Source organism: Triticum aestivum, chromosome 4D, assembly GCF_018294505.1.
Source record: "Triticum aestivum cultivar Chinese Spring chromosome 4D, IWGSC CS RefSeq v2.1, whole genome shotgun sequence".
Classification (NCBI taxonomy): domain Eukaryota; kingdom Viridiplantae; phylum Streptophyta; class Magnoliopsida; order Poales; family Poaceae; genus Triticum; species Triticum aestivum.
Genome location: NC_057805.1, coordinates 251,735,460 through 251,807,548, shown reverse-complemented (window position 1 = coordinate 251,807,548; position 72,089 = coordinate 251,735,460). Strand labels below are relative to the sequence as shown.

Genomic DNA, 72,089 nt, shown 5'->3' with positions numbered 1-72,089 from the left:
TTGATCCGGTTTATACGCCTGGTTGCAAACGACTTGGGGATTTTTCTGCCCAAGTTGAATGGTTACCAAAGAGAACTTGCTATAATGTGCAGTTCAAACATAGGTAACCTACCTTGATGGCTTGTTAAAGGTCACTTGGGGGCTTCCTGTTCAATGAACATAGCTATATTTACCCTTTTGATCGGCTTGGATGCCGGGTGTATTCACCAAAACTCTGGGTTATCCTGCCTGTGTGTGTCTGCCACTCCGACCAGGTAATCCTGGAATGACCCGTCGTACTCTTGACAGTTAATCTTATTAAGACCCTGAACTTGTCAAAGTTAAAACGGCGGTTGGTCATGTGAGGCCTAGCTTACAGGTTTGAATAAAGGATTAGCTCAGTGGTTGTGCGGTCCTTGAACAGCACTTGATATTGAGGTTTGGTAGCCTATGAAAGCCTTGTTTTTTCTGGTTTGTTATTTTATTTGAACATTTTTTGGGTTCATATTTTGTACCATATTGACATATGGTTTAAAACGATTCAGGCCATGTAGCCTTAATCTCTATGAGGTTTTTGATAACCCGGCCTGGCTTTAGACGATAAGTCGCTAGTGTGCTTTGATTATGCGTTTGGAGTTATGTGCTCTAAGTCTTTGGGATGTTACCCTTGCTGCATATGGCGTTGTAAACCGGCAGCGTAAGTAAATTTTGCAGGTATGTCATTTATTTGTTACATGAATATGCGAGGTTTTGATAACCCGCCCTGGTTATGGACTATATAGTCACCAGCGATTTTTTATGGGGCATCATGACCCGCCCTGGGGTAAACCGCCAGGGCACATGTTATCTGCTTATATGCAGGGAATATGATGAATATGACATGTATGACTGATAATATTATAAGCAGAAATGGCAGATCTTCCATATCAAGATTGGTGGTTTAAAGTGTTACGAAGATAAACATGCACGATGGCATGGCAGATCATTGTTTTCAACTAGCCTATTACAAGGTGTCATGTGGCCCAAAAGAATAAGTGTTGCTGTTGCGCACAACTTCTATATGACAGGCTGGGAGCCGGGTTGTGGTTCGGTGGCCCTGGTCTTGGCGTGTTGAAGGTTCTGGGTCATCTTGCACCAGTTCTTCTTCTTCTTGTTCACCCATTGGCTGGAAGTCAGATGTGGCCCAGTTCATCACAGTCAAAGCTCTCTAAATACAGCTTCATCATCTATAAGGCTTGACGGATCAATATCAGGACCGAAGGTATGCTTACGTGTTGGCAGGATGAGGTCCACGGCCTCATGAACCAGCGCCTTCACTTTTGTGTTTTCAACATCATAAACCGGATGATACTTGGAGAGATCGGTTTCCTCATCTAGTTTGCTTGCCAAAGGATGCATCTCCCTTACTATATTGGTGAAATCGTCGGCGCTGAAGGAAGACCCATCTTCTTTTAAGCTAGGGCAACTGGTGGCTAGCTCTTCCGGGTCAAGTTCTGCTTGCCATGCCTTCGCCCGGCTCAGTGCGGTAATAGCACCGACTCTAGTGGCTGATCACTTTAATTCTGCAAACCTTTGAGGCAGCACAGACAGTTTCTCCAACACTTCCTTGATGAGGGAAGGTGGATGCCTCTTATGGGAGGCAGCGGAAATAGCCCGTTGAGCACCAGTGTACAACTGCTCCACAAGGGTATACACAGCTTTAAGCCTTATGCGCATGTCTTGACCCAGCTTGGAGCTTCTGGAGCCTACATCAGCAAAGGTATTGATAAACTGGCCAATGATTGTGATACACTGATGATACAAGTTGAAGTATTCTATTATTTACCGAAGATGGCAGCTATCATGTTATTGATTTGCTGCCTTAAGCCAGATAACTCGTCAGTCACCGGTTTAAAAGCAGCCTCAGCATCTTCGGCTCTCTTTAACAAAGCTATCTTCTTGGTCTCCCAGCCGGTTCTTTCAGCACTGAAGTCCCTTTTCAATTTTTCAATGTCTTCTAAAGCGGTCTTCAGCTCCGATTTGGCCTTGGAAGTTTCAGTTTGCTGGGTTTGGATGTTCTGCCTCAGATCAGTGACTTGAGATTCCTTCATATTCAATTCAGCCTGTCACACAAAAAGGCAGGCAATATGGCGTTATGATGATCGTATTATTTAAAGTCCCAAGCGTAATACAAGTATTTTACTTGGCACTTGGGGGCTAATGTACATTGCTCTTTTGAAGACAAATCTCTAATGACCCAGCTAAAATTTTCAATTAAAGCTGGCTCATGGGGGCTACATATTTGGATTTTATTCATAAATATGGTGATAAGTCCCGGCTTAGCCATGCTGATTAAGCTGGCCCTTGGGGGCTACATGTGTGAAATTGAGCACTACTATTTGAAGTCCCGGCTTAACTTTCCAATTTAAGCCGGCCCTTGGGAGCTACATGTGCGAAATTGAGCACTACTATTTGAAGTTCCGGCTTAATGTTCCAGTTTAAGTCGACCCTTGGGGACTACTCATGTTGATTCAGCAGTTACAAATTGTTATGGCATGTCTACAAGATCAACCAGAGTATTCAAGTCTACAGCATATTCAAGTTTTTTTCATATTCAGTAGACTTGGCGGCTGACAGATATATACTTATGTGAGAGGTTTTTTGTAAGTGCTTACCTCAAAGCGCTCCTTCATGAGGTTGACCAGGCTGGCTTCAAAGTCACGACTGGTGTGAAGGCGGTTTAGATAACCTGAGTGAATCTCCTGAGCATTGAATTGGGCGTAACTTTCCAAGTCCAGTTTCCACTTGCCCTTATCAACAGCTGAAATTTCTTCTTCGGCGTTGTGCTTGGATAAGACAGTGGGGTTGCGTGGAGCTGTATAAGCCGTCCCAGTAACTATTACATCTTCAGTTTCTTGAGCCAGCTGAGAGGGACTGGGCGGCTTAGCATTCTCCGGATTAATGTTCATGGAGTCCATGATGACATGGTGCTCCTCTGGCAGTGGATCATCCATGGCTTCTTCAGAAGTTTGATGCAAAGACTCGGACATTGTCTGCTTCTCTGGGTCAGCAACCTTGGGATCTTTGGCCGGTTTATTAACCTCCAGCTTCTTGCTGGGTTTGGCCATAGCACTGAAAGTAAAACACATGATGAGATTAGTATACCAATTGAGTAAGGTATTAAAGCAAGCAGGCTTAAGTGTTCTCACCCAGGTACAGTCTTGAACAGAGGAACCTGAGTCCCAGTGGAATCACCAGATGAAGAGTGAGAGGTTCCCTGATAGTTTGAATCATAAGGGTTAAGAGGTTGTCGAAAAAGACCAACCTTGGGAAAAGCTAAGTCGGAAATTTGTGAAACCTCTGGACGGCGCTTGCGAGGAGCCGGCGTGTTGGGTAAGCCTGAGGAGAGAATTCCACCGCCATTGTTCCGGGTTGTGCGGCTAGCTTCATGCTGCTGCTTCTTCAAAATAAAGTTGGGATCCAAGTAAGCTAAAGGGTGAGAAAACCTTATTTTCCGGCTCGCTTGATGAACTTTCTGTCTTAGCGGAGGTTCTGAGTCGGAGGAAAGGATAGTTACCTCTTCACCATCTGCGTGGCTGCCTTCTGCGTCATCCTGATAGTAATCAATGTCAATAAGATGACAAAGAATGAGCCAAGGGAGTCAAGTTCTACCTCCGACTCATCATCGAGGGTAAATGGGTCAATTGCATCTGCCTTCTTCTTGGCAGGCTTCTTGGGAGCTTTATTCTTTGTCCTGGTTTTCTTGACCAGTTTATCCTGAAGCTTCTTGCTCCAGAAGGGGGAGTCAGCCTGCAAAAATTCAAGTGATAATGAGAAGACAGGTTGATAAATAAAGAGTTAGTAAAGGTTGCTTGAAAAATACTTAAAGCCGGTGGCTTGTTGAGCGCGCAGAAGGGGTTCAGCCCCACTTTGCTACAAGTCGCTAGATTCTCATTGAGTGGAGTCTTTGACATATCATTGATTGATTTATCATCCAGACGGATTGAAGAGTAATGCAGCGGATCTTTTACGTCGCCGGTATACTCACACATTAAGCCGGACCGGCGGCTTAAGGGCAAGATCCTCCATGCGACCCAGCAACGGACCAGGTCAACTCCGGTTGAACCATTGGCCATCAAGGCCCTGATCTTTGAAAATATGGGCATATACTTGGCCCGTTCTTCTGTGCTGATCCGATCGGGGAGAGGGTGTCTGTTGCTAAGCCGGTTTTGAGGTAACCCGGCAGAGGATTCTCCCCTTCAGGAGATGTATCTTTGCAATAAAACCAAGTAAAGTTCCACTCTTTAGGGTGTCTGGGAAGGGTGGCAGCAGGAAAAGTGGCTTCTTTCCGCCTCTGAATGGAAATGCCACCTAGTTCTAAGTTATGCCCATCCGTGAACTCGGTCTTCCGGTTTAAATAGTAAAATTCCCTGAATAGTTCTATAGTGGGCTCCTATTGAAGGTACACCTCGCAGAACACTTGAAAATTGCAGATGTTTGAAACAGAATTGGGCCCAATGTCTTGAGGATGGAGTTGGAAGAAATGCAGCACATCACAGAAAAACTTCGAGCCGTGTGGGGTAAACCCCCGGAGCATATGGTCAGTAAAGACAATGACTTCGCCTTCTTTGGGGTCGGGAGTAGTTTCTGTGCCTGGTGCCCTCCAATGGATGACATCCTTTGTGGCTAGGATGCCCACTTGAACATGCTCATTCAAGGTCTGCTTGGTAACCCGGGAGGCGACCCAGTTGCATGAGGTGACAGTCTTGGTCATTTTTTCAGATGAAGGCCTAAAAAGAAAATATTGCCGGTTTAAGATTTTGTTGTTAAGCCGGTCAGTGTTCAAAAAAGTAAGTGTGTTATACAAAGCCAATTCATAAGCAGAGGAATAAGCGCTATGAAGATCAGCATGTTAAACCGGAAGATAACGCCGAGTTATGCAGATATATACTGACGGCTTAACCAGGGGACTAATGATATATGGCAGGTTATGGTTTATCGTATAAGCCGCCTGCATGATTGCAGTACAACAGATCTGTAAGTGATTTTTTGCTAAGTGATGGACACACATGTTCCACAGATTGTTGTTATGATTTTGGATCTACAGCAGTTCAGAAAATGAAAATAAATTTTAAACCCAAGGAGCTGCAGCAGAAGAACGCATATGCGCAAATGAGATATTTGTACAGAGGGAGGATCTTCGTTGATTGAAAAGGGATGCTAAACTGCTATCGCACAACTTTGGTACCATATTCAGATCAAACTAAATGATTTAGAGAAGAAAATAAGGAGCGGTGAAAACCCTAATGGAGATTTACGACAAGGAAGGAGAATACTTACTGATGATGATAAACAGCGGAGGCGTGCCGCAATGTTCTGGTCCGATCAGGTCGATGCAGTGGCCGGAGTTCAGGGCATGGGATGGAGACGGCGGCGGCGGAGCTCGGGATGGCTGAAGCGTCGCGAGGAATAGGATGAAGACGAGGGGGCAAGGTAAAAGTGAAAAGGAGGACCCCCTCCCTATTTATAAGGAGATGGATAAATGGCATGCGCGGGAATCGAGGAGGCCAAAAAATGATTATGTGGCTACACGGACGCCTTGATTTTCGGGAGGTCCATTAAAGATAAAGATCTGCTGAGATGTTCTGGGCTTCATGCGAAGTTAATGCGAGACGATGTCATGGTGGGTTAACACAATTCTGAGATGTGACATCATGGCAGGTTACAGTGATTTGGTAAAGAACTGAGGATGAAAGATTCTACTAAGTCAAGTACTGAAGATTGATGTGAACAAGTTCAAATCAACCTGGGGCCTAATGTTGGGGATATAACTACTAGGTATGACCCGCCAAGGAGGGGTCTGGTCATGCCACAGACGGCTTAAGATGAAGAGGCCCAAGAAGATATGAAGATGGTGGTTCATAGAGCAAGCTTATTGAAGGCCCAGGACCCTGGGACGACTTGAGGCCCACGGGTGTGAGCCACCATATGTTTAACTTGTATTGTAAGGCAAGCTTAGTTAGATACCGAGCCGGACATGTTTTGTATGAGCCGGCGGAACTCTGTAAGCCGCCAAGCATCAACCTGTATATAAAGGGGTGACCTGGCGGCGGGTTAACTCAAGAAACAACTCAACGAGAACTAGGTCAAGCGTATTCGCTCCCTGGTTCTAGAAACCCAAGCAATACAACCTAAAGCAGGAGTAGGCTTTTACCTCGTTGAGAGGGGCCGAACCTGGGTAAACTCTATGTGTCCTTTGTCCCGTTTAACCCCTTCAAGATAACCTAGCTGCGATGGCTCCACACCTAAGTCCTTTTGCTAGGGCATCTGCCGTGTTAAGTCCACGACAGTGTAAGTGGTGTCACATGCTCGTCTCGGGGTCCGTCGTCGCTACTGCGACGACGTCTGCCTTGACTCGCGTTACGCTAAGACAAGGTGGCACTAGTGTCACGTGCTCGTCTCGGCATCCGTCGTCGCTATCGCGACGATGTCTGCCTCGACTCGCGTTACCCTAAGATAGACAGGGTGGTAGTGGTATCACGTGCTCGTCTCAGCGTCCGTCCTCGCTACCGCGACAACGTCCGCCTTGACTCGCGTTACGGTAAGAAAGGGTGGCAGTGGTGTCACGTGCTCGTCTCCGCGTCGGTCGTCGCTACCGCAACACACTGGTGTCACGTGCTCGTCTCGGCGTCCGTCATCGCTAGCGCGATGACGTCCGCCTCGACTCGCGTTACCCTAAGACAGGTTGGCACTAGTGTCGCGTGCTCTTCTCGGCGTCCATCGTCGCTACCACGACAATGTCCGCCTTGACTCGCGTTACGCTTAGAAAAGGGTGGCACTGGTGTCACGTGCTCGTCTCGGTGTCCGTCGTCGCTACCACAACGATGTCCGCCTCGACTAGTAGGGTGGCAGTGATGTCACGTACTCGTCTCGGGGTCCGTCGTCGCTACCGCGACGACATCCGTCTCGACTTGCGTTACCCTAAGATAGAAAGGGTGGCGGTGGTGTCACGTGCTCGTCTCGGCGTTCGTCGTCACTACCACAATGACGTCCGCCTCGACTAGCGTTACCCTAAGATAGACAGGGTGGCAGTGGTGTCACGTACTCGTCTTGGCATGCGTCGTCACAACCGCTATGATGTCCGCCTCGACTCGCGTTACCCTAAGATAGACAGGGTGGCACTCGTGCCACGTGCTCGTCTCGGCATCCGTCGTCGCTACCGCTATGACGTCCGCCTCGACCCGCGTTACGCTAAGACAGGGTAGGAATGTTGTCACGTGCTCGTCTCGGCGTCTGTCATCGCTACCGCGACGCCGTCCGCCTTGACTCGCATTACCCTAAGATAGAGACGGTGGCACTAGTGTCACGTGCTCGTCTCGGCGTCCGTCGCGCGTCTGCCTCGACTCGCATGACCCTAAGATAGACAGGGTGACAATTGGTGTCACGTGCTCGTCTCGGCATCCGTCACCGCTACCGCGACGATGTCCGCCTCGACTTGCATTACCATAAGACAGGGTGGCACTGGTGTCACGTGCTCGTCTCGGCGTCCGTCGTCGCTACTGCGACGACGTCCGTCTCGACTCGTGTTACCCTAAGACAGGGTGGCACTGGTGTCACGTGCTCACCTCGGCGTCTGTCGTGGCTACCGCGACGACGTCCGCCTTGACTCGCGTTACGGTAAGATAAGGTGGCAGTGGTGTCACGTGCTCATCTCGACGTCCCTCGTCACTACCGCGACGACGTCCGCCTCAACTCACGTTACCCTAAGATAGACAGGGTGGCAATGGTGTCATGTGCTCGTCTTCACGTCTGTTGTCACTATCATGACAACGTTCGCCTAGACTCGCGTTACAGTAAGACAGGGTGGTAGTGGTGTCACGTACTCGTCTCGGCGTCCGTCGTCGCTACCGCAACGACGTCCGCCTCGACTAGCGTTACCCTAAGATAGACAGGGTGGCAGTGGTGTCACGTTCTCGTCTCGGCGTCTGTCGTCGCTACCGCGACGACGTCCACCTTGACTCGCGTTATGCTAAGACAGGGTGGCACTGGTGTCACGTGCTCGTCTCGGCGTCTGTCGTCACTACCGCAATGATGTCCGCCTCGACTAGCATTACCCTAAGATAGACAGGGTGGCAGTGGTGTCACGTACTCGTCTCGGCGTCCGTCGGCACTACAGTGACGACATCCGCCTCAACTCGCGTTACCCTAAGATAGACAGGTTGGCAATCGTGTCACGTGCTCGTCGGCGTCTGTCATCGCTACCGTGACGACGTCCGCATCGACTCGCATTACCCTAAGATAAACAAGGTGGCAGCGGTGTCACGTGCTCGTCTCGGCGTCTGTTGTCGCTACCGCGACGACGTCCGCCTCGACTCGCGTTATCCTAAGATAGACAGGGTGGCACTGTTGTCACGTGCTCGTCTCGGCGTCCGTCGTCACTACCGCAACGACGTCTGCCTCGACTCGCGTTACGCAAAGACAGTGTGGGAATGTTGTCGTGTGCTCGTCTCGGCGTCCGTCGTCGCTACTGTCGGTGTCAAAACCGGCGGATCTCGGGTAGGAGGTCCCGAACTGTGTGTCTGAAGATCGAATGTAACAGGAGGCGGGGGACACGATGTTTACCCAGGTTCGGGCCCTCTTAATGGAGGTAATACCCTACTTCCTGCTTGATTGACTTTGATGAGTATTGGGGTTACAAGAGTTGATCTACCTGGAGATCATAATGGCTAAACCCTAGATGTCTCGCCTGTATGATTTGTGTTATCCTCTACGGACCAACCCCTCCGGTTTATATAGACACCGGAGGGGGAGTTGTACAAAGTCGGTTTACAGAGAAAGGAAACTACACATCTGGCCGCCAAGCTTGCTATCCACGTAACGGAGAGTCCTGTCCGGACATGGGGGAGAGCCTTCTATCTTGTATCTTCACGGACCATCAGTTCGGCTCATGTCACATAGCCTGACCAACCGAGGACCCCCTAATCCAGGTCTCCCTCAGTAGCCCCCGAACTTGCCTTCAATGACGATGTAGTATCCAGCTTTATGTCTTCGGCTTTGCAAGGCGGGTTCTCCATTATACCTCAACTTGACGATAATTCGGCATATATTAAATATCATATTCTATTGATTCTTTGCTGCGGTCGCGTCGGCTTCCACGTGTCAGATGAATGCAAACGGCCTAGGTGTGTTTTTTACAAATAACCCCTCGACCGCGCAAGGAAGGCGTCTATTTAAGGAGATTAGATCTCAGATGCCATTCCACACCACGCGGAAATCCTTAGAACTCGCCATAGGAAACTGTCCAAACATGTCTGGCGCTCCTAGCTCTTCCTCACGCCCCCATGGCCTTCAAAAAGGCGACTGGGAAAGCTGCTCAGTATCCCGCGCCCATCTGAATAAACTTCAGAAGCAGGGATATCTTCCTCCCGCGGATCTAGTCTCCGCTCGGGCTGGATTAACTTCCCACAATGGCGAAGCCCTGGCGGAGAATTTCCCCAATCCTTCTAAAGAGAAGCGGGTGTGCTTCATTTCCTTCCTTTTGAGCGGCGTAGGATTTCCTATCCACCCCTTCCTCAGAGGTCTCCTAGAGTATTACGGTCTCCAACTGCGCAATCTGACGCCAGGCTCCATCCTGCACATCGCAGGCTTCGTTGCTCTTTGCGAGCTGTTCCTAGGCTGTGAGGCTCATTTCGAGCTATGGCGGAAATTTTTCTGCCTTGTCCCCCGCTCCCAAAAGGGATCTATATTCGAGGTGGGCGGCGCCGAAGTATGGCACATAGCCAGGACAGGATACATGTCCGGCACTCCAAAGAAGGCATCCGAAGAGTGGCCCTCGGAAGGGTTTTATATCGAGGACGTCGTTCTGCCGGACCCAATCCGGCGCGACCTTCCCGAATTCTCCAGCGCTCCTTTAAATAAGCGCGCCAGTTGGCGTCCCCGAAGCCTCGAGGAAGAAGACAGTGCGGAGGTCGAGAGGCTAGCAAGCAAGACCAGAGTACTTGCCAACTCCGGGCTGTCTATAATCGAGGTAATGGCGATCTCAATAACGTGATGCGTTCAGCCGCTCCAATCTAGAGGTTTTCCTTTGTGGAATTACAAGGGGGAGGACGATGCGTCCCGTTGTCTACGCAAGGGTCCGGACAATTTTGCCGCCCTGGCCACTATCTTATCTGATCTTTACAAAGGGGAGAAGGAAGACTTCACTCGCTTGAGATGTCGGGAAGGTTTTTCCATGTATAACCCCATCGACTGGGTGAGTTTTCTTATTATTGGCCTTACTCAAACCTTTTTCCAAAGTTATGCTAGTCGATTTTAATCCGGCTACTTTTAATAGGAATGGAGAAAGGTCGTCGAGGGGGTCTACAGCCCTGCTCCGCAGCCAGATGATCATGTTCGAGACCTGGATCCCAGATATGAAGAAGATCCGGATATATTCATAGAACCTAAGGAGGGGGTCTTTTATCAGGCGAGCTACGATGGCACGGAAGTGGCCATTATAGCCGATTACCCCGGCCTTCTCCCCTCCTCTCATGTAAGTACCCAGGAGACGTCTCCTCCAAAAGAGTTTTTCCCTTACGCCTCACCCACCGCACTGTCTCATGCTCCGAAGGGGCGGCGCTCGCCTCGCCGAGCTGTATCAAAGGCATCCTCTAAGAAGGCGACGCCCGCGTAGGGTGAATCTTTGAAAAGAAGGGCAAGCGGTGATACCACCGAGCCCCCGCCTTCACCAAAGAGGTATAGTTTTTAACATGTATTCAGTGGATAGACCGTATTGTGACATTTTTCGCTGGGCCATTTCTTAGGAAGAGCATACGCCGGCTATATCCAGGGACCTCGTCGGCCATGCATCGACCAATCCGGCCCCTGACCCTGCCATAAGGACTAGGGTTGATACGGGTAAAATGCCGGATTATCATCTCCAAGAGGATTCAGATAATGTATCCGTCACCAATTCCGAAGTAGAGAGCGCGATGAATCATCGGCGGCGGAAAGAGGCCATGGGCGACCCAAGTTTCACCGAAGAGGCGTTTAATGCCCTTAGCTCTGTGGATGCATATATCCGAGCTGCTCGGGGTGGACTTGGCGGAGCCACTCACCAGCTTTCAAAGGATATGCGGGTAAGAACTTTGTGTAGATTTAATAATCATGTGCCAGTAGCCCCCGAGACATGAAGCAGTTGGCCCAACTGATTTAAGGGTCGTTTATATTATCAGGTACTCACGGCAAAAATAACATGTTGTCCAAGGAGCTTGAAGAATGTCGGACCAAGCTAACTGTTGTCACCGCCGAACTAGAAAATTGGAAGAAATCCCAGAAGGCACTGGATGGTAAGCACAACAGTGTCCGGAAAATACGATGTTGTGCTAACAATGATTTTTGAATATTCTTTGTTTTGTTTATAGCATTGGGATCAGCAGATCAATTGAAGGAGAGGCTAAAGGCTGCTCGGGCGGATAAACAACATGCCGAAGGGAAAGAAGCCGCTGGTCAACGTGTATTAACATGGACCATTAAGGAGAAGAACAAACTACATGATGCCAACATCAAGCAAGCCGAAGAGCTAAAGGTCGTAAGAGCCCAGCTGTCGGATGCCTTGAAAGAGAACAGAAAGCTGAAAGGCGGCATATTTAGTATGTCCTTGAACCTAACTTTCATAAGATCCCCTGATGGAAAGTTTTTACGAGATTTGTTCTTGTAGGTTTGTTAACTGTGCGGCACGAGGGAGAAGTGTCCGGATTTCAAGGCGACTTGCTGCAAGAGCTATCCAAAGTGCACGAGGGAGCTCGGAACGCAATGAGGAATATGGCTAAGGCTTTATGGCCATCCGATTCTCCTCCAGGAATGATGGAGGAGCTCGCGAATTTATTCAAGGGAGCTTGTCTTCGTTTTAAGCTATGGAAGGCATCCGCATGTCGAGAAGGTGCACAAGAGGCCTGGGCCATGGTGAAAACGCGGTATACCGGACTTGATCCGAATCATATGGCTCGGGTCGGACCTCGGGGACCAGACAGACAAGAAATTCCGGTTAGCTTAGTGTACGACCAAGTAAAGATAGCCGCCAAATTCTCACAACAGGACTGTAAACTAGAGAGCCTGATAGATGGCATAGATAAAGAGTAGGCGTGTGATTTCATGTAATAATACACTTTATCATCAAACTTATCTTCGGCCGAATTGTAAAAGATTGTCATGGCAGACCTTCCGCTTCGACCTTCAAAACCCAAGGGTTGGAGTGTTCCCGAATACCATACGTGTGGGAAACACCAAGTATGTTCGGGAACCAGGCAATCCGGCCATAGTGCTTAAACAGACAAACTATATTCGGGAAGCTATGTTATATTACTTTTTAACGTAAGAAACATCTTTCAAAGAGAATAGTTCCGTTAAGGGTTCCTCTCCCTGGGTCAGCATGTGTTATGTATGCATGCCTAAGCCGTCATGCGAAAGAATCACCGGAGTCTTTGTATTATAATAGTTATATTGCAACAAAGGCAGTTCGTTGTTTGTCCGTCGACCAATTATTCCCTTAAGAACGCTAGCTTTCGGCTTCACCCGTCTGAGGTACATGTCAGGATGACCCGGTTGTAACAATCGCATAGATGCTCCCTTTATGCCCTAGCCGAACAAGTGGGAACGTAAAGCATAAGCATAGGAGCCAAGCAACCCAGCTTGGCAAAAACTGAAGTCATAGAGGTGCATATAATAGCGAAGACAGGACGTATGTGAGCAAACAACACATATATATGGTGAGATTTATGCTCAAAATAATAAGCTTCTATTGAGAGAAGCCCCCAGTTATGATGGGGTGTGTACATTTAAGGATGCGTACCCCTCAAGTGTGTGGCTTACCAGAACACACGCTAGAAATCATAAAAAGAAAGAAAAAAAGGAAAATTGAAAAGGAGAAAAAGGGAACGAACAAAGGTATGTGTCCGGACTTAGGCGCAGAATCTTCGGAGTCGAGCAGTGTTCCATGGGTTCAGCTCTAAGCGATTATTTGATGCATTGCGAAGGCGATAGGCTCCTCCAGTGAGAACTTCATCTATAATGAAGGGGCCCTCCCATTTGGGTTTGAGCTTGTCCTTTTTCTTCTCTGGTAGGCGTAGAACGAGTTCACCGACATTATAAGTCTTTGACCGCACTTCTCTATTTTGGTATCTTCGAGCTTGTTGTTGGTAGAATGCGGAACAGGCTTTTGAGACGTCGCGCTCCTCCTCCAGGCCATCTAAGTCGTCCTGCCGATCGAGCTCGGCCTCTCTCTCCTCGTACATGCACACTCGAGGTGAGTCATGAATTGTGACGCCCCCGATTTGACCGTACACTAATCATGCACGCAAATGTGTACGACCAAGATCAGGGACTCACGGGAAGATATCACAACACAACTCTAAAAACTAAATAAGTCATACAAGCATCATAATACAAGCCAGGGGCCTCGAGGGCTCGAATACAAGTGCTCGATCACAGTAGCGTCAGCGGAAGCAACAATATCTGAGTACAGACATAAGTTAAACAAGTTTGCCTTAAGAAGGCTAGCACAAACTGGGATACAGATCGAACGAGGCGCAGGCCTCCTGCCTGGGATCCTCCTAACTACTCCTGATCGTCGTCAGCGGGCTGCACGTAGTAGTAGGCACCTCCAGTGTCGTAAGTGTCGTCGTCGACGGTGGCGTCTGACTCCTGGACTCCAACATCTGGTTGCGACAACCAGATAGAAAGGAAAGGGGGAAAAGAGGGAGAGAAGTAACCGTGAGTACTCATCCAAAGTACTCGCAAGCAAGGAGCTATACTACATATGCATGGGTATATGTGTAAAGGGGCATATCAGTGGACTGAACTGCAGAATGCCAGAATAAAAGGGGGATAGCTAGTCCTGTCGAAGACTACGCTTCTGGCAGCCTCCATCTTGCAGCATGTAGAAGAGAGTAGATTGAAGTCCTCCAAGTAGCATCGCATAGCATAATCCTACCCGGCGATCCCCTCCTCGTCGCCCTGTTAGAGAGCGATCACCGGGTTGTATCTGGCACTTGGAAGGGTGTATTTTATTCAGTATCCAGTTCTAGTTGTCATAAGGTCAAGGTACAACTCCGGGTCGTCCTTTTACCGAGGGACACGGCTATTCGAATAGATAAACTTCCCTGCAGGGGTGCACCACATAACCCAACACGCTCGATCCCATTTGGCCGGACACACTTTCATGGGTCATGCCCGGCCTCGTAAGATCAACGCGTCGCAGCCCCACCTAAGCACAACAGAGCGGTCAGCACGCCGGTCTAACCCTATGCGCGCAGGGGTCTGGGCCCATCGCCCTATGCACACCTGCACGTTGCGTACGCGGCCGGAAACAGACCTAGCCTAGTGGTGTTCCAGTCCAATCCGGCGCGCGCCACTCAGTCGCTGACGTCAAGAAGGCTTCGGCTGATACCACGACGCCGGGATACCCATAACTACTCCCGCGTAGATGGTTAGTGCGTATAGACCAAATGGCCAGACTCAGATCAAATACCAAGATCTCGTTAAGCGTGTTAAGTATCCGTGAACGCCGACCAGGGCCAGGCCCACCTCTCACCTAGGCGGTCTCAACCTGCCCTGTCGCTCCGCCACAAAGATCCACTTGCGGGTACTCCTACGAGCCAACCCGACTTTAGTCATCACATGTGTCATGTATGTAGTATATAAGTATATACCCGTGATCACCGCCCAGGTGATCACGGCCCGATAGTATAGCACAGCAGACGGACAAGAATGTAGGGCCACTGATGGAAATCTAGCATCCTATACTAAGCATGTAGGATTGCAGGTAAAGGTATCAACAGTAGTAGCAAGGATAGGCTATGCATCAGGATAGGATATCGAAAAGCAGTAACATGCTACACTACTCTAATGCAAGCAGTATAGAGAAGAATAGGCGATATCTGGCGATCAAGGGGGGGGCTTGCCTGGTTGCTCTGGCAAGTAGGAGGGGTCGTCAACTCCGTAGTCGAACTGGGCAGCAGCAGTGTCGGTCTCGTAGTCTACCGGAGAGAAGAGGGGGAAGAAACAGTAAATACAATGCAAACATAAGCATGATGATGCGTGACATGACAATGAACGGTGCTAGGTGTGTCCTAACGCGACAGTAGGTGGTACCGGCGCAGGGGGGAACATCCGGGAGGTATTCCCGATGTTTCGCGTTTTCGAACAGACGGACCGGAGGGGGAAAGTTGCTAGTTCGATAGGTTAGGGAGGTGTGGTGGATGAACGGACTGCGTATTCGGATTCGTCTCGTCGTTCTGAGCAACTTTCATATAGAAAACATTTTCATCCGAGTTACGGTTTAAAAGATATGAATTTTCAAAGATTATTTGAATTTCTGGAATTATTTAATTAACAGAAAAGGGATATGACGTCAGCATGACGTATGAGTCACGTCAGCGGTCAACAGTCCGGTTGACTGGTCAAAACTGACACGGGGGACCCACCTGTCATAGACAGTGGGTTAAACAGAGTTCAAACTAATCTAAATTTAGTTAGTAAAACTACTGGGCCCACCTGTCAGTGACTGATCAGGTTAATTAATTAGTTTTATTTATAAAACAAATTCTTTTTTTGTTAATTATGCGGCGGGGCCCGCATGTCAGTGGCTGGGCCTGCCCAGTCAGCACGTTGACTGGGTTGACCCAGTCAACGGGGCCTATGGGGCCCGCTGGCAGTGACCCAGGGGTGGCCCCAGGTGTGCCAGCTCAGCAGGCCGGCGGTTGAACGCCGGCGAGCACGAAAACGCGGCGGAGGGCGCTCGGCCCCGTCGGGATTCATCTACAGGGGGCCTACACGGGCGCGGGTGGGTGCGTTCGAACGGGGAGAGCCCGCCGCGTCGCGTGGTGAGACCGGCCGGAGCTGGAGCTGCCGGAAACGGCGCCGGAGTTCAGGCTGGAGCGGGTGCAGCGTTAGAGCGCGCGAGCGGCCAAACTAACTAGCTAGGCGGGTGCTGCATGATGCGGTCAAGGTAACGGGCATACGCCCATGACCAATTGGTCACCGGAGACCCGCCGGCGACGAACTGCGCGGCGCTACGTTCGGGCGCGCGTGGGGAAGCAGCTAGGGGGCGCGCGAGAGCGAAAGGACAGGGGAGGAGGGGGAGAAGCTCACCGCGCGGCACACGGAGGCCGGTGAGAGGCTTAGGAGCAGCAGGTCGGCGCCGGGGAAGAAAGGGGTCGCCGGCGACCGAAGTTGAAGACGAGCTCGGTGTGCTCGTTATAGGGGCTCCGGTCTCCAACGGGCTGCACCAGACGAAGCAGCGGGCGACGGCGGTCCTTGGAGACGCCGTGGGGCGGCGAGGTGGGCACGGTGGCCGTGTGAACGACGGAGAACGGCGGCGACCGCGTCGGGCGTGGGGAAGGAAGGAGCGGCGCGGATCTGGGGGGGAAGAGAGAGGCGCAGAGGCCGAGAGGTGAGCGGGGGCGAGTGGGAGAGGGGCCCGAGGAGGCGGGGGGCGCTGGCTTCCTTATCCTCCCCCGTCGCCGGCGAGGGGGTGCGGCGGGGACCGGCCCCTGTTCCGACCCCGGTCGGGGGAACAGGGAAGGGGAGGGCGAGTGGGAGAGGTGGGCCGGGGTGGAGCTGGGCCTTTCGGCCGGGGGGGATGGTGCTGGCCGGCTGGGCCTGGGGTTGGCCCGGTTGGGCCAGGTCCAGTGGGGGGGCTTTTGTTTTTATTTTTTTGTTTTCTGTTTTGTTTTGCATTTTCTTTTATTTATTTTCTTTCACCTTTTAATCCATTTTAAAATACTTAGGCATTTTCTAAAAAGGAGTTTTCTCCACAATAATTACCAGCGTATTATTTGGCACCCACCGAACATTTTTTTTAAATTTTTGAAAACTTTTATTTTCCACTTTAATTTTAATTGAAGTTTGAATTAGGAGTTTGAAAAGAAATGTGATTCCAATGTGATCAAGCCCTGTTTAGCAACATGATTAGCTTAATCACAGAGAGTTACTGTAGCATGATTCTCGGGGTGTTACAAATCTCCTCCACTACAAGAAATCTCGTCCCGAGATTTAGGAGGTAGAAGGAAACAGTGCGGGGTATTCTTCGCGCAGACGATCCTCTCGTTCCCAAGTGGCCTCATCTTCAGAATGGTGCGACCACTGGACTTCGAGAAACTTGATCGCCTTCTGACGTGTGCGGCGTTCAGCTTGGTCAAGAATGCGGACCGGATGCTCCTTATAGGAGAGGTCTTGCTGCAATTCGAGCACTTCATGATCCACAGCTCGGATTGGATCCTTGAAGCAACAGCGGAGCTGTGACACATGGAACACATCGTGAACCTGAGAAAGGTTCGGCGGTAGCTCCAGTTGGTATGCCACTTTTCCACGCCTTTCGAGAATAGTGAATGGGCCAATATAGCGAGGAGCTAGCTTGCCCTTGATCCCGAAGCGGTGAGCACCCTTCATAGGTGTGACTCGAAGATAAGCCTTTTCGCCAGGTTGATAGACCATGTCTTTATGATGACGGTCATACTGACTCTTCTGACGTGACTGAGCAGTCTTGAGATTTTCGCGAATAATGCGGACTTGTTCTTTGGCATCTTGGATAATATCCGGACCGAAGAGTGGACGTTCCCCAGTTTCTGACCAGTTCAGAGGGGTCCGGCACTTTCGTCCATATAACACTTTGAAGGGGGCCATCTTCAGACTAGCTTGATAGCTATTATTATAAGAGAACTCAGCATACGGGAGAGATTCCTCCCATTTCTTGCCGAAGGAAATAACGCAAGCTCGAAGCATGTCTTCGAGAACTTGATTGACGCGTTCAACTTGCCCTTGCGATTGAGGATGAAATGCAGTACTGAATGACAGATGAGTTCCCATAGCTTCTTGGAAACTTGCCCAGAATCTTGAAGTGAATAAGCTGCCATGGTCTGAGCTGATAACCAATGGAATACCGTGGAGTGAAACAATCCTGGACATATAGAGCGTTGCCAACTGGCTAGCAGTGATCGTTTCTTTGACTGCCAGAAAATGTGCAACTTTGGAAAGCCGGTCAATGACGACAAGAATAGCATCATTACCTTTCTGTGATTTGGGAAATCCAGTGACGAAGTCCATCTCAACATGGTCCCATTTCCATTTAGGAATAGAGATAGGTTGCAGAGTTCCAGCAGGCCTTTGATGTTCTGCTTTGATACGACGGCAAACGTCACATTCAGCAACATAACGAGCAATGTCTTGCTTCATATTAGACCACCAGAATCTCTGACGGATGTCTTGGTACATCTTTGTACTACCAGGATGGATACATAGAGGCGTATCATGAGCTTCTTTCATAACTTCCTGTGTCATATCCAGGTTTTTCTCTGCACATGTCACCACTAGGCGGCCCTTGAAGTATAGGGTGCCATCTTCAGTAATGGTGAAGAATGAGGGATTTCCTTCTGCGAGGTAGCGCTTAATCTTGTGGGCTTCAGAGTCATACTTCTGTAGCCTTTTGATGCTGTCCTCGAGATCTGGTTTAGCAACTTGGGTATTGAGGGAACCCTGGGTAACAACGTGGAGGTTCACCTTGCCAAACTCCTTAGGAGGGGGAGCGAGTGCACCCGGAGGAACAATATGGAGGTTCAGCTTCCTGAATTCTTCAACAAGCGAGGGCTGAACTTTATGAACCTGGAGGTGGTTGCAGTAAGACTTGCGGCTCAAGGCATCAGCCATTACATTAGCCTTGCCTGGTGTATAGGAAATACCCAAGTCAAAGTCTGCAACAAGCTCCATCCATCTCTGTTGACGGAGGTTCAGATCTGGCTGAGTAAACAGATACTTCAGACTTTGGTGGTCAATGAAGATCTCGCAACGATTACCGAGAAGGTAATGTCGCCACTGTTTCAGCGCATGAATGACAGCAGCAAGTTCGAGGTCGTGAACTGGGTAGTTCTCTTCGTGAGGGCGCAATTGCCGAGAGGCATAAGCAATCACTTTGCGGTCTTGCATTAGGACACAGCCTAATCCTTGACGGGAAGCGTCGCAGTAAATGACGAAGTCCTTCTTAGTATCAGGTGGAGCTAGAACTGGAGCAGAAGTCAACTTGTCTTTGAGTGCCTGGAAACTTTCCTGACATTTGTCTGTCCATTGGAACTTGACACCCTTATGCAACAGGTTAGTCAGAGGCCTGGCGATCTTAGAGAAGTTCTTGACAAATCGACGGCAATAGCTGGCGAGACCGAGAAAACTTCTGACTTGCTTAACGTTCTTGGGAGGAGTCCAATCAAGAATAGCCTGAACTCGTTCAGGGTTGACGGCAATACCATCCTTAGAGATGACATGCCCGAGATAGGTTACTTCGGGTAGCCAGAATTCACATTTGGAGAACTTGGCATATAGTTGATGCTCTCGTAGCTTTTCCAGCACAAGTCGAAGATGTTCAGCATGTTCTTCTTCGTTCTTGGAAAATACTAGGATATCATCCAGATAAAGAAACGAACTTGTCGAGGTAATCCATGAATATATAGTTCATCAGACGAGAGAAGGTGGCTGGAGCATTGGTTAAACCGAAAAACATGACGGTGTACTCGTATGAACCATAGCGAGTCACGAAGGCGGTCTTTGGGATATCCTCTTCTCGAACACGGATCTGGTGGTAGCCCAACCTCAAGTCGAGCTTAGAGAACACTGACGAACCCGCCAGTTGATCATACAGATCATTGATCCGAGGAAGAGGGTATTTATTCTGAATGGTGGCTTGGTTTATAGGACGGTAGTCTTGAACTAACCGGTTTGTCCCATCCTTCTTCTTGACAAAGAGAGAAGGTGCTCCCCAAGGAGAGCAACTTGGGCGAATAAATCCTTTGCGAAGAGATTTGTCGATTTCCTCCTTAAGCTCAAGGAGTTCATGCGGCGGCATTTTGTAGGGTCGCTTGGCTATAGGAGTGGTGCCTGGTTTCAAGTCGATGATGAATTCGACAGCTCTAGCAGGGGGAATCCCTGGAAGTTCTTCAGGGAAGACGTCGAGGAATTCACGCACGACGGGAATGTTTTCAATGCCCTCGAGTGGTGCAGCGTTCAATGCATTCAATGCATAGAGCCTTGCCTCGGCGTTTTGCACCAGATGGGCTTGGTAAGTAACTATCTCATCTGAAGGGTGTAGCAGATGGACGGTCTTAGTGGCGCAAACTATAGAAGCAGTATGCGCTTTCAACCAATCCATACCCAAAATGAGGTCGATGTTAGACGACTTCAGGATAATGGGAGAGGCATAGAATTCCAGCCCTTCGATTTCCACGGGGACATCGATGCCATCCAAGGAGGTTTGACACTGTCCCACGCGGTTTTGACCAGTACCGAAGTGTTCATCTCCTCACATTTAACGTCGTGCTTGTATGCAAAATCTTCTGACATGAATGAATGCGATTCACCTGTATCAAATAAAAGGGATGCTGGTACTGAATTTACGAGGAGTGTACCCATCACAGTAGCAGGCTGGTCTTGAGCTTCGTTGAGATCAACGTGGTTGGCATGAGCACGACCATAAGACTTAGCATTGTTGTTGCGAGGCTGATTGTTACCACGGCCAGTTGCTGGAAGGGCCAGTTGATTCTGGTTCTGGTTGCATTCTCTAGCACGGTGTCCTGGTTGACCACACCTGAAGCACAAGCCATTATTCGGAGTGGGAACAGGAGCTTGGGATGGTGGAGCTGGAAGTCTTGACTGCCTAGATGGTGGTGGAGGCAGACGAGGTGCAGCATAGGTCTGCCTTGGGGCAGATGCATTGGGACGGTACATGCTGTTCGGGATCCATATCTTACGCTTCTGTGCGGGCGAGCCCGAAGATGAGCCCGTGTCACGGTTGCGCCTGTGAGAGCTCTGGTATTCCTGCAGACCAGTCTCGACATTGATGGCCTTATTCACCAAGGTGGCGAAATCAGCAAAGTCATGCACTAGAAGTGCGAGCTTGATGTCAGCTTGAAGGCCATCACGGAACTTCTCTTGTCTGCGTGCATCAGTTGCAATGTCCTCTTCAGCATAGCGAGAAGTCCAGAAACTCCCGCTGATAAGCTTCAACAGTTTTGTTGCCTTGGGTGAGGTTGCGGAACTCTCGCTTCTTCCGGTCCATGACTCCCTGAGGAATGAAGCGGGCACGGAAAGCTGCTTGGAAGTCTGGCCATGTGATGATTGTTCCAGCTGGCAGAGTACGCCTGTGGCTGTCCCACCATTGAGCTGCGGGTCCCTTCAAGAAGAAGGAAGCAAAAGTGACATAGCTAGCAGGGGCTACATCAGCAGACTCCATCTCATAGGTGATGTCACGGAGCCAGTCATCAGCATCCAGAGGCTGAGTTGAGCTGCGATAGATGGTTGGGTTGAGGCGTATGAAATCTTGAAAGAGTCACTTGGGCTTGCTGCTGGTTCATATTGGGGCGAGGAAACTGAGCCATCATATTTTCCATGAATTGGCGGTTCAGTTCAAACTGTTGGATCATACCAGCCATGTACTCAGGTGGTGGTGGGGCATCGCCACCACGACCACGACCACCTGGTCTAACCATCCTGCTAATATATAACAGGGGTAGTTCAGCATTGAGAAATATTTGCAAAGACAAGAATCATTCATGATGACACATGCATAACGAGAGGAGCACGATAGCTACTACATAGTAGTCGGCATAACTTACAAAAGGGGTCATGCATAGAGTTCAGTACACAGAGTTCAGTACATAGACACTAACATCATAGGCGGCACACAGGCTCGCGGCGACTGCAACTAATACTTAAGTAAGCAAGACTAAATCAGTCCCAAGAGGTACTGTGGAGGTAATCGTAGCCCGACAGCTGGTAGTGAGGCAACGGATAGCCCTCCACGTCAGCAGACTGGGGGCCGCGGATACTCAGGTGTAGAGCCCGACCCTCAGGTGGCAGAAGAGGACCAAGTGCGGGAGAGTAGCCTCCCACCGCTGGCCAACCGACACCGTGGGGCATCACGGTCCTGGCTGGGTAGATCGCAGTACGCGGTACCTGTCCAGATCGGACAAAGGGGTGCAGCAGCGTCAGAGCACGGTAAAGGTGCTGACGGGTGGTGTACATCTCGTGGCGAAGAGCTCGGTTAGCTCGATCCAGCCCATCAGCATGCAGAACCAGGTTCTGATGGTAGAAGGGCTCTCGGGTGACAGTGGAGTAGGCAGCAGTATAGTATCCCTCCGCACCAACATCCGATGCGATAGCAATGTGCCTGAAGGGGGAGGTGTCCAACTCCCGATACTCTCCACGAAGACGTGTCAGAGCAGCATAGGTAGCATCGTGGACAGCCATGTCGATGGTCACACCAACACCATGTGCGGTGTGCAGCACAGTAGTGGAGTCATACTCCCGAGAGTAGAGGTGGACGATGGCACGGTACTGCTCCTGGTTAAAGTCCTGGTACTCCTCGTAGACGGTGTACTCAGGGTGCCAGCGATAACCCAGATAGGTCATCATCTCAGCTAGCACCGCAGGTGATCCCGAGGCACCAATGGCCGTCGTGTGGCGAACGACCTGCCTCGTGGGTTTCATCTGAAAGCAAAGACGTTTCAAAGGAGTCAAATGACAGTGTGTGAATTGTTCAAAATACTACTCTAAGAAACAACTATGGCTTATCCAACTTTGGGGTGAATGTGGTCACGGGATCCTAGTGTTAGAGTTAGTAAATTCGTTTAACCCGAGTAGAAGAGAGTTCAGAGTCCCAGAGTAAAGGTCGAGGAGTAAAAGATCCTAGTACCACCCAATGGCGACGTGGGCCCGTAAGACACACAGCCATGTTAGTAAAAGTTTTGTAATGTCTAGACTCGACTTCGGCCAAGGAGTGTGGAAAGGGGGATTCCTACAGGCAGTCGGCTCTGATACCAACTTGTGACGCCCCCGATTTGACCCTACACTAATCATGCACGCAAATGTGTACGACCAAGATCAGGGACTCACGGGAAGATATCACAACACAACTCTAAAACATAAATAAGTCATACAAGCATCATAATACAAGCCAGGGGCCTCGAGGGCTCGAATACAAGTGCTCGATCACAGTAGCGTCAGCGGAAGCAACAATATCTGAGTACAGACATAAGTTAAACAAGTTTGCCTTAAGAAGGCTAGCACAAACTGGGATACAGATCGAACGAGGCGCAGGCCTCCTGCCTGGGATCCTCCTAACTACTCCTGATCGTCGTCAGCGGGCTGCACGTAGTAGTAGGCACCTCCAGTGTCGTAAGTGTCGTCGTCGACGGTGGCGTCTGACTCCTGGACTCCAACATCTGGTTGCGACAACCAGATAGAAAGGAAAGGGGGAAAAGAGGGAGAGAAGCAACCGTGAGTACTCATCCAAAGTACTCGCAAGCAAGGAGCTATACTACATATGCATGGGTATATGTGTAAAGGGGCATATCAGTGGACTGAACTGCAGAATGCCAGAATAAAAGGGGGATAGCTAGTCCTGTCGAAGACTACGCTTCTGGCAGCCTCCATCTTGCAGCATGTAGAAAAGAGTAGATTGAAGTCCTCCAAGTAGCATCGCATAGCATAATCCTACCCGGCGATCCCCTCCTCGTCGCCCTGTTAGAGAGCGATCACCGGGTTGTATCTGGCACTTGGAAGGGTGTATTTTATTCAGTATCCAGTTCTAGTTGTCATAAGGTCAAGGTACAACTCCGGGTCGTCCTTTTACCGAGGGACACGGCTATTCGAATAGATAAACTTCCCTGCAGGGGTGCACCACATAACCCAACACGCTCGATCCCATTTGGCCGGACACACTTTCCTGGGTCATGCCCGGCCTCGTAAGATCAACGCGTCGCAGCCCCACCTAAGCACAACAGAGCGGTCAGCACGCCGGTCTAACCCTATGCGCGCAGGGGTCTGGGCCCATCGCCCTATGCACACCTGCACGTTGCGTACGCGGCCGGAAGCAGACCTAGCCTAGTGGCGTTCCAGTCCAATCCGGCGCGCGCCACTCAGTCGCTGACGTCAAGAAGGCTTCGGCTGATACCACGACGCCGGGATACCCATAACTACTCCCGCGTAGATGGTTAGTGCGTATAGACCAAATGGCCAGACTCAGATCAAATACCAAGATCTCGTTAAGCGTGTTAAGTATCCGCGAAACCCGACCAGGGCCAGGCCCACCTCTCACCTAGGCGGTCTCAACCTGCCCTGTCCCTCCGCCACAAAGATCCACTTGCAGGTACTCCTATGAGCCGACCCGACTTTAGTCATCAGATGTGTCATGTATAGAGTATATAAGTATATACCCGTGATCACCGCCCAAGTGATCATGGCCCGATAGTATAGCACAGCAGACGGACAAGAATGTAGGGCCACTGATGGAAAACTAGCATCCTATACTAAGCATGTAGGATTGCAAGTAAAGGTAACAACAGTAGAAACAAGGGCAGGCTATGCATCAGTATAGGATTAACGGAAGGCAGTAACATGCTACACTACTCTAATGCAAGCAGTATAGAGAAGAATAGGCGATATCCGGTGATCAAGGGGGGGCTTTCCTGGTTGCTCTGGCAAGTAGGAGGGGTCGTCAACTCCGTAGTCGAACTGGGCAGCAGCAGTGTCGGTCTCGTAGTCTACCGGAGAGAAGAGGGGGAAGAAACAGTAAATACAATGCAAACATAAGCATGACGATGCGTGACATGACAATGAACAGTGCTAGGTGTGTCCTAACGCGACAGTAGGTGGTACCGGCGAAGGGGGGGAACATCCGGGAGGTATTCCCGATGTTTCGCATTTTCGGACAGACGGACCGGAGGGGGAAAGTTGCTAGTTCGATAGGTTAGGGAGGTGTGGTGGATGAACGGACTGCGTATTCGGATTCGTCTCGTCGTTCTGAGCAACTTTCATATAGAAAACATTTTCATCCGAGTTACGGTTTAAAAGATATGAATTTTCAAAGATTATTTGAATTTCTGGAATTACTTAATTAACAGAAAAGGGATATGACGTCAGCATGACGTATGAGTGACATCAGCGGTCAACAGTCCGGTTGACTGGTCAAAACTGACACGGGGGACCCACCTGTCATAGACAGTGGGTTAAACAGAGTTCAAACTAATCTAAATTTAGTTAGTAAAACTACTGGGCCCACCTGTCAGTGACTGATCAGGTTAATTAATTAGTTTTATTTATAAAACACATTTTTTTTTGTTAATTATGCGGCGGGGCCCGCATGTCAGTGGCTTGGCCTGCCCAGTCAGCACGTTGACTGGGTTGACCCAGTCAACGGGGCCTGCGGGGCCCGCTGGTAGTGACCCAGGGGTGGCCCCAGGTGTGCCAGCTCAGCAGGCCGGCGGTTGAACGCCGGCGTGCACGAAAACGCGGCGGAGGGCGCTCGGCCCCGTCGGGATTCGTCTACAGGGGGCCTACACGGGCGCGGGTGGGTGCGTTCGAACGGGGAGAGCCCGCCGCGTCGCGTGGTGAGACCGGCCGGAGCTGGAGCTGCCGGAAACGGCGCCGGCGACGAGCAAAAGCGGCGCCGGAGTTCGGGCTGGAGCGGGTGCGGCGTTAGAGCGCGCGAGCGGCCAAACTAACCAGCTAGGCGGGTGCTGCATGATGCGGTCAAGCTAACGGGCATACGCCCATGACCAATTGGTCACCGGAGACCCGCCGGCGACGAACTCACAGAGAGTTACTGTAGCATGATTCTCGGGGTGTTACATGAATAATATCGCAGGGCAAGACAGCCTCTGCGCCGTACACCATGAAAAATGATGTGTATCCAGTCATACGGTTGGGCATGGTCCGCAGCCCCCAGAGTACGGAGTCGAGCTCCTCGACCCGGTGTTTGTCCGACTCCTTTAAGGATCGCACTAGTCTGGGTTTGATGCCGCTCATTATCAGGCCATTGGCCCGTTCAACTTGACCATTTGTTTGGGGTGATATACGGAGTCGTAATCGAGCTTTATGCCCAGATTAGCACACCAAGTTTTCACCTCGTCGGCTGTAAAGTTAGAACCGTTGTTGGTAATAATGCTGTGTGGGACACCATAACGGTGTAAGACACTAGATATAAAGTCTATCACTGGTCCGGCTTCAGCCGTTTTAACTGGTTTGGCCTCTATCCACTCAGTGAATTTATCTACCATAACCAGAAAGTATTTTTTTTCTTATGGCTTCCCCCTTTAAGTGGTCCGACCATATCCAGCCCCAGACCGCGAAAGGCCAAGTAATGGGGATTGTTCGTAGGGCAGTGGGTGGCATATGGCTTTGATTGGCAAAAAGCTGGCATCCGACACAGCGTTGTACGAGGTCCTGTGCATCTGCTCGGGCCGTGGGCCAAAAGAAGCCCGTACGGAAGGCCTTACTTACAAGGGCCCGAGCTGTAGCGTGATGGCCGCCAAGACCACCATGTATTTCGGCCAAGAGCTGTCGCCCTCCTCTTCGGAGATGCATCTTTGAAGGACTCTGGTAGTACTTTTCTTGTAGAGTTCTCCTTCATGAACTTTGTAGGCTTTGGAGTGTCGAACTATGCGAGGGGCCTCGTTCTGGTCATCAGGGAGCTCCTACCTATTGAGGTAGGCTAAGAAGGGTTTGGTCCATGAGGCGATCACCGCCATGATTACATGGGCGGAAGGCGTTGGTTCGGTGCCCGAGCCCCCGATGATATCCGAATTATGTTCGGCATTCGTGGGTGTGATCGGTGCCGGACTGGTATTTCCGCTCTCGTCCTGCCATACCACGGATGGCTTGAAAAGCCTTTCCACGAAGGTGTTAGGCGGGACGGGGTCGCGTTTAGCGCCCATTCGAGCAAGGATGCCCACTGCTTGATTACTGTCTCGGGCCACATGATGAAACTCGAGCCCCTCAAACCGAGCTGATATTTTGAGAACGGCGCTGTGGTAAGCCGCCATCTTTGGGTCTTTTGCATCGAATTTTCCGTTTATTTGGGATATTGCGAGGTTTGAGTCCCTGCGCACCTCAACGCGTTGTACGCCCATAGAAACAGCCATTCGGAGACCATGCAGTAGTGCTTCATATTAGGCTGCGTTGTTGGAGTCTGTATACATGATTTGTAATACGTAACGGACTGTGTCCCTTGTAGGGGATGTTAGGATGACACCAGCCCCCAGTCCGGCTAACATTTTAGAGTCGTCGAAGTACATCGCCTAGTTGGAGTATGTGCCGTACTCTTTAGGGAGTTCGGCTTCTGTCCACTCGGCGACAAAGTCAGCCAACACCTGAGATTTAATAGCTCGGCGTGGCTTGTATGTTATTTCAAATGGTAAGAGCTCGATAGCCCATTTTGCACACCCCATCATAACTGGAAAACACCGTGAGGGTGCTTTCAATGGCTAGAGACCTCGTACGGAGACATCGAACTTTGGTGCTTTGGTGCTTTCATCGGAGGGGAATTCTTCGGATCCGAAGATGATGGAGAGCGAGTCGCCTACGCGAGCCTCCCCGCCTATCACCACAGACAACACCGAAGTGTTGTCCTGAAGGGCCTCTCTGGGCCATGGGGCGATACGGGAGGCCGCCGAAACGGCGCCAAAGGGTAACGCCTTGGCCGCCGAAAACACAGGGGGGGGCAATTGAAGGAAATATGCCCTAGAGGCAATAATAAAGTTATTATTTATTTCCTTATATCATGATAAATGTTTATTATTCATGCTAGAATTGTATTAACCGGAAACATGATACATGTGTGAATACATAGACAAGCAGAGTGTCACTAGTATGCCTCTACTTGACTAGCTCGTTGATCAAAGATGGTTATGTTTCCTAGCCATAGACAAAGAGTTGTCATTTGATTAACGGGATCACATCATTAGGAGAATGATGTGACTGACTTGACCCATTCTGTTAGCTTAGCACTTGATCGTTTAGTATGTTGCTATTGCTTTCTTCATGACTTATACATGTTCCTATGACTATGAGATTATGCAACTCCCGTTTACCGGAGGAACACTTTGTGTGCTACCAAACGTCACAACGTAACTGGGTGATTATAAAGGTGCTCTACAGGTGTATCCGAAGGTACTTGTTGGGTTGGCGTATTTCGAGATTAGGATTTGTCACTCCGATTGTCGGAGAGGTATCTCTGGGCCCACTCGGTAATGCACATCACTATAAGCCTTGCAAGCATTGCAACTAATGAGTTAGTTGCGGGATGTGTATTACGGAACGAGTAAAGAGACTTGCCGGTAACGAGATTGAACTAGGTATTGAGATACCGACGATCGAATCTCGGGCAAGTAACATACCGATGACAAAGGGAACAACGTATGTTGTTATGCGGTCTGACCGACAAAGATCTTCGTAGAATATGTAGGAGCCAATATGGGCATCCAGGTCCCGCTATTGCTTATTGACCAGAGAGGTGTCTCGGTCATGTCTACATAGTTCTCGAACCCGTAGGGTCCGCACGCTTAACGTTCGTTGACGATATAGTACTATGAGTTATGTATGTTGGTGACCGAATGTCGTTCGGAGTTTTGGATGAGATCACGGATATGACGAGGAACTCCGGAATGGTCCGGAAGTAAAGATTGATATGTGGATAGTAGTGTTTGATCTCCGGAAAGGTTCCGGAATCCATCGGAAGGGGTTCCGGATGTTTCCCGAAATGTTTGGGCACGAGAACACTTTATCTGGGCCAAAGGGGAAAGCCCACGAGGTTTTTGGAAAGCGCAAAAGGAAGTTATGCGAAGTCCAGGGGCCAGACGCCAGGGTCCCTAGCTCTGGGTCCAGACGCCGGGAACCCTGGCGTCTGGCCCTGGAGTCCGAGAAGGACTCTTGCCTTTCGGGTGAAACCGACCTTGTGGAGGCTTTTACTCCAAGTTTCGACCCCAAGGCTCAACATATAAATAGAGGGGTAGGGCTAGCACCCAAGACACATCAAGAAACACCAAGCCGTGTGTCGGCAACCCCGTCTCCTCTAGTTTATCCTCCGTCATAGTTTTCGTAGTGCTTAGGCGAAGCCCTGCGAATATTGTTCTTCACCAACACCGTCACCACGCCGTCGTGCTGCCGGAACTCATCTACTACTTCGCCCCTCTTGCTGGATCGAGAAGGCGAGGACGTCACCGAGCCGAACGTGTGCAGAACTCGGAGGTGTCGTGCTTTTGGTACTTGGATCGGTCGGATCGTGAAGACGTACGACTACATCAACCGCGTTGATATAACGCTTCCGCTTTCGGTCTACGAGGGTACGTGGACACACTCTCCCCTCTCGTTGCTAGGCATCACCATGATCCTGTGTGTGCGTAGGAAATTTTTGAAATTACTACGTTCCCCAACAGTGGCATCCGAGCCTGGTTTTATGCGTAGATGTCATATGCACGAGTAGAACACAAGTGAGTTGTGGGCGCATACTGCTTACCAGCATGTCATACTTTGGTTCGGCGGTATTGTTGGATGAAGCGGCCCGGACCGACATTACGCGTACGCTTACGTGAGACTGGTTCTACCGACGTGCTTTGCACACAGGTGGCTGGCGGGTGTCAGTTTCTCCAATTTTAGTTGAACCAAGTGTGGCTACGCCCGGTCCTTGAGAAGGTTAAAACATCACTAACTTGACAAACTATCGTTGTGGTTTTGATGCGTAGGTAAGAACGGTTCTTGCTAAGCCCGTAGCAGCCACATAAAACTTGCAACAACAAAGTAGAGGACGTCTAACTTGTTTTTGCAGGGCATGTTGTGATGTGATATGGTCAAGACATGATGCTAAATTTTATTGTATGAGATGATCATGTTTTGTAACCGAGTTATCGGCAACTGGCAGGAGCCATATGGTTGTCGCTTTATTGTATGCAATGCAATCGCCCTATAATGCTTTACTTTATCACTAAGCGGTAGCGATAGTCGTAGAAGCATAAGATTGGCGAGACGACAACGATGCTACGATGGAGATCAAGGTGTCGCGCCAGTGACGATGGTGATCATGACGGTGCTTCGGAGATGGAGATCACAAGCACAAGATGATGATGGCCCTATCATATCACTTATATTGATTGCATGTGATGTTTATTTTTTATGCATCTTATCTTGCTTTGATTGACGGTAGCATTATAAGATGATCTCTCACTAAATTTCAAGATAAAAGTGTTCTCCCTGAGTATGCACCGTTGCCAAAGTTCGCCGTGCCCAGACACCACGTGATGATCGGGTGCGATAAGCTCTACGTCCATCTACAACGGGTGCAAGCCAGTTTTGCAGACGCAGAAAACTCAGGTTAAACTTGACGAGCCTAGCATATGCAGATATGGCCTCGGAACACTGAGACCGAAAGGTCGAGCGTGAATCATATAGTAGATATGATCAACATAGTGTTGTTCACCATTGAAAGCTACTCCATTTCACGCGATGATCGGTTATGGTTTAGTTGATTTGGATCACGTGATCACTTAGATGATTAGAGGGATGTCTATCTAAATGGGAGTTCTTAAGTAATATGATTAATTGAACTTTAATTTATCATGAACTTAGTCCTGGTAGTATTGGCATATCTATGTTGTAGAACAATTGCTCGCGTTTAGCTCCCCTCTTTTATTTTGATATGTTCCTAGAGAAAACTAAATTGAAAGATGTTAGTAGCAATGATGCGGATTGGATCCGTGATCTGAGGATTATCCTCATTGCTGCATAGCAGAATTATGTCCTTGATGCACCGCTAGGTGACAGACCGATTGCAGGAGCAAATGCAGACGTTATGAACGTTTGGCAAGCTCGATATGATGACTACTTGATAGTTTAGTGAACCATGCTTTACGGCTTAGAATCGAGGCTTCAAAGATGTTTTTGAAACGTCATGGACCATATGAGATGTTCCAGGAGTTGAAGTTAATATTTCAAGCAAATACCCGAGTTGAGAGATATGAAGTTTCCAACAAGTTCTATAGCTAAAAGATGGAGGAGAATAGCTCAAGCAGTGAGCATGTGCTCAGATTTTCTGGGTACTACAATCGCTTGAATCAAGTGGGAGTTAATCTTCCAGATAAAATAGTGATTGACAGAATTCTCTAGTCACCATCACCAAGTTAGTAGAACTTCGTGATGAACTATAATATGCAAGGGATGACGAAAACAATTCCCAAACTCCTCACGATGCTAAAATCGACGAAGGTAGAAATCAAGAAAAACATCAAGTGTTGATGGTTGACAAGACCACTAGTTTCAAGAAAAAGGGCAAAGGGAAAAAGGGAAACTTCAAGAAGAACGGCAAGCAAGTTGTTGCTCGCAAGTACCATTTAGTGAAATGGGCAGCGGTTTGTAGGCCAAAAAAATTTGGCGGCCTAGGTATTATGAACTCTAAACTCATGAATGTGGCCCTGCTTACTAAGTGGTGGTGGCGTCTCGCCCAAAACGAGTCGGGACTCTGGGCAGACATCCTCCGGGCTAAATATTTCCCGGATGGGAATTTGTTCAAGGCTAAAAGCAACGGTTCGGCCTTTTGGAACGGGGTCCAAGCAGTTCGACCGGCTTTTACAGTGGGTGCGCAGTTCCGGGTAAACTATGGCAAGTCCACACGCTTCTGGCTCGACCATTGGTGGGGTCAGGAACCGTTGTGGCAATCCCACCCGGAACTGTACCAATTGGCAACGGACACCAACATTATGGTGGCCGGTGCTATGCGAGTCCAGCCTCCAGCCATCTCTTTTATTAGGACTCTAGAGACAACGGAGGCCGCTAGCTGGGACGCTTTGGCGGCTAACTTGGGAGGGCTGACTCGTAGTAATGGGGCGGATACGATTACGTGGAAGTTGACCTCCTCCAATAGATTTACGGTCAAGTCCCTATACGACAAGCTCTCCGAGGGTACTACGCTGGATATAGCTAGGGGGCTATGGAAGACTGGCATTCCTCTCAAAATCAAGATTTTCCTATGGCAAATGTTTCGCAACCGCTTACCTACTTCGGATAACGTGGCCAAACGTAATGGGCCGGCGGACGGAACGTGCACCACTTGCGGTTTAGGGGAAAATGCGAACCATGTGTTCTTTGGCTGTGTGCTCGCTAGATTTGCGTGGAGTGCAGTTAGAGACGCCTTCAAACAAATTGGAATCCACAGTCTAGTCACGATGTGCTTTCTATCTTAACGTCGCAAAGAGGGGCCAATGCTAGGATCGTTTGGAGATGCGTTGGGGCGCTACTTTGGTCCCTTTGGACGGTTCGGAACAAAATTACGATAGAACACAAGTTCCCGGTCCACCCCGCTGATATCATCTTCAAATGTCATATTTTCCTTCAGGTATGGGCACCGCTGGGGAAGAAGCGTGACGTCGAACGCATGAACGAGACTATGGAGCTGATCAAGACGACCATGGTGAAGGCACGACAAGGGATGACGGCTTGATCATGAGACCTCTACTTTTAGCTAGCTTTTGTCTTGATGCTCTGCTTTTGCGCTATTGAACTTGTGGCTGTGACCTTCTTAGCTTTATCCTGAGCCGTGGGCTCGATGACTGTTTTATTCGGTTTGTAAGACTTAATTTGTGTGGATCCCGCCTGGTGGCTTTATTAATTTAAAGCCGGACGCTCCTAGCGTCTATGTTCCAAAAAAAGGGAAAAGAGAATAGATAGCGGTCGGGTGGGCTTTTTCCAAAAAAGGAAACGAGCAGGAAAGAGAAAGGGAATAGGACGCGCGGCCCGCTCGGTTGGAATCGATCTCTCCCGCGATCGATCGCCAAGGAGTCATTTCGGAAGGGAAGCTAAGGACTGTTAGTAGGCACTCGCTCCGTCCCCAAAAACATGTCGGGAGCGCAGTTCATTGGCAATTTTACAAAAAATCCCTCATGGTTTCAAAACCATATCAAACAAGTCCCCACCCCCGTCTTCCTCCTCCGCTGTCGCCAGCGGCCGGCGTCGCCCAGCTGCGCGATTCGCCACCCACCAGGAAGTGCGCCGCCACCGTCGCCAAGTACCTGCTCCGCCGCCTTCGTCGCCAGGTACTGCTCCGCCATCGTCGCCCATACCTGCGCCGCCACGATAACCTCCCGCCGTGATTACCTGCGCGCGTCGCCGGAACCTCCCGACACGTCCTCCTCGAGCTCGCGCGCGTCCTCCTTGAGCTCCGCGCGTATGCCGCCGCAATTCCTCCCGGCCGCGATCCCCTACGGGCTTCCGGAAACTGCCTCCACGATCCAGTGGACCAGGAGTTCGCGCGCTTCCTCCTCGATCTCCCGCGCGAGCCCGTGCTGCTCCTTCTTCTCTGCCATACTGCTGCTGCTTCTCCTCCGCCGGTGGAGCTCCTCTGCCCATACTGCTGCTGCTCGTCTGCCCGTGTTGCTGCTCATCGACCCGTGTTGCCGCCAGAGCTCCTGTTCGTCAGGAAGAAGAAGGTACTGTAAGGAGTTGCTCCTCTGCTCCTTGTGCTCCTCCGTTCCTGTTACAAAGAACAATGTTAGCTGAATACTGTACTCTCCAATGTTAACTGAAGAACAAAGAACAAAATGAAAGTAGCTTGAAGATTTTAGGTTACAAGTCAATGTGGGCGCTACTGAATTATGCTTGTGTGGATCAGCCGCTAGACATCATTTTTATTGTGGGTTTGCAAGTGCTACATCAGTTGGTTCACCATGGGGATCGGCTGCTCGATCCAAATGAAATTGTTAGAACCTGACTTCTCCATTAATCTTCTTGCTAACTTCCCCATTAATTGTTAGAGGAGTATAACTTTTCTGCAATCCTCTGTGTAATTTGAAAAGAGGCTCATTTGTTAGAGCAGAGTAAGCCTATTATTGACACTAGTGTACCTTGGTGAGGCCCTTGAGATGGTTCTTGCCCTGTTCACAATGGCAATAAGGTCACAATGTTCTGAAATTAACAGGAGTTGTACCACAAACAGTAGCAGATCACTTAATAGCATTACATAAAGTTAAGCAAAATTAATCATGAAAAATGAAGTTGATAAACTAATGACATAAACTTCAAAATTAGTCATGATGGATTGGAATTCTTTCTGAAATGACAGGAGTTGGAAGTTTCATAAGAAATGAAATGGTGTTACAAAGGAGCAACTTCATTTCTTAGTCATAACATTTCTTAGTCAGTAGTTCACATTTTTGTAATGCTTGCAAGGCTCCTGTCATTCTACTCATTTTTTGTGTGTATATCCTTGTTATGGTACCATGATGTACTCATCTTTTGTCATTGATAGCAGGAGTATGGATTTGAACATGATGTCTCAAGAGGAAGACGATGAAGGTATTAATTTGAATTTGATGCCTCAAGAGGAGGAACCTCAAGTGGCAGAGAATGTAGTTATGGATTTGAACTTGATGCCTCAAGAGGAAGACGATGAAGATATGAATTGGATGCCTCAAGAAGATGAAGGGAAAGAGGATAAAGCTCAAGAGGAAGAGGATGAAGTTATGAATTGGATACTTCAAGAGAAGAGAAGAGAATTGTCAGATAAGGAGAGTCATGGTGTTTACTTCGCCTTGCTAGTAATCGAGCTCAGAGATGGGTCTGTTCAACCAGACAACAAGCTGCTAGTCTCAAACCTGTTGGACATAAGTGTACGATCTGTTGAAAGAATCTGGGAAGACGCCAAAAAGAAAATTGCCGATGGCAAAGAAGTAGATGTCTCAAGCAAGAAGCTAGGAAGATCTGGCCGAAAGAGAAAGGAGCTCGATCTAGAGAGGACCTCAACAATCCCACTGAATAAAAGAAGAACAATTCGATCTCTGGCACGGTCTCTAGGTGTGGCCCGATCGACCCTACATAAGAGATTCCAGTTGAATGAGCTCAACCGCATCACAAGCACCGTGAAGCCTCACCTCAAGCTAGAGAAGAAGCTTGCGAGATCAAAATTTTGTATGTCCTGAAGGAAATATGCCCTAGAGGCAATAATAGTTGTTATTTATATTTCCTTATATCATGATAAATGTTTATTATTCATGCTAGAATTGTATTAACCGGAAAATTAGTACATGTGTGAATACATAGACAAACAAAGTGTCACTAGTATGCCTCTACTTGACTAGCTCGTTGAATCAAAGATGGTTAAGTTTCCTAGCCATAGACATGAGTTGTCATTTGATTAATGAGATCACATCATTAGAGAATGATGTGATTGACTTGACCCATTCTGTTAGCTTAGCACTTGATCGTTTAGTATATTGCTATTGCTTTCTTCATGACTTATACATGTTCCTATGACTATGAGATTATGCAACTCCCGAATATCGGAGGAACACTTTGTGTGCTACCAAACATCACAACGTAACTTGGTGATTATAAAGGTGCTCTACAGGTGTCTCCGATGGTACTTGTTGAGTTGTCATAGATCAAGATTAGGATTTGTCACTACGATTGTCGGAGAGGTATCTCTGGGCCCTCTCGGTAATGGACATCACTATAAGCCTTGCAAGCAATGTGACTAATGAGTTAGTTGCGGGATGATGCATTACGGAACGAGTAAAGAGACTTGCCGGTAACGAGATTGAACTAGGTATTGAGATACCGACGATCGAATCTCGGGCAAGTAACATACCGATGACAAAGGGAACAACGTATGTTGTTATGCGGTTTGACCGATAAAGATCTTCGTAGAATATTTAGGAGCCAATATGAGCATCCAGATTCCGCTATTGGTTATTGACCGGAGACGTGTCTCGGTCATGTCTACATAGTTCTCGAACCCGTAGGGTCCGCATGCTTAACGTTCGGTGACAATTTGTGTTATGAGTTTATGTGTTTTGATGTACCGAAGGTAGTTCGGAGTCCCGGATGAGATCAGGGACATGACGAGGAGTCTCGAAATGGTCGAGACATAAAGATTGATATATTGGAAGGCTATATTCGGACATCGGAAAGGTTCCGAGTGGTTTAGGCATTTTCCAAAGTACCGGGAGGTTACCGGAACCCCCTGGGAGAAGTTATGGGCCTTATGGACCATAAGCAGGAAGCACACCAGCCCACAAGGGACTGGTGCGCCCCCCTTGGGCAGGAGGCCGAATTGGAATAGGTTTGGGGGGTGGCGCCCCCCCTTCCCCCCTCTCCTACTCCTCCTTCCCCTTCCTCTCCTACTCCAACTAGGGAAGGGGGGAATCCTACTCTGGGTGGGAGTAGGACTCGCCTAGGGCGCGCCATAGAGAGGGCCGACCCCTCCCCTCCTCCACTCCTTTATATACAGGGGTGGGGAGCACCCCATAGACACACAAGTTGATCATTGATCTCTCTTAGCCGTGTGCGGTGCCCCCTCCACCATAATCCACCTCGGTCATATCGTAGCGGTGCTTAGGCAAAGCCCTGCGTCAGTAACTTCATCAACACCATCACCACGCCGTCGTGCTGACAAAGCTCTTCCCCGAAGCTATACTGGATCGTGAGTTCGCGGGACGTCGCCGAGTTGAACGTGTGCTGAACGCGGAGGTGCCGTACGTTCGGTACTGAGGATCGGTCGATCATGAAGACGTATGAATACATCAACCGCGTGGTCATAACGCTTCCGCTTAGGGTCTACGAGGGTACGTAGACGACACTCTCCCCTCTCGTTGCTATGCATCACCATGATCTTGCGTGTGCATATGAATTTTTTTTGAAATTACTACGTTCCCCAACAGTGGCATCCGAGCCAGGTTTATGCGTTGATGTTATATGCACGAGTAGAACACAAGTGAGTTGTGGGCGATACAAGTCATACTGCTTACCGGCATGTCATACTTTGGTTCGGCGGTATTGTTGGATGAAGCGGCCCGGACCGACATTACACGTACGCTTACGCGAGACTGGTTCTACCGACGTGCTTTGCACACAGGTGGCTGGCAGGTGTCAGTTTCTCCAACTTTAGTTGAACGAGTGTGACTACGCCCGGTCCTTGTTGAAGGTTAAAACAACACTAACTTGACGAAATATCGTTGTGGTTTTGATGCGTAGGTAAGAACGGTTCTTGCTAAGCCCGTAGCAGCCACGTAAAACTTGCAACAACAAAGTAGAGGACGTCTAACTTGTTTTTGCAGGGCATGTTGTGATGTGATATGGTCAAGACGTGATGAGATATAAGTTGTTGTATGAGATGATCATGTTTTGTTGAAGTTATCGGCAACTGGCAGAAGCCTTATGGTTGTCTCTTTATTGCATAAGATGCAAGCACCAAATAATTGCTTTACTTTATCGCTATGCGATAGCAATAGTTGCAAGAGCAATAGTTGGCGAGACGACCATGTGACGACACATTGATATAGATCAAGATGATGGAGATCATGGTGTCATGCCGGTGACGATGGAGATCATGACGATGCTTTGGAGATGGAGATCAAAGGCACAAGATGATGATGGCCATATCATGTCACATATATTGATTGCATGTGATGTTTATCCTTTATGCATCTTATTCTGCTTTGATTGACGGTAGCATTATAAGATAATCTCTCACTAAATTTCGAGGGTAAAAGTGTTCTCCCTGAGTATGCACCGTTGCCAAAGTTCGTCGTGCCGAGACACCACGTGATGATCGGGTGTGATAAGCTCAACGTTCATCTACAACGGGTGCAAGCCAGTTTTGCACACGCAGGAATACTCGGGTTAAACTTGACGAGCCTATTATATGCAAATATGGCCTCGGAACACTGGAGACCGAAAGGTCGAGCGTGAATCATATAGTAGATATGATCAACATAGTGATGTTCACCATTGAAAACTACTCCATCTTACGTGATGATTGGACATGGTTTAGTTGATTTGGATCACGTGATCACTTAGATGATTAGAGGGATGTCAAAGTGGGTGATACGTCTCCAACGTATCTATAATTTATGAAGTATTCATACTATTATATTATCTGTTTTGGATGTTTATGGGCTTTACTAAACACTTTTATATTATTTTTGGGACTAACCTATTAACCGGAGGCCCAACCCAAATTGTTGTTTTCTTGCCTATTTCAGTGTTACGAAGAAAAGGAATATCAAACAGAGTCCAAACGGAATGAAACCTTCGGGAGAGTTATTTTTGGAACGGAAGCAATCCAAGAGACTTGGAGTAGACGTCAGGGAAGCTTAGAGGAAGCCACGAGGCAGGGAGGCGCGCCCTACCCCCTTGGGCGCGCCCCCACCCTCGTGGGCCCCTCGTGGCTCCCCTGACCGACTTATTTCGCCTATATATGTCCATATACCTTAAAACATCGAGGAGCACAATAGATCGGGAGTTCCGCCGCCGCAATCCTCTGTAGCCACCAAAAACCAATCGGGACCCTGTTCCGGCACCCTGCCGGAGGGGGGATCCATCACCGGTAGCCATCTTCGTCATCCTGGCGCTCTCCATGACGAGGAGGGAGTAGTTCACCCTCGGGGCTGAGGGTATGTACCAATAGCTATGTGTTTGATCTCTCTCTCTCTCTCTCGTGTTCTTGAGTTGGCACGATCTTGATGTATCGTGAGCTTTGCTATTATAGTTGGATCTTATGATGTTTCTCCCCCTCTACTCTCTTGTAATGTATTGAGTTTTCCCTTTGAAGTTATCTTATCGGATTGAGTCTTTAAGGATTTGAGAATACTTGATGTATGTCTTGCATGTGCTTATCTGTGGTGACAATGGGATATTCACGTGATCTACTTGATGTATGTTTTGGTGATCAACTTGCGGGTTCCGTAACATTGTGAACTTATGCATAGGGGTTGGCACACGTTTTCGTCTTGACTCTCCGGTAGAAACTTTGAGGCACTCTTTGAAGTTCTTTGTGTTGGTTGAATAGATGAATCTGAGATTGTGTGATGCATATCGTATAATCATACCCACGAATACTTGAGGTGACATTGGAGTATCTAGGTGACATTAGGGTTTTGGTTGATATGTGTCTTAAGGTGTTATTCTAGTATGAACTCTTGAATAGATCGATCCGAAAAAATAACTTCGAGGTGGTTTCGTACCCTACAATAATCTCTTTGTTTGTTCTCCGCTATTAGTGACTTTGGAGTGACTCTTTGTTGCATGTTGAGGGATAGTTATATGATCCAATTATGTTATTATTGTTGAGAGAACTTGCACTAGTGAAAGTATGAACCCTAGGCCTTGTTTCAACGCATTGCAATACCGTTTACGCTCACTTTTACCACTTGCTACCTTGCTGTTTTTATATTTTCAGATTACAAAAACCTATATCTACCATCCATATTGCACTTGTATCACCATCTATACGCCGAACTAGTGCACCTATACAATTTATCATTGTATTGGGTGTGTTAGGGACACAAGAGACTCTTTGTTATTTGGTTGCAGGGTTGTTTGAGGGAGACCATCTTCATCCTACGCCTCCCACGGATTGATAAACCTTAGGTTATCCACTTGAGGGAAATTTGCTACTGTCCTACAAGCCTCTGCACTTGGAGGCCAACTTTAGTTTCTTGTTTTATCACTAGTTTAGTCTATAAAAGAAAACTACAAAAAAATGGAATTGAGGGTGCCTCATATACTTCATCTTTTTAATATCTTTCATGAAAATAAGAATTCCGATAATTGTGCTCAATTGCTAGAGGAAGAATGCATTAGAATGTTTGGCACTAAATCTTTGAATGATGAGCATGATTGCAATGTTGTTAGTATGAACTCTTTGAATATCCATAGTACTAACGATGATTGCACTAGTCATGATGAAAATGTCTCTCATAAGCATGTCAACTTTTGTGGGGTGCATAGAGTTTGCAAGTACACACCAAACAGGGAAGATAGATTTTGCAAGAGGCATAACTATTTGGAAACTAAATGGTTGCAAGAAAGGCTAGATGTTTGTGCTGAAAATTTAAACTTTCTTAGCCGTACTTGTGAACTTTGCAATGAACGTGGTCATTTAAGTCTCCAATGCAAATTGTTTCATGATCGTATCGTGTCCAAAATTTGTGATGAATTGATTTCCCTTGCACATCATAATGAACTTAGTTTGCTTGTGGTTATGAAGAAATGAAACGTTTAACTAAGAATCTTCCAGAATTTGTCCTTGATAAAGTTCCTGATTTTGATCTAGAGGAAATTTATATGTATTGTGCGGTGAATTGCATTGAAAATCCTTATATTGCCAATTACATAAAGACAAGAAAACAAATAGAAGATGAAGAGAATACTAATGAAAGGGAAGATACTTCCCAATATCCTCCTATTATTTCCTATGATGAATCAGGTAACGAGGAGGAGCTTTCTATTCAACCAATCTCATTAATAAGGAGCTCAAAAGAGAGGGTTAAACCCACACATGATGTGAAGAAGAAAAAGAAAAGACGGAGAAGCAAAGGTAAAAAGGTACATATTGCTCTTATTACTCATTGTGATGATGATAATTGCTATACTATTGGTGCTATCCATACTATTAATGATGAGAGTGATTATGCTTATGATATGAAAAGGCCCAAGCTTGGGGATGCTACGTCTGATGAGAATGACATGTTTGAGAATATATTTGCTGCAATTAATGTTTGTCCCAAGTTTGGGGATGTTATGTTTAATGAAGATGATATTTTTAGCCTCCCAAGTTTTTATGAGAAAATTTATAATGATGATAGCATGCCTCCTATTTATGATGGTTATATTGATGAAAGTGGGTTTGGAAGAGTGTCAACGTTAGGAAGTAATGATCCCACTATTTTGGAGGGTGTTAAATCTTATAATATTTATGAAAGTGGATTTGGAGAGGTCATGACTTTATTTAGTGATGAATCCACTATTTCGGAAGAGGTTTCAATTGATTATGATGAGAACAAAGTTGCTACCTATGATGATTATTGTGATGATACTTATGCTATAAAGAGTAGTGATGATTATATTTATAAAACTCGTCATGATTATGATCACCCTTTTTCTGAACATTACTCTTTCAATGTGGAAACAATTTATAGTATTCGAGTTTCTTATGATACTCCCACTATTCTGAATAAGAAGAATTTTGCTTATGTGGAGAGTAGTAAAAATTCTATGCTTGTGGCTCATCAAAAGAATGCTTTATGTGATAGTTATATTGTTGAATTCATTCATGATGCTACTGAAAATTATTATGAGGAGGAACATATGCTTGTAGGAATTGCAATAATATCAAGTTTCCTCTCTATGTGCTTAAAGTTTTGAAGTTATGCTTGTTTTGCTTCCTATGCTAGTTGATTATTGTTCTCATAAGTTGTTTGCTCACAAAATCCCTATGCATAGGAAGTGGGTTAGACTTAAATGTGCTATTCATATGCTTCATGATGCTCTCTTTATGTTTCAATTCTTATCTTTTATGCGAGCATCATTGAAATCATTATGCCTAGCTAGGGGCGTTAAACGATAGCGCTTGTTGGGAGGCAACCCAATTTTATTTTTGTTTCTTGCTTTTTGGTTCTGTTTAGTAATAAATAATTAATCTAGCTTCTGTTAAGATGTGTTTTCATGTTTTAAATTAGTGTTTGTGCCAAGTAGAACCTTTGGGAAGACTTGGGTGAAGTCTTTATGACCTTGCTGTAAAAAATAGAAACTTTAGCGCTCGCGAGATAAGCTGCCATTTTTTACTGGAGAGTGCTATTTAGTTGATTCTTCTTTAATATGATTAATAGACAAATCCCTCACGTCCAGCAATTTATTTCAGAATTTTTGGAGTTCCAGAAGTATAATTTGATACAGATTACTACAGACTGTTCTGTTTTTGACAGATTCTGTTTTTTTATGTGTTGTTTGCTTATTTTGATGAATCTATGAGTAGTATCAGAGGGCACCAATATGAATTTAGAATGAGTTCACAACAATACCTAAGTGGTGATTTATTTTCTTATACTAATGGAGCTTACGAGTTTTCTGTTAAGTTTTGTGTTGTAAAGTTTTCAAGTTTTGGGTAAAGATTTGATGGACTATGGAATAAGGAGTGGCAAGAGCCTAAGCTTGGGGATGCCCAAGGCACCCCCAAGGTAATATTCAAGGACAACAAAGAGCCTAAGCTTGGGGATGCCCCGAATGGCATCCCCTCTTTCGTCTTCGTTCATCGGTAACTTTACTTGGAGCTACATTTTTATTCACCACATGATATGTGTTTTGCTTGGAGCGTCATTTTATTTTGCTAGGATTTGCTTGCTGTTATTTAGAATAATGTTTTGCATGTTTATTTTCAATAAAAATGTCAAGGATAGCCTTTACCATGCTTATTTTGCAAGTATACATGTTGCTGTTTCAAAACAGAAAGTTTATCGCTGTTGCAAAAAATCCCTAGAAAAGCCAGAATATGATAAAATGTTGAAACTTTTTGCATAATAAGCTCTGATAAATTTTCTACAGTGTGGTAGAATTTCATAATGTTTGGAGTTAGGGAAGTATGATGAATCTTGCATTCTTTACAAATTGTACTGTTTTGGCAGATTGCTGTTATGTTTGCATTGTTTGCATATGTTTGCTTGTTTAATGATTCTATTTGAGGATAGGAGTATTAAATATGCAGAGGCATTTAGTATGCAATGTTGAATAATAATTTTAGTGATTTGTTACAGGAGAAAATGATAAGGTTTTTGCATTGGTTTATACTAATTTATCTCACGAGTTCTTGTTGAGTTTGGTGTGGATGAAGCTTTTGAGATTTAGGAAACCGTGATACGAGAGGAATTAAGGAGACACAAAAGCTCAAGCTTGGGGATTCCCAAGGCACCCCAAGATAATATTTCAAGAAGTCTCAAGCATCTAAGCTTGGGGATGCCCCGGTAGGCATCCCACCTTTCTTCTTCAACAATTATCGGTTAGTATCGGTTGAGCCTAAGTTTTTGCTTCTTCACATGATGAGTGCTATCCTTGAAGTGTCGTTTTGTTTTGTTTTGCTTGCTGTTTGATTAATATCCCAAGATCTGAAATTCTTAAATGAGAGAGAGTCTTCACATAGCTACATAATTATTTAACTACTCATTGATCTTCACTTATATCTTTTTGGAGTAGTTTGTCATTTACTCGTGTGCTTCACTTATATCCTATGAGTAAATGGTTGAATGATTTGAATGTCATAAACCTGAAATTATATATGTTTCATATGCCTTTCCCATGGGGAGTAATGACTTCACATATAAGAAGTAGAGGTGGTAAATTTATTGAAGGTTAGCAAACATTGTATTGGTCACTTGAACAATTCATGAAAGAATATTGAAGGAAGAGAGATTTCACATATAAATATACTATCTTGGACATCTTCTATGATTGTGAGCCCCATTAATTATTTTTCAAACCTGAGCAAATTAGTTGAAGTTGGACAAGGAAGACAACATAATGGGTTATGCTTGGGTATATTTGTATAGAAGTTATATTGTTATGGATCCTCTAACATGTGGTGCTTGCTATTTAGAATCCTTTGCTAGCCAAAATATCTGTACTAAGCGGGAATACTGCTTGTGCATCCAAATTCTTGAACCAAGTTTATTCCATGAGTGTCCATCATATCTACCTATATGCGGTATTTACCCGCCGTTCCAAGTAAATTTGCATGTGCCAAACTCTAAACCTTCAAATAGTAATCTGTTTTGTATGCTCGGATCGCTCATGTAGCGACTAGGGGCTGTCAGTATCTTCCATGCTAGGTGGGTTATTCTCACGATGAGTGGACTCCCCTCATCATTCACAAGAAAATGGCTGGTAACTGGGATGACCAGTCCTATGATCAAAAGATCAAAAACAAAATCGCAAATAATTTAAACAAACTCCTCCAGGATTGTTGATAGTTGGACGGCACCCGTTGTTTCGGACAAGCCGTGGAGTGTGATTGTTGGTGGAGGGGGAGTAAAATCTTTACCTTTCTGTTTGGGAACTGCCTATAATGTATCTAGTATGGAAGATATTGGGAACTCTTGGTCGTTATGTTGACAATGAAAGCATACCTCTCACTATTTTCATCTCTGTTTTGGCTTCGAGCTCTGGCACCTCTGCAAATCCCCGCTTCCCTCTGCGAAGGGCCTATCTTTTACTTTTATGCAAGAGTCAGTAGTATTCCTTCTCATTCCAACCTACTTTTTAGTTGGCAAGCATCATGTGGTGGAGAAAGATCTAAGCATATATGGCCATTCAAATATATTTGAGCATGAATTATTATTGTTGACATTACCCTTGAGGTAAAAGGTTGGGAGGCGAAACATTAAGCCCCTATCTTTCTCTGTGTTCGATGAATACTATTTGTTCTAAAAATATGCTTTGAGTGGTAGCAATCATGGAAGACTATATGATGGTTGAGTATGTGGGATTTGCTAAATCAAAGCTCTTATATAGACCCTTCCTAAAAATAAGATGAATTGCAATTGTTTGATGACTGAGAACTGTTTGTTAGTTTTCAAGAAAGTTTATGATCTATACTTTAACATGTGAATAGCTTGTTACTTGATCATGAAAAGTTTTATGAGTTGTTATGACATATAATGATGCTAGAAAAGGTGATTGAAATTATCATTGATCAAACTTGTGCACCTGCTAGCATTCACACTTCATAAATTATTTCTTTTATCATTTACCTACTCGAGGACGAGCAGGAATTAAGCTTGGGGATGCTGATACGTCTCAAACATATCTATAATTATGAAGTATTCATGCTATTATATTATCTGTTTTGGATGTTTATGGGCTTTACTAAACACTTTTATATTATTTTTGGAACTAACCTATTAACCGGAGGCCCAGCCCAAATTGCTGTTTTCTTGCCTATTTCAGTGTTTCGAAGAAAAGGCATATCAAACGGAGTCCAAACGGAATGAAACCTTTGGGAGAGTTATTTTTGGAACGGAAGCAATCCAGGAGACTTGGAGTAGACGTCAGGGAAGCTTCAAGGAAGCCACGAGGCAGGGAGGCGCGCCCTACCCCCCTGGGCGCGCCCCCACCCTCGTGGGCCCCTCGTGGCTCCCCTGACCGACTTCTTTCACCTATATATGTCCATATACCCTAAAAACATCGAGGAGCACAATAGATCGGGAGTTCCGCCGCCGCAAGCCTCTGTAGCCACCAAAAACCAATCGGGACTCTGTTCCGGCGCCCTGCCGGAGGGGGGATCCATCACCGGTAGCCATCTTCATCATCCCGGCGCTCTCCATGACGAGGAGGGAGTAGTTCACCCTCGGGGTTGAGGGCATGTACCAGTAGCTATGTGTTTGATCTCTCTCTCTCTCTCTCTCGTGTTTTTGAGTTGGCACGATCTTGATGTATCGTGAGCTTTGCTATTATAGTTGGATCTTATGATGTTTCTCCCCGTCTACTCTCTTGTAATGGATTGATTTTTCCCTTTGAAGTTATCTTATCGGATTGAGTCTTTAAGGATTTGAGAACACTTGATGTATGTCTTGCATGTGCTTATCTGTGGTGACAATGGGATATTCACGTGATCTACTTGATGTATGTTTTGGTGATCAACTTGCGGGTTCCGTAACATTGTGAACTTATGCATAGGGGTTGGCACACGTTTTCGTCTTGACTCTCCGGTAGAAACTTTGGGGCACTCTTTGAAGTTCTTTGTGTTGGTTGAATAGATGAATCTGAGATTGTGTGATGCATATCGTATAATCATACCCACTGATACTTGAGGTGACATTGGAGTATCTAGGTGACATTAGGATTTTGGTTGATATGTGTCTTAAGGTGTTATTCTAGTACGAACTCTTGAATAGATCGATCCGAAAGAATAACTTTGAGGTGGTTTCTTACTCTACAATAATCTTCTTGTTTGTTCTCCGCTATTAGTGACTTTGGAGTGACTCTTTGTTGCATGTTGAGGGATAGTTATATGATCCAATTATGTTATTATTGTTGAGAGAACTTGCACTAGTGAAAGTATGAACCCTAGGCCTTGTTTCAACGCATTGCAATACCGTTTACGCTCACTTTTACCACTTGCTACCTTGCTGTTTTTATATTTTCAGATTACAAAAACCTATATCTACCATCCATATTGCACTTGTATCACCATGTCTTCGCCGAACTAGTGCACCTATACAATTTATCATTGTATTGGGTGTGTTGGGGACACAAGAGACTCTTTGTTATTTGGTTGCAGGGTTGTTTGAGGGAGACCATGTTCATCCTACGCCTCCCACGGATTGATAAACCTTAGGTCATCCACTTGAGGGAAATTTGCTACTGTCCTACAAACCTCTGCACTTGGAGGCCCAACAAAGTCTACAAGAAGAAGGTTGAGTAGACATCAGTGGGAGTTCTTAAGTAATATGATTAATTGAACTTTAATTTATCAGGAACTTAGTCCTGATAGTATTTTGCAAATAATGTTGTAGATCAATAGCTTGCGTTGTTGCTTCCCTATGTTTTATATATGTTCCTAGAGAAAACTAAGTTGAAAGATGATAGTAGCAATGATACGGACTGGGTCCGTGATCTGAGCTTTATCCTCATTGTTGCATAGAAGAATTATGTCCTTGATGCACCGCTAGGTGACAGACCTATTACAGGAGCAGATGCAGACGTTATGAACGTTTGGCTAGCTCAATATGATGACTACTTGATAGTTTAGTGCACCATGCTTAACGGCTTAGAATCGGGACTTCAAAGACGTTTTGAACGTCATGGACCATATGAGATGTTCCAGGAGTTGAAGTTAATATTTCAAGCAGTGAGCATGTGCTCAGATTGTCTGGGTACTACAATCGCTTGAATCAAGTGGGAGTTAATCTTCCAGATAAAATAGTGATTGACAGAATTCTCTAGTCACCATCACCAAGTTAGTAGAACTTCGTGATGAACTATAGTATGCAAGGGATGACGAAAACGATTCCCGAGCTTTTCATGATGAGGAAATCGATGAAGATAGAAATCAAGAAAGAGCATCAAGTGTTGATGATTAACAAGACCACTAGTTTCAAGAAAAAAGCAAAGGAAAAGAAAGGGAACTTCATGTAGAATGGCAAGCAAGTTGTCACTTCCGTGAAGAAGTCCAAAGCTAGACCCAAGCCTGAAACTGAGTGCTTCTACTGCAAAGGAAATGGTCACTCGAAGTGGAACTGCCCTAGATACTTGTCGGATAAGAAGGATGGCAAAGTGAAAAAAGGTATATTGGATATACATGTTATTGATGTGTACTTTACTAGTGTTTATAGCAACCCCTCGGCATTTGATACTGGTTCAGTTGCTAAAAGTAGTAACTCGAAACGGGAGTTGCAGAATGAACAGAAACTAGTTAAGGGCGAGGTGACGATGTGTGTTGGAAGCAGTTCCAAGATTGATATGATCATCATCGCACACTCCCTATACTTTCGGGATTAGTGTTGAACCTAAATAAGTGTTATTTGGTGTTTGCGTTAAGCATGAATATGATTTGATCATGTTTATTGCAATACGGTTATTCATTTAAGTTGGAGAATAATTGTTGTTCTGTTTACATGAATAAAACCTTCTATGGTCATACACCCAATGAAATTGGTTTGTTGGATCTCGATCGTAGTGATACACATATTCATAATATTGAAGCCAAAAGATGCAAAGTTAATAATGATAGTGCAACTTATTTGTGGCACTACCGTTTAGGTCATATTGGTGTAAAGCACATGAAGAAACTCCATGCTGATGGGATTTTGGAATCACTTGATTATGAATCACTTGATGCTTGCGAACCATGCCTTATGGACAAGATGACTAAGACTCCGTTCTCCGGAACAATGGAGCGAGCAACTGACTTATTAGAAATAATACATACTGATGTATGTGATCCGACGAGTGTTGAGGCTCGCGGCGGGTATCGTTATTTTCTGACCTTCACGGATGATTTGAGCAGATATGGGTATATCTACTTGATGAAACAAAAATCTGAAACATTTAAAAAGTTCATATAATTTCAGAGTGAAGTCGAAAATCATCGTAACAAGAAAATAAAGTTTCTACGATCTGATCGTGAAGGAGAATATTTGAGTTATGAGTTTGGTCTTCATTCAAAACAATGTGGAATAGTTTCGCAACTCACGCCACCTGGAACACCACGGCGTAATGGTGTGTCCGAACATCCTAACCGTACTTTATTAGATATGGTGCAATCTATAATGTCTCTTACCGATTTACCACTATCGTTTTGGAATTATGCATTAGAGACAGCTGCATTCACGTTAAATAGGGCACCATCTAAATCCGTTGAGACGACACCATATGAAATGTGGTTTGGCAAGAAACCAAAGTTGTCGTTTCTCAAAGTTTGGGGCTGCGATGCTTATGTGAAAAAACTTCAACCTGATAAGCTCGAACCCAAATCGGAGAAATGTGTCTTCATAAGATACCCAAAGGAAACTATTGGGTACACCTTCTATCACAGATCCGAAGGCAAGACATTTGTTGCTAAGAATGGATCCTTTCTAGAGAAGGAGTTTCTCTTGAAAGAAGTGAGTGGGAGGAAACTAGAACTTGATGAGGTAACTGTACCTACTCAATTATTGGAAAGTAGTTCATCACAGAAATGTGTTCCGGTGTCTCCTACACCAATTAGTGAGGAAGCTAATGATGATGATCATGTAACTTCAGATCAAGTTACTACCGAACCTCGTAGGTCAACCAGAGTGAGATCCGTACCAGAGTGGTACGGTAATCCTGTTCTGGAGGTCATGTTACTTGACCATGACGAACCTACGAACTATGAGGAAGCGATGATGAGCCCAGATTCCGCGAAATGGTTTGAGGCCATGAAATCTGAGATGAGATCCATGTATAAGAACAAAGTATGGACTTTGATTGACTTGCTCAATGATCGGTGAGTCATTGAGAATAAATGGATCTTCAAGAGGAAGACAGACGCTGATAGTAGTGTTACTATCTACAAAGCTCGAATTGTCGCAATTTTTTTCCGACAAGTTCAAGGTGTTGACTACGATGAGATTTTCTCACTCGTATCGATGCTTAAAAGCCTGTCCGAATCATGTTAGCAGTTGCCGCATTTTATGAAATTTGGCAAATGGATGTCAAAACTGTATTCCTTAATGGATTTCTTAAAGAAGAGTTGTATATGATGCAACCAGAAGGTTTTGTCGATCCTAAAGGTGCTAACAAAATGTGCAAGCTCCAGCGATCCATCTATGGACTGGTGCAAGCATCTCGGAGTTGGAATATACGCTTTGATGAGTTGATCAAAGCATATAGTTTTATACAGACTTGCGGTGAAGACTGTATTTACAAGAAAGTGAGTGGGAGCACTATAGCATTTCTGATAAATATATGTGAATGACATATTGTTGATCGGAAATAATGTAGAAATTTTCTGGAAAGCATAAAGGAGTATTTGAAAGGAGTTTTTAAAGAAAGACCTCGATGAAGCTGCTTACATATTGAGCATCAAGATCTATAGAGATAGATCAAGATGCTTGATAAGTTTTTTCAATGAGTACATACCTTGACAAGATTTTGAAGTAGTTCAAAATGAAACAGTCAAAGAAAGAGTTCTTGCCTGTGTTACAAGGTGTAAAATTGAGTAAGACTCAAAGCCCGACCACGACAGAAGAAAGAGAATGAAAGTCATTCCCTATGCCTCAGCCATAAGTTCTATAAAGTATGCCATGCTGTGTACCAGATCTATTGTATACCCTACACTGAGTTTGGCAAGGGAGTACAAAAGTGATATAGGAGTAGATCACTGAACAACGGTCAAAATTATCCTTAGTGGAATAAGGATATGTTTCTCGATTATGGAGGTGACAAAAGGTTCGTCGTAAAGGGTTACGTCGATGCAAGTTTTAACACTGATCCAGATGACTCCAAGTCTCAATCTGGATACATATTGAAAGTGGGAGCAATTAGCTAAAGTAGCTCCGTGCAGAGCATTGTAGACATAGAAATTTGCAAAATACATACGGATCTGAATTTGGCAGACCCGTTGACTAAACTTCTCTCACAAGCAAAACATGATCACACCTTAGTACTCTTTGGGTGTTAATCACATGGCGATGTGAACTAGATTACTGACTCTAGTGGGCCCTTTGAGTGTTGGCCACATGACGAGCCGTCCTTTTTTCTGTCATCGTCTTCTTTAGAGTTGCGAGTGAACTATGGATATTAATCACATGGTGATGTGAACTATTGGTGTTAGATCACATGGCGATGTGAACTAGATTATTGACTCTAGTGCAAGTGGGAGACTGAAGGAAATATGCCCTAGAGGCAATAATAAAGTTGTTATTTATATTTCCTTATATCATGATAAATGTTTATTATTCATGCTAGAATTGTATTAACCGGAAACTTAGTACATGTGTTAATACATATACAGAGTGTCACTAGTATGCTTCTACTTGACTAGCTCGTTGAATCAAAGATGGTTAAGTTTCCTAGCCATAGACATGAGTTGTCATTTGATTAACGGGATCACATCATTAGAGAATGATGTGATTGACTTGACCCATTCCGTTAGCTTAGCACTTGATCGTTTAGTATATTGCTATTGCTTTCTTCATGACTTATACATGTTCCTATGACTATGAGATTATGCAACTCCCGAATACCGGAGGAACACTTTGTGTGCTACCAAACGTCATAATGTAACTGGGTGATTATAAAGGTGCTCTACAGGTGTCTCCGATGGTACTTTTTGAGTTGGCATAGATCAAGATTAGGATTTGTCACTCCGATTGTCGGAGAGGTATCTCTGGGCCCTCTCGGTAATGCACATCACTATAAGCCTTGCAAGCAATGTGACCAATGAGTTAGTTGCGGGATGATGCATTACAGAACGAGTAAAGAGACTTGCCGGTAACGAGATTGAACTAGGTATTGAGATACCGACGATCGAATCTCGGGCAAGTAACATACCGATGACAAAGGGAACAACGTATGTTGTTATGCGGTTTGACCGATAAAGATCTTTGTAGAATATGTAGGAGCCAATATGAGCATCCAGGTTCCGCTATTGGTTATTGACCGGAGACGTGTCTTGGTCATGTCTGCATAGTTCTCGAACCCGTAGGGTCCGTGGTGACAATTTGTATTATGAGTTTATGTGTTTTGATGTACCGAAGGTAGTTCGGAGTCCCGGATGAGATCGGGGACATGACGAGGAGTCTCGAAATGGTCAAGACGTAAAGATTGATATATTGGAAGGCTATATTCGGACATCGGAAAGGTTCCGAGTGGTTCGGGCATTTTTCCGGAGTACCGGGAGGTTACTGGAACCCCCCGGGAGAAGTTATGGGCCTTATGGGCCATAAGAAGGAAGCACACCAGCCCACAAGGGGCTGGTGCGCCCCCCTTGGGCAGGAGGCCGAATTGGAATAGGTTTGGGGGGTGGCGGCCCCCCTTTCCTTCTCTCCTACTCCTCCTTCCCTTCCTCTCCTACTCCAACTAGGGAAGGGGGGAATCCTACTCCCGGTGGGAGTAGGACTCCCCTAGGGCGCGCCATAGAGAGGGTCGGCCCCTCCCCTCCTCCACTCCTTTATATACGGGGGTGGGGGGCACCCCATAGACACAGAAGTTGATCATTGATCTCTCTTAGCCGTGTGCGGTGCCCCCCTCCGCGATAATCCACCTCGGTCATATCGTAGCGGTGCTTAGGCGAAGCCCTGCGTCGGTAACTTCATCAACACCGTCACCACGCCGTCGTGCTGACAAAGCTCTTCCCTGAAGCTCTACTGGATCGTGAGTTCGCGGGACGCCACCTAGCTGAACGTGTGCTGAACGCGGAGGTGTCGTACGTTCGGTACTGAGGATCGGTCGATCGTGAAGACGTACGACTACATCAACCGCGTTGTCATAACGCTTCCGCTTACGGTCTACGAGGGTACGTAGGCGACACTCTCCCCTCTCGTTGCTATGCATCACCATGATCTTGCATGTGCGTAGGAGTTTTTTTAAATTACTACGTTCCCCAACATGTCCATGGTCGATGACAATTCGATCTCAACTTCTCGGGCTATGTTCAAACCAATGACGAATATGGTTTCATCGGTGAAAAGTGGTTTGACATGACGAGAGTGAAGAATAGTTACTATGTACTTCCAGGAGAACCTGAACCGAAGCGCACCATGTCAAACACTCACAACATTGGGAAGGTAATGTTCTTAACAGCTGTTGCCAGGCCTCGATATAACAATGAGGGGGAGCTAACATTCGATGGGAAGATCGAAATTTGGCATTCGTCGAAGAGACTGAGGCGAAGCGGACAAGTCAGAACAGAACAAAGGGAACAAAAGTGTTGACATCAGTGAAAGTAACCAGGCCTGTGTGCAAAGATTATCTAATCAATAAGGTTATCCCGACAATTCAGGATAAGTGGCCTGACGATGATGAGGGAGCAACAATATTCATCCAACAGGATAACGCAAAGCCTCATGTCCTTCCCAATGATGTAGCTTTTCGAGAAGCTGTGGAACAAACTGATCTTGACATCCGATTGCTACAACAACCCCCAAATAGCCCTGAGTTAAATTGTTTGGACCTCTGCTTCCATAACTCTCTCCAGTCTCTAACCGACTGCAGGTCACCTACAAACATCCAGGAACTGGTACAGGGTGTGGAAGAGGAATTCGAGAACTACGACCCCGACAAGTTGCACAGAAGCTTTATCACATTAGAAGCAGTTATGTTTGAAGTTATGAAAGACAAAGGAGGAAATCAATATAAGTTGCCCCACTTGCACAAGGATCGCTTTCAGAATGCTGGAATGGAAATAATCAGTGTATATTGCGACAGTCAGGTAGTTGTTGATACTAGGTCCATTATAGAAGAAATGGAAATTGCAATAGGAAAAGAAAATGAAAGGAAAGAATTAGCTAGAGAAGGGAAAAGAAAGAAAAGTAAAGGGAAGGGAAGAAGTAGCAACAGAAGGGAAAAGAAAGAAAAGTAAAGGGAGGGAAGGGAAGAAGTGGCAATAGAAAGGAAAAGAATGTAGTCAAGAGGGGACAAAGAGGCCCTTATGTCATGTAGTCATGTGCTCCTTGTGTATGTCTTGTGTAATATTGTGTCAAGATGGGACAAAGATGCCCTTATGTCATGCCCTTGTGCATGCCTTGTCTAATCCTTGTATATAAACTCCTTGTTGGAATTAATTGGAATTTGGGTTATTTGGAATTTGAATTATTTGAATTGATTTGGATTAATTTTAGTTATTTGAATTAATTTAAAATATTTGATTAATTTGAATAATTTGGATTAAAACTGAATTTGTGCTAACTTACTTAATTATTTGTGCCATAATGTTGGCCATTTTAGAAATGCACTAATTAAATTTCTAAAATGAAGCTATAGATATGCAGTGTTCTGTTCTGACAATAGCTAGGTACTGTAGATAGGATGGCTGAAGTTTTCAGAACAACTGCTCCACAATCAACTAGTTCTCATCAGAAATGGAACCAAGATTAGAAACTGCAGCTGCTGGCAGTGGCACCATAGGAGGATTCAGTGATGAAGTGCCATACTTTGGTCATGTGCTCTAGTGCATAAGCCACAACCACAAGTGTACATATTTTGAATTATTTGGAATTTTCTGATTTTTTGAATTTATTTGGATTATCTCCTAATAAAATGTACTCCATGAGCTACAAAACCCTTGCAGGGAAAACTTAGTCCATCTGCTCAAGTAGGGACCTAACTTAGTCTATCTGCTCAAGTAGGGAATCCCTTGCAGTGCCATGCAAATGTACTCCATCAAAAACAGAGTCGAAGACAGCACACACACATAAAGTACATTAGATGTACTGTATATTCAAATCAAAATTATTTGAATTATTTGGATTTATTAAAATTATTGGAACTTAAATGACAGGACTGACAAAATTTTGTTTAATAAATTTTTCTTTCAAAACTGCTGCTGATCATGCCCATGGTCATTTGCAATCTTCAAAATTTGGCTTGAAGATTTGTGTTTACCAGCAACCTTCAGCCTTCTACAGAGAGGAGCACAACTATGTTTGGATGCACAACTTGGCTGATCTTTCACTATGTTTGCATAACTAACAGTCTTAACATCCTCAAGGGTGCTCCTAAAGCATTGTGTCGTGGCGAGCCTGGGCAGTGATGTGCACTGGAGTAGCCCTGCTGACATAACTAACAGTCTTGAAGATTTATCTAAATCAATCTGTTACTTCTGCCACCAGCATCCAGCCACATGTGCACTGGAGTATCATCTGCAGAAAGCTTTGCCTCATAGCAATAGGTATTTCAGCTGCTGCCACGACACAAATTCTAGCTAGGCATAGTCTTCAGCATAATCTTTAATCTAAATAATAATCTGTTTACAGGAAGCTGTAGTACCATATGAATGCACAAGATGGATGCCATACTCAACATGGATGTCTTACTGCCATGATCTGTGTTTGCAAATGTTTCGGTAAACATTTATGTTGCAATCCTTGGGTTTACAAGCATCAGTTTACTGTTGGTACAAAAGTGCTCAGTCAAATTCAGTTAACTGAATTTACCAATTTAGCATGGATTCACAAGCACATAGATGCATCCACAGCTCTGGGACCTCTATCAGTACTCATGTAGAGGAACGAATAAGAGAATGGCTGTAGAAACTGTTTGTACCATGATTTATTAGACAGAATGGAGTCAAACCAATGGACTCCATTTATTTGTAGAACCAGTTGAGTTAATTTGAGCAAATGAACAGATTTAAAAATATTGCACATGTTTTATTTGTAACACAAATAGAAGGGGGGATCTTATTTTACTGGTGGATCTTGATCAATGGCTATGTAAAGAATTTGAATCAATTTCTACACAACAATACTGAATTGGGGGAAAGAATGAGAGGAGCCCAACATGAGAAGTAAAATTCACAAGTTGACAGCACACTTTACAAGAGTACATTCTCAGTTTACAGGAGTACATTCACTAAAATTCAGTAGACAGAGAATACGCACATTAAGTAAAATTCAGTTCAGAGACTACGCACATTCAGTACATTCAGTAAAGATGAGTAGAGAAGAGAGGTTCATACCCAGGCTGTAGGCGTTGGTGACGGAGATGACCCAGGCTGTAGGACTTGGAGATGCTGGAGAAGATTTGTAGCCGCCGCCGCTGCTGCCAAGTGAGCAGGCACGGCCCACTGGACAACCGCCACTGCTGCCGCGGTGTCGCAGGCGCGGGTCTTCCACCAGAGAAACAGCGAAGAAGACGCCGCCGCGATCGTATTCCTTGTGAAGCTGTCGTCGTCATCTTCCACGCCCGCAAATCGACGGCCTTTACTTGCCGTCGTCGTCGGCCTCATCGGCGTTTAGCTTGCTGCATCTCCTGTCGTCGTCGGGCTCATCGGCCTCGTCGGCCTTTAGGTTGTTGGTGGTGGACCGGATCCAGCGCCTCCGGGCTCGCCGACGCCGGTTCCGACGCAGCCGAAGCAGAGCGCGGCGGTAGCTGGGGAAATCGAAGGTTTTTTTAGGAAGGGGGAGCTTGGGGAGGCAAGCAAGCGGCAGTTGCGGTGGCGGAGCAGGAGGCAGCTGCGGCGGGGGAGCGGGGGAGCAGGGCAGCTACAGCGGCGGGGAGCAGCGCAGCTGCGGCTTCTGTCGGAGGAGAACGACGAGGGAGCGCGGATTTGGTCGGGAGAAATTAGAGAGGGGACTTTTGCAAAATTGCCCTCGCGACATGTTTTTCGGGACGGAGGGAGTAGTTAGCAGATTGTTTCCAGTTGGTATTTACTGTAGATATAAATAATTTAAATTATTTTTATTTCACCATTAATTTGTTTGTATGTAATTACTATAAATGTACAGAGTAGATCATCAATTTGCAAATTAATTTAAATAATTTTGGCCATAATCATATGAATAAAAAGAAGGTTAGTTAGGGTACTGTAGCTTCTCTAACTTTTCTTCTCGATGTTAGAGGATCCGGTTCCGTCTTAAACTACGTGGACGTAGCAAAAGTGGAGGGATAGTGTGAAAAAGACGAGGCTCCGAATGAGGTTTTTGTGTGGGCCGTAAGTGTCGAACACCTACTTAATGGTTGTCCCACATGTCAACAAACCACCTCACCTTTTTTTGACCACAAACAAACCCCCTCACCTCCTCTAACTTTACTTCCGGTTTGCGGATCAAAGTCATCCGCGGGTAGGGATGAAAATAGAGCAGAAACAGACGGAACTGAGTGCTACCACATTCGTTTTCATATATTTTTGCAAAAACGAAAATGAATACAAAAACCCCGGAAATGAATACGGAAACAGATACTATCAGAAACAGACACGGAGCGAATACAAAGGGAACACGGAAACAAAAATGGGTGTTGACCGGAGCTTACAAAACCTTGAATCATAGAGAAACACACAAAATACAAACAAATTTAATGAATTGTTAACATGGCTACAAAGTAATATCGTTATGTTAGCAACTTAGCGTTGTATTGTAGTAGTACTGGACAATTGCATATAGGGTCAAGTTGAGTACATGTATGATAGTAGAAGTTGGGCTCAATGATACATTCTACTCATTGTGTGTTATTTGGTGGTTAGACTAAAAAGCAACTATAGGTCTATAAAAAAAACGAAAATTCCATATTCACAAAAATGGAAAGTTCCGTATCCACTCCTGTTCCACAGGAAAACACCATTCTATTTTTTTGTCATTTCTACATAAAAAATTCTACTTCCACTTCCATTTTGCAAATTTCTATTTCCGCGTTCATATTTCGTCTCTTTTCATTTTTTCTTCGGAAAAACAGAAAGTTCCCATTCCATTTTCATCCCTATCCGCGGGCGTCTTAACCGAGTACTCGAGGCCGGAGTCAATGGAGTTGAGGTTCTGTCAACGCTACATCGACCGTCAGATCCAGCGTGTCAAGCACCAATGTTCGAGTACGTCAACAACAACGAAGTGACTCAGGAGGTAGGCATCGTGTAAAGAAATCTAATCCTGCAAATCAAACAGACCGGCCATAGGAAATTTTCCCAAGGATTTCAGTTCTCCAAAATTCAACGGAAATCCTTTCAATCAAAAGGCCCTTAGACTTGAAAGAAACAAATGTGGTTAACTCCAACCTAGAGAATATGATGCTCTTGCAAGCACAAGCAGAACAAAAATATAGCCTAAAACACACAAAGTACCAATTGATCAGACTTTAACGGATCCCACAATATATCACAAACAGTACTGATAAAACGTGTCAACACTCAACAACTGGCTTTTGAACACAAAAGTCTGTTCACTACAAAAACTACCAACCTATTCTAGAAAACATAGTAGGAAAGAAGGCATTGTTCTCTGCTCTCACCACCCAGTCACGGATTGTAGAACCGAAATTCATCTCAGCCTGCATATGAAGGAAACGACACGTCAACATATAATTAGTTAATTACAGTAGAAGAGAATTAATAAGAGGAAAATCGACGCAATGAACCTTTAGGGACCAGCGAGATCAGGTTGGGCTCCTCCTGTCAACTGGTGGACCATGTCCATTATTGGATGGTGATATCCTACGCTCATGTCCATCTAGGCTAGGCGATCGACCATCTGATATGTGCTGCCTCTTGTCCCGAGTATGTGGAGAGTATGAACCCCTAGGAGAATAATTATCTCTGTCCCTGCAAACAATCAAAGATTTGACCTTCGTACCAAACACATTGACAGTATGCAAGGAGCAACACACCAAAAAACATATGGTAACTGACAAGTACAAGAGCAAGAAAGTATCACCATGTGCAAACTAAATTAGAGAACTGCAAACTTGTCTACAGCAGCTAATGCAGCATGGCAACATCACCACTGGCTGGTCATGCCTATTGCCAAGCCAAGTGAATTGAAAAGTGAGATATCAATGTTACCTGCTCCATCACAAAATTGGTTACCCACTTTTGATCCCCAAATATAACGTGCAATGCACTAAGGTGTTGCGACTGCTAGCTCAACAGCATCAGCTCACTTGAAAAATAACTGTTTTCCTCAGGTTTCTTAGCCAAGATTATCTCTACACTCTTGAGTGCTAGTACCACTTTATCTTTTAACTGTATAGCTTTCACATGCTCCAACTTGGAGCTCATAATACTGCCACTTTGGTCTTTATTCGCCAAACATCATGATTATCTTTTGGGCATTTAGACTCTACATTCTTTGATGACTGGATAAATATACAAAACCAAGGCAACACATTTCAGAGCACAACTTAATAGCCTTACTTCAAGAACAGAAAATAGATACTTATTTATGAAGCCTGTTATCCCAAACAAGTTGGGGTAGGCTAGATATGAAACCCTTTCACGAGGACTTCCCAGGAGGTCACCCATCCTAGTACTACTCTCGCCCAAATGGGTTTCATACCCAAAAGACTGGCTAGTTTTTACGTTGGCTCGCCAAGCCTATCACAACCCTTAGATATGAAACCCTTTCACGAGGACTTCCCAGGAGGTCACCCATCCTAGTACTACTCTCGCTCAAATGGGTTTCATACCTATGGGACTGGCTAGTTTTTACGTTTGCTCGCCAAGCCTATCACAACCCTCCTCCTTTACCCGGGCTTGGGACTGGCTATGCCTAGAAGGCATAGGCAGAGTTCAAGAACAGAAAATAGATAATACAAATTAATCAACAATCACCAAACAGTCAACAAAAACCATGTTGCTAATGTTAGAGATTAATCAAGGATGTGCAGGGCTTGGCACGAGCATACAAATGAGCAGGAAAGTTCCTTTGTGATTCAGAAAAATCCACATAAGATGAACAATCATTAATAGTAATCCTCTTGGAAGTTACTTTCCTCCTAGACCGACTAACGAGCTAATGAAAACAGAAATAAAAATAACCGACCATATAAGCTAGGATATTTAGCAATCAATTCAAGATGAAAATTTCGAGGATAGAACACTTTAAACAAAAAATTTGGAAGCTGATTTATGTTTCGATGATGAAATAACAACTTGTTGGTTAATGAACCAAAGAAAGTTAAAAAGAACGGACCATTATCCATTTTACCTGATTGCGTTTCCAGATCATTGACAGGGTGGGCGGGGGGGGATGCAATAGGTATGTTTAGGAGATTATAATGAACTTTATAAGCTGTTATAGTTAAGCTCAGCACTGAACTTAATTTATGATCTGCTGTAAAAAATAGGCACGAAAGCAGGAGCAAGTCGGGTAGCCAAACGGAAAAACAGACAAAAGCTGGTTGAAAAGATAGATTATCATATTCCACCTCAATGCAAATTGCCAAACGCAGCCTTAATCTTAAGTTAAAGAGGCTATAATAATCACAATTCCAATGAAAGGTTTAACAACGTTCAACCAACAAAATTCAAGACAAGGTGAAGCAGATTGTATTTGTTTCATATATACTTCCCTTCCATCTTGTCTCAGCAGGGCAGGGCTGATGGTGAACATATTCTTTATAATAAACAAAGCTAGCTCTACACAAATATTAGAGTTCTGGAATACTGTAGCCAGTGCAGTATAAATCAAACTGAAGAAAGTTAACATGTTAATCATATCTATATTTAGAAGAGCATCCAGATCAAACCTGGAGTGCCGTCTAACTGGAGAAGGTTCAGGTGAATAAGCTGTGAGTAAAGAGATAATATTTAAAAATCAGATGAAAGGCTATAAGATATGAATTAAATGAACTGCTTTATACTTACAGGGGTAACGAGACCTTGGGGATCTTGACAGCGACTGCCTTCTTCTGTAGTTTCCATCCATATGCCTACCACTATATCAGCAGAGGCAAAAATATATCCTTTGGTTATTTCAGATTTGATATTTACTACCCTACCTAATGCCTAAGTAAAAAACAGTACGTATGTACCTTGATCTTGTTCTGAAGCGCATTTCTTGTGGGGTTTTTCTATTCTCCTCGGCAAAAACTATTGTAATCTCTCGACCGCAAATAACTTGATGATTCATTTCTTGCTTAGCATATGCAGCGTCCTCAGGGTGGTGGAATTTCACAAACCCAAAACCACGTAATTCCCTGGAAATATATATCAATTTGACCAATGATCAAGAAACTACTTGTTATTCAACAACAACAAAAAACACTTCCTGGAAAATATATACCAATTTTACGAATGATCAATAAACTACTGGTTATTCAACAACAAAAAATCGACAGCTAAAATAAATTCTACAGCAACAGTTTGTTCTCATTCCAATAACATTGACAAATGCGCAATTCGTCAAGACTAAATACATTAGACATTATTTGCCTGTGAAAGAGAATATGCAACAAGTGCTCACCAACACTGCTGTTGAGAAGAATTATTAAATAATCCTAATTTGGTTAAATTCAGCAAATTAACTGGCAGCTTATGCAAATGAATGTAATTAGAGGGTTAATCACAATATGGTATGCCATAACATCACAAAGGGCTTGCTAAAAATATTATTTCTTTTGAAAACTCAAGTCCATTGAGATTGTGCCATCCCTTGTATTCACATGAATAACAGCAGTACGAAATCTAGGATTGCCGTACACAGTTTATCAATCAAAGTGCATAACATATCAGTTGCATTACACAAATTATTCAGCATCTCACTTAATTCATATACTTCTTTCATGTTGTTCAATAATCAATCATGACTATGTGTATGACATGAACTGATCTTCAAATGTAATATAAGCATAAAAATTACTTTGTGTGGAAATTTCTCGGAAGGTACACATCCTTTATAGGGCCAAATTGCTCGAATGGACCACGAATGTCTTCTAGCCTGCAAAAGATGGAAACAACAAATGCGGCGGAACATAATCGGTTAGCTAAGGTGCAATTCATCCACACACAGAAGAAGACAGAAATCACCATACATCTGTGCATTGTATATACAAATGACAATTACAGACTACTGATAAGCTTTGACTGGGGCAGTAGCAAAATGTGAAAACAAGATATGATGGCCATCCCAAAACACATACAAAAATAATAATTTAGTATTGTGTCTATTCCTGTTTTTAATACATTTAGCTATTTATGCAAATGGGGGCAGTTATAATGAAAAAAATGATCTTGGCTCGTCAAGCCATAAGATCTCAACTATGAAAGGTCACATCCACATGAAAACATCCAAAGTTCAAATCTAATTGATCTCGGACACATAAGCAACAATAGGATCACCTGTACAGTTCATAAATCAGTAATGATGATATTAGAATATGGATTTGCTAATTCTCATCTAAATTCCCCACCGTCAGATCAAAAGCCCCGGGATTCTTGATTTTTACCGTGGAATTAATGTTTTGGTCACACTTGTCATTCTTCTTAAGTGGTGCTCAATGACTCTCTCCCATAGCTTCATTATATGGCCCATCAGCTTAATTCCACGGTAATTAGTACAACTCTGAACATCCCCCTTGTAGATGGGAGAGAGTCATTGAGCACCACTTAAGAAGAATGACAAGCATGACCAAATATCAGTTTGGTTTCATGCCTGTGAGGTCGACCATGGAAGCCATTTTCTTGGTACGACAACTTATGGAGAGATACAAGGAGCAAATGAAGGACCTGCATATATTGTTCATTGACTTGGAGAAGGCCTATGATAAGATACCACGGAATGTCATGTGGTGGGCCTTGGAGAAACACAAAGTCCCAGCAAAGTACATTACCATCGTCAAGGACATGTACTATAATGTTGTGCCAAGTGGTCGAACAAGTGACGGCGACATTGATGACTTCCTGATATGATGTACATTACCTTCATCAAGGACATGTACTATTTAAACCAAGCAACACATCATCCCATATGTACCATAGTTACGCTTTGAAAACAAGCATGCATAGAATTAATCAAGTAATACATAAGACTGAATAGAATCAACAACCAAACCGAATCATCGATATGATGTACTTGCACGCAGTAACTATGTAATGATAAACAGATTCAAAGACATACTTCTTCTCCCAAGAGTTACGGCTGGGAAGGGGGGAGGGGAAGGCACCTGGCGGTGAGTGAAATGTTGCGGACCAGGAGGCCGGTGGGCGCCGACGGTCGGTCGTACCCGCGGCGGGGCCCGCCGCCGCCGCCGCGGTAGCGGTCACGCGGGTCGTCGTAGTGCCTGTAGCGGGGAGGACTGCGGCTGTAGCGCCTGCGTGGGCTGTAGCTACGGCTTCGGCTGCGGCTGCGGTACCCGGCCATCGACGAGCGCGTGAGTTAGGGTTTCTGTGAGGCTTGGATAATAACTTTATTTACGAAAGGCGAGAGAGAGAGAGAGTAGATCATGGCTTTTAACTTGAAGCACACGCGGGCCTCATGGCCCATGGGCCGTAGTGCCAATCCAAGTCAAAACCTCGCGAGCCGCATCGCCACCAAATCTGACCACCCCCCGGTCCCCGTGCGGCTCACGACAGCATCACATTCTCCTCCCGTCGCCGCCGCCGCCGCTCGCCGCGGATCACCACCATGCCCCCGCTTCCGCGCCTCTTCGCCTCCGTCAGACACATCTGCTCCAGCTCCGCCTCCGAGCTCGCCCCGGTACCGACCGCCGTCTCTGACGCCGCCTCCCGCGCGGCAGCCGCCGTGCTCCGCGCCCCGCGCTTCGAGCCCCGCCTCCTGTCGCTCGTCCCACGCCAACTGCTCTTCGAGCCGAGCTGCGTCCGCCAAACCCTCTCCCGTCTCCTCCCCTCCCCTGAACCCTCGCTCCGTTTTCTCCTCTTCCTCGCCTCCCACCTTCCCGCCCCCGCTGACGCCCCTGCCCCTTCGCCTCACCTCCCCGGGATCGACGCCTTCCTCCTCAGCCTCCAGCCACATCTCGCCGCCGATGCCGCCGCGCTGCTAGCCTCCCACCTCCGCCTCCACCCCTCCCTGCCCGCACTCAACGCGGCATCCCGTGCCGCTCTCCGGGCCGCGCGCCCCGACCTCGTCTTCCGCCTCTTTTCCACCTTCTCCTCCTCCCCTGCCTTCCCAGGCAACGCGGACACCGTCGCCTGCCTCGTGCGCGCCTGTGCAGCCGACTGCCGCCCGCTCGATGGCCTCCGCCTCCTCCGGGATGCTGCACGACGTGGCTCCCCTCCCTCGTCTGCTGCTGCCGCCGACCTTGTCACGTCCTTTGTGGCCATCGGCAACTTCGCAAAGGTGTCTGAGACGCTCCACCTCATGATCTCTGCGGGATGTCCTCCAGCTACGTTTGTCTACCAGCGTGTCATACATGGGCTCTTTGCGCATGGGATGGGCGGCGAGGCCCTTCGTGTCTTCAGCGAGATCAAGCTGCGTGGTTATGCCATAGATGTAGTCACTTACAGCACAGTGCTCACCGGTTTATGTAAAATGGGCCATATTGCCGATGCGCAGCAGATGTGGGATGAGATGGTGGACAAAGGTATACAGCCCAGTGAGTATGCATATTGCTCTTTTCTCGATTACTACTGTGAAGCTGGTGATTTTGGGATGGCTCTCAAGGTGTATGAAGAAATGCTTGACAAGGGGTTCAAGGAGAGCACAGTTAGCTGTAACATTATCGCCAAAGGGTTTTGTGTTCATAGGAGGGTGGACGAAGCAGTTGGGGTGTTCAAGGGAATGGTTACTAAAGGGATTGAACATGATGTGATAACTTATAACACGTTGATTCAGGGCCTATGCAAGGTTGGTAGGTTGGCTGAGGCGATAGGGATGTATCAGCGGCTACTCTCATCTGGTTTGGAGCCAAGTGTGCAGACCTTCACACCACTCATTGACACCTTGTGCGAGGAAGGACAGGTTGATCATGCTGTTGAATTACTTACCTTGATGCAGGCTAAGGGCTTGGAACCGTTGGAACGTAGCAATGATAGTGTCATCAATGGGTTCTGTAAGGTCAGGCGGGCTGATGATGGTATGGCATGGTTGGCTAGCATGTTGAAGAACAATCTGAAACCTCAGGAACAGACGTTCAATTCTTTGCTGGAGTCGCTGAGGAAATCCGAGCGAATGGATGACGCACTGCTGATTCTGAATACAATGTTTAAAGCTGGATATGAATTAGGCAGTTTGGCTTCTGCTATACTTGTTGATAAGTTATGCACAGGCAATGTATCTCATCCTCAAACGTTGGATGATATTTTGGTGAGCAGCTAGTGGCATTTGGATGCCCTGCAAAACGTACAAATGTTCATTTGTTTCTCCCTGGATTGATGTCTTTGAGAAATGTTTTTATTGGTGTTGTCCAAGAGGCTACACAAATGACTTATGTAGAAATTCAGAATCCTGATGACCAAGAACTTGACTTTTGAGGTTCATATTCAGATTATAACTTGGCCTCCAACCATTCCAGTAAATCCTTGGAGAGATAGCAATGTGCAACGGCAACGGCTGAGTAACAGCTCTGAGAGGTTGTGACAGCAGTGACCAGCGTTGATGGCTAACGTTCTTCTTTGGCCCTGTAATAATCCAAATGCCTGTGATCGTGATCTATCGAACAGCACCGTAGTACCTTCTTCAGGAACTGCAATGGGCACTTCAAGATGGCCATAGAGCTCTCTGAACACAAGCTTTGTGGCCCTTACATCACCATTCTCTGCATCTCCATTCCCAGGTGCGCATTCTGCTTAGGCCCTGTAATGACCCCTTCTATTTTCTGTCTATTTTGAATATTCAAATCTTAACAATAGACTAAATCAACCCACGTCTCGTCCTTCCTGTATTTCATTTGAGCAAATGGATTCAAGATAATTTTAATTGTTGTCAAGAGAACTACGACGTCCATATGTAGGAATGTGAAGAAGAATGACTGTTAGATGTCTTCTTTGGTTTATTTCTACTTGATTAATACTCCCTCCGTCCCAAAATAAGTGTCTCAAGCTTAGTATAGCTTTGTACTAACATTAGTACAAAGTTGAGACACTTATTTTGGGGCGGAGGGAGTATCTCATAGGGGGTCCTCTTTGATTCTTTATATAGAGGCCTGATAATTGAAACTAAGTAATGAATTGAAGATCATATGTGTCTAATTGTCTTAAGGCCCAAGCTAATGTGTACCGTCCTAATTTAAAGGATCAACAACCTAACTAACTTAAGATATGGTATCTGTGTACTCACCCATAGGTCCAGTCCATGTACTTCCATGCATAGCAAATTCAGAGAAGTTTTGGCATTTTGTTCCTCTGTTTGCACTAGTTTTGCATATATATGCTGACCACAGTTTAACCTCAGAATGACGAGAGATTTGTCCATGCTGTGTTGTAGTAATTTTTGTTGCCCTACATGTGATTTCGCAGATGGCAACACGGCTTGGGTTACCATAGTATAGCTGCTTTATGAAAAAATCCAGCTTGGTACATCCTTGGGAATTTGAAGTTTTGAACTCTTCACTAGTAAATCGTAATTTCTTGCTTGCTCCTCTTAACATGTGTTAGAAAGGAATGCATATTTTGTTCTTGTTCTTCATTTGCGGCGTTGAGGAGTAATGACTGTTTTGCTGATCTTTTGCTCTTGGTAACTTGTTAGTGTTTGGTGTCAAGAAATACTGAAGAGGATATGCCGAAGGAAAAAGCGCCTGGACCCCGGATGGTTTTAACATAGCTTTCTACCTTAGCTGCTGGCAGATAATTAATTAAGATCTGATACTGATAGATGTGTTCGACGCGATTCATTCACTCAACAAGTCAACATCTGGGTGTTTGGTGTTGTTACCTAAGAGGCTGGGGGCTTGCAGTCCTAATGATTATCGTCCCATCAGTCTCGTTCGCAGCCTTGTTAAATTAGTCTCCAAAAAGTCCTCGCCAGCAGATTGGCCTTAGTGCTCCACACATTATTAGTGAAAATCAAGGGGTGTTTTTGAAAGGTACTCCCTCCGTTCCTAAATATAAGTCTTTTTAGAGATTCCAATCTTTTAAAACTCTTATTAAGCTCCCTTTAAGTGAGGGCTCCTGGTTGATCGGGGTTGTGGGCAGCGGGTGGGCCCAACCTGTAAGTGTCTAGCTCGTTGGTGAAGTGCATTTGTCTTCTAGGTCCAAGCCAATTACTAGCTTCCTTTCTTCCCACCTTCCGTGTCGCTTTTCTCCCTTTCCTAGCGGCACCGCTCCATCCCCCTTCTCCATTGACCCCCCATGACTCCGACAAGTCTCGGCAGCCAGGGCGTCTTGTTGCTGCCACTACCTCCCCACCAACGAGATGTCGCCGTATGAGCGCTCCGCAATCGAGGTGGCGAGGCCACCGTTTCTCCTTGGTGAAATCACTGTTGTCCAGCACAATGATGCATGGAGGCCAAAGCTGCGCCGCCGCCCCTCTCTCCCAGCGCTACGGCCCGCTCCTTGACGTACCACTGAAGTCAATCCCACATCGACGCCCCCCTGAAAACCCCCCGGGCCCCCAATGCCCCCCCCCCCCCCCCCCGGCGCCCCGCAAGGCCCAGATGCGCCCTTGCAAGCAAGTATTTTTCCGATCTCGCCTGGTTGCTTGGGACGGTGGCGATTTTTGGGGAGGGAGGCTGAATCCATGCTTCCTGGACGATCCGCTGTGGATGGTGTGGGTCGCCGCCGTGCCCTGCATGGTGGATGTGCTCCGGAATTACTTCAGCATGACCACCGCCTCTGAGCGCGCCGTGCATGACGCGGGGCTGGGCAAGGCCTTCGGCATCCCGGAGATGGGCGACTGCTTCACCAGACACCAGATTTTCTGCGCGGCGGCGATAACATCAAGCTCAAGTGCCCAACACCCGGCTCATTGCTGATATGCATGTGTCCAAGATCCGTCGCATGGCTGAAGCCTGGGACTGGTCAGTCCGCCGCCACGGTTCCTCCGTCAGCATCAACGTCTCGCTCCTTGAGTGCAGCGTCCAGCCGACCAAGCTTACACACACCGTCTCCATCCCAAGGAAAACCAGCCACTTCATCATCGTTCTAGCTGCCTCCGCTTGCATTTCTCGGCCAAGCACCAGTGTATCCGCAGTCTTGCTCACCACCGCAGATCAATGTGCGGACTTGAGCATCCTCTCCCAGCAAGACAAGAAGTATCCATCCATCTTTACTAATTCCTGCAGTAGATCTATTTTTGACAAAGATTGCCCCACTCACTTGCCCTGTTTCTTTGTAGCATAACACATTAGTCCCTCCAAATTTTATAGAACTGATGTGCAAACAAATAATGTACGAGTATCAGCATTCTCTCTTGGTGCTAGGCAGTGAATACTCATTTTGTCTTTGCTAAATTTCTGCATTAAATTTACTCTAGAAGAGATGGACGCCCCTGCTTTATTTGCTCTGTTTGTTTTCAAACGCAAGAAACTAGGTTCTGTAAATTTATAGAACTGATATGTAAGCCAAGAATATGTGGGTATCTGCACCCTTTGCTTTTAAAAAGATGAGATGTGTGGAAAAAAACTGATGTGGAAACCATGAGCGCTTCTTCCAAATTCAGTCCCATAAAATGACAATATAGTATTGTACGAGCAAAGGCCAAATGAAACTATGTAAGCGGGCGCAGCAAAAGCGCCCCTGTTCCTCTAGTATGAAGATACATACGAAGCAAAATGAGTTAATCTACACTCTAAACTATGTCTATATATATCTGTATAGTTTATATTGAAATCCCTAGAAAGACTTATATTTAGGAACGGAGGGAGTAGAAAGAATTTCAAACTTGTCCGTGAGTCGGTCAAGTTCCTGAGGAAAGAAAATGCAAAACCTTCTGCTTAAACGGGACACTGGAAATGCTTTCCACATCGTTGCATTCCACGTCGTCGTAGTTTTACCTGGGATATCAACTAAGGCTTTGTTCGATTAATCCTCGACCCGCCATCCTCGCCCCCGTCGGGATCGGTGGGGTTTTGGCCTAATCCACGTGGTTTTGACCTCGGTCGGGGTAGGATCCTGACCTGCCTTATATGCGTCTTCGGTTAAACCCGGCCAGGTTGATATCCCATCTAAATCCACCCTCATGGGCGCGCCCCGCGCGTGGGTAGCTCGGTCTTGGCGCCCTGGAGCCGCGACTTCTTGGGCGACCCGGTCCAGGTGCTGCCGCTCAAGGGATGCCCGAGCAGCGCGGTGCACGATCTGGCAGTTGGCCTCGTCCCGAGCCGGTGGTCAAAACAGCCTGAAACAAGAACAGAGGAGAAACTTGCGATACGGTGATCAAAACATCCGAGAGTATATATAATGACATTTTTTCGTGCAGGACAAGTAATATGAAGAAAAATGGTGTCCGGAAAGTCCATGAGGGAGCCACAAGCTCGGGAGGCGCGCCCAAGGAGTAGGGCGTGCCCCCTGGGCTTGTCGCATCCAACTTTCTTTATTGTTTATTATTTTTCTAATTTTTTATATATTCCAAAACTAACAAAAAGTACTTTTATGGAACTTTTGGAGTCCGTTTACTTATCATACCACATACCTATTCCTTTTCAGGGTTTTGGAGCGTTCTAGAAGGTCTCTTCTATGTGCTCCTCCGGTGTCATTACTTGAATAATATTAGTTCAACATTAATGGCCGTACCTGACATATAATGTTTAATTATTGCCCATTAACAACTCTCGGATTGGTGCCTTCAACGTTGTTGATCTTGATAGCTCCAAAGCGATAAACTTCTTTGATGATATATGGTCCTTCCCATTTAGAGAGAAGCCTTCCTGCAAAGAATTTGAAACGAGAATTGTATAACAGAACTTGATCCCTACTATAAATTCCCGTTTTTGGATTCTTTTGTTACGCCATCTTTTAACATTTTTCTTTAAATAACTTAGCACTTTCATAAGCTTTTGTCCTCCATTCATCTAATGAGCTAATATCAAATAACCTCTTTTCACGGCTAGTTTGAAATCATAATTAAGTTCTTTTATTGCGTAATAAGATTTATGTTCTAACTCAAGAGGTACATGACATGCTTTTCCACAGACCATTTTATATGGAGATATTCCCATAGGGTTTTTATAAGCAGTTCTATAAGCCCAATGTGCATCATCAAGGTTCTTAGACCAATTCTTTCTGGATCTATTAACGGTCATTTGAAAAATTACTTTTATTTCTCTATTGATCAATTCAACTTGACCACTAGCTGAGGATGATAAGGTGATGCAATCCTATGCTTGACATCATATTTAGCAAGAAGTTTACGGAAAACACCATGAATAAAATGTGGACCACCATCCGTCATTAAATATCTAGGGACACCAAACCTTGGAAAAATAACTTTTTTATGCATTTTAATAGAGGTTTTATTATCAGCACTACTAGTTGGAATAGCTTCTACCCACTTAGTAACGTAATCAACAGCAACTAAAATATGAGTATACCCATTACAGGAAGGAAAAGATCCCATACAATCAAAACCCCAAACATCAAATGGTTCAATAACAAGTGAATAATTCAAAGGCATTTCCTGACGTATACCAATATTGCCAGTTCTTTAACATTCATCACAAGATAATACAACCTTGTGTGCATCTTTGAAGAGAGTAGGCCAACAAAAACCAGACTGTAATACCTTATGTGCAGTTCTGTCTCTAGCATGGCGCCCTCCATAAGCCTCAGAGTGACACGTCTGTAGGACTTGTTCATGTTCATGCTCAGGTACACAACGTCTAATAACACCATCTACTCCTTTATATAGATGTGGGTCATCCCAAAAGTAATGTCTTAAATCAAAGAACTACTTTTTCTTTTGTTGTTATGTGAAACTATGTGGTATATATTTAGCAACAACGTAATTAGCATATGAGGAGCATTTATAATACCTAATTGCTCATCAGGAAAACTATCATCAATAGGAAGTGGGTCATCAAGAACATTTTCCATCCTAGACAAGTTATCTGTTACAGGATTCTCAGCTCCCTTTCTATGAACAATATGCAAATCAAACTCTTGTAATAATAATACCCACCTAATTAATCTAGGTTTAGCATCTTTATTTTCCATAATATATTTAATAGCAACATGACTAGTATGAATGGTAACTTTAGAGTCAACAATATAGGGTCTAAATTTATCACATTCAAATACAATTGCTAAAAATTCTTTCTCGGTAGTAGCATAATTTCCTTGAGCACTGTCTAGAGTCTTACCATAATGATGAATAACATTCAATTTATTATCAACTCCTTCACCTAGAACAACACCAATAGCATAATCACTAGCATCACACATAATTTCAAAGGGTAGGTTCCAATCAGGTGGTTGAATAATAGGTGTAAAAATTAAGGCTTTCTTAAGTATTTCAAAGGCTTCTACACAATCATCATCAAAAGCAAATGGAACATCTTTTTGAAGGAGATTAGTTAGCTTCCTAGAAATCTTAGATAAATCTTTGATGAATCTTCTATAGAAACCAACATGACCATGGAAAACATGGCATTTTCTCAATTCCATCAACCTTACCTTTATCTACCTCAATATCTCGTTCGGAAATTTTATGCCCAAGTATTATACCTTCATTCACCATAAAGTGGCACATGTAGACAAGATTAGTTTCTTCACATCCATGCAGAACTTGATCAAGGTTGCTCAAGCTATCATCAAAAGAAGTCTCGTAAACGGAAAAATCATCCATGAATATCTCAACAATCTTTTCACAAAAGTCAGAGAATATAGCAGTCATACATCTTTGAACGGTAGCAGGTGCATTACATAAACCAAAAGGCATACGTCTATAAGCATAAGTTCCAAAAGGACAAGTAAAAGTAGTTTTCTCTTGATCTTCTTTTGACACAGGTATTTGAGAAAAACCAGAATATCCATCAAGGAAACAAAACTATGTATGCTTAGATAATATTTCAAACATTTGATCAATAAAAGGCAATGGGTAATGATATTTTCTAGTAGCTTTATTTAATTTCCTGAAATCAATTACCATATCATATAACCAGTTACAATTCTTTGTGGGATAAGTTCATTTTTATTATTAGGAACAACGGTAATTCCTCCTTTCTTAGAGACACAATGAACATGACTTACCCATCTACTATCAGCTATGGGATAAATTATACTTGCTTCTAGAAGCTTTAATATTTCAGTTCTTACCACATCCTTCATCTTAGGATTCAAATGACGTTGGTGATCGACGACTGGTTTAGCACCAGGCTCCATATTAATCTTGTGCTGACATAAAGTGGGACTAATTCCCTTAAGATTGTCAAGATTATATCCAATAGCAGCATGGTGCTTCCTCAGAGTTATCAGTAATCTCTTTTCTTCATGCTCTGAAAGGTTAACATTGATAATAATAGGATATATCTTCTTTTCATCAAGATAAGCATATTTCAGTGTATCATGTAATTTTTTAATTGAAACACAGGATCACTCTTACGTGGAAGAGGATCTCCAAGAGTTTTGAAAGGCAAATTATGTTTAAGGACAGGTGCTTGTTTAAACAATATCTCATCTATTTCATTTCTTTCATTTACGCATACCATTCTCATGGTCTAGCAAATATTGTTCTAAAGGATCAGTAGGAGGTACAACAATAGAAGCAAGTCCAATAATTTCATCTTTACTAGACAATAGAAACATAGAGAATTTAAACTCATGAGATACATCACCAAAATTAACTCTAACATTTTCTTTAACACACTCAATTTCAGCAATAACGGTATTCAAGAAAGGCCTGCCAAATATAATGGGACAAATATTATCTTGTTGTCAACCAAGTACTAAGAAATCAGTATGGGATTTGATCTTACCACACAATACTTCAACATCTAGAACAATCCCAAGTGGTGAAATAGTATCTCTATTCCCAAGCTTAATAGTAACATCAATGTCCTCAATCTCAGCAGGAGCAATATCATTCATGATATCTTGATATAAAGTAAATGGAATAGCACTCACACTACACTCATGTCACATAAACCATGATAGCAGTGATCTCCAATTTTAACAGAAACAATAGGCTTGCCAACTACTGGCTTATTCTTATCTATTATATCTTGTTCATTTCTAGCAGGTTTAGCAATTCTAGCAGCTTCATCACAGAAGTAAATAACATGCCCATCAATATTATGAACCAAGAGATCTTTAGCCATAGCAATATTAGGTTCCACTATAATTTGTTTAGAGGGTTTAAGTTCTCTAGTATTACTTGTCGAAGTACGACGATCTATGGGATCGACGGTGATCCCTTTGCAGTTCAGCTAGGGTTATCGACAATGCACAGAGAGCAAATCCATTAGTTCACACGCGGGAGTTTGTTAGGTTCGGGCCGCTGGGGAGGCGTAAAACCCTACTCCTATGTTTGGGTGGCTTGACTTGGGGCTCAAGTTACAAGTGCAGCCTGCCGAAAAAACATGAGCAAGGTGCAACTACTGTGTAAGCGTGAGCAGGGTGTCGACCCGTGCCAAGGTAGCCATGGGCCTCCTTTTATAGACAAAAAGGGGTCACCGCAGTGGCAACATGGTCATTACAAGCATGTGAATAGTAGTCATGATGCTATCCAACCTAATCTTGTCGGAGTAGGACAAGGGCATTTAATGCTCCGTGAGCTGGTGGCCATCCTTCGGCAAAAGGTGTCTCT

General features: G+C 45.4%; 2 protein-coding genes across 3 annotated transcripts; one reads left to right on the top strand and one right to left on the bottom strand.

Annotated features, from left to right (window-relative positions):
* Positions 1 to 56,781: 56,781 nt before the first annotated feature.
* On the bottom strand, positions 56,782 to 61,889 carry LOC123097399 (serine/arginine-rich SC35-like splicing factor SCL28). Its single transcript, XM_044519111.1, has 7 exons — positions 61,621 to 61,889; positions 60,318 to 60,395; positions 59,491 to 59,655; positions 59,324 to 59,394; positions 59,206 to 59,245; positions 57,097 to 57,280; positions 56,782 to 57,009 (listed from the first exon to the last, which is right to left on the bottom strand). Exons 1-6 carry the CDS (start codon positions 61,815 to 61,817, stop codon positions 57,115 to 57,117), a joined length of 717 nt encoding a protein of 238 aa, XP_044375046.1. The 5' UTR covers positions 61,818 to 61,889; the 3' UTR covers positions 56,782 to 57,009; positions 57,097 to 57,114.
* On the top strand, positions 61,853 to 68,380 carry LOC123097398 (pentatricopeptide repeat-containing protein At5g18950). 2 transcript variants are annotated; one of them, XM_044519109.1, is made up of 3 exons: positions 61,857 to 64,188; positions 65,100 to 65,436; positions 67,994 to 68,380. In XM_044519109.1, the coding sequence occupies exon 1, from the start codon at positions 62,082 to 62,084 to the stop codon at positions 63,729 to 63,731; it is 1,650 nt and encodes a 549-aa protein (XP_044375044.1). In that variant the 5' UTR covers positions 61,857 to 62,081; the 3' UTR covers positions 63,732 to 64,188; positions 65,100 to 65,436; positions 67,994 to 68,380. The 2 variants fall into 2 exon arrangements, with proteins under 2 accessions (XP_044375045.1, XP_044375044.1); XM_044519110.1 differs by lacking the exon at positions 65,100 to 65,436 and having other exon boundaries at positions 61,853 to 64,188.
* Positions 68,381 to 72,089: the final 3,709 nt, after the last annotated feature.

Excerpts from the sequence above, each read along its gene's own strand:
- LOC123097399 (XM_044519111.1), bottom strand. The coding sequence starts at position 61,817 with ATGGCCGGGTACCGCAGCCGCAGCCGAAGCCGTAGCTACAGCCCACGC. Across the intron at positions 59,246-59,323 it reads CCCAAGGTCTCGTTACCCCT|CTTATTCACCTGAACCTTCT; the intron begins GTAAGTATAAAG and ends CTTTACTCACAG. Across the intron at positions 57,281-59,205 it reads CCAGTTAGACGGCACTCCAG|GGACAGAGATAATTATTCTC; the intron begins GTTTGATCTGGA and ends GATTGTTTGCAG.
- LOC123097398 (XM_044519110.1), top strand. The coding sequence starts at position 62,082 with ATGCCCCCGCTTCCGCGCCTCTTCGCCTCCGTCAGACACATCTGCTCC.